This window comes from Microcaecilia unicolor, chromosome 3 (genome assembly GCF_901765095.1).
Source record: "Microcaecilia unicolor chromosome 3, aMicUni1.1, whole genome shotgun sequence".
Taxonomy (NCBI): domain Eukaryota; kingdom Metazoa; phylum Chordata; class Amphibia; order Gymnophiona; family Siphonopidae; genus Microcaecilia; species Microcaecilia unicolor.
In genome coordinates, this window is record NC_044033.1 from 25,421,341 (window position 1) to 25,493,429 (window position 72,089).

A 72,089-nucleotide genomic window follows, 5' to 3' on the forward strand; every position below is an offset into this window, starting at 1 on the left:
AACCACCAGCCCCGCCTCCCACCACTGGCTAAGCTTCTGGGGATCCCTTCCTTCTGAGGAGGATTCCTTTATGTTTATCCCACGCATGTTTGAATTCCGTTACCGTTTTCTTCTCACCGCCTCACGCGGGAGGGCATTCCAAGCATCCACCACTCTCTCCGTGTAACTTATTTATTTGTTACATTTGTACCCCACATTTTCCCACCTATTTGCAGGCTCCATGTGGCTTACATAGTACCGGAGAGGCTGTTGCCAATTCGGTTGGTAACAGATACAAAGTTATACTGTGATCAGATGAGGTAGGTTTGGATCAGGTATCAAGGGGTGGAAAGAGGTGAAGATTATAAATTGTCCAGTATCAATCTGGCTTCTCAAAATGTCGTTGCTGGTCTTCAAAGTCCAGGAACAGCAATCAGGAAGAACCTCTACGTCAAATGATCCAATCAAACAAGAGCAGAGACTGACCGAACGTTGAATCCAATGTGGGAGATAGAGCTTAATAGACACTTTGAGGCCCTTTTACTAAGGCACAATTCGTGTCAAAATAGAACTACCACCCGTGAGGATGGTACCCTTGTACCAGCGGCGTAGCCACAGGTGGGCCTACCGAACAGTAGCACACGTTTAGTGGTAGCTGGTGGGATCCCAAGCTCGGCCAGCTGAAGACTTTCTCCTGATGGTAATGAAAACGGAGTGGAGGAGTGGCCTAGTGGTTAGGGTGGTGGACTTTGGTCCTGAGGAACTGAGTTCGACTCCCACTTCAGGCACAGGCAGCTCCTTGTGACTCTGGGCAAGTCACTTAACCCTCCATTGCCCCATGTAAAGCCACATTGAGCCTGCCATGAGTGGGAAAGCGCAGAGTACAAATGTAAAAAAACAAAACAAACAAAAAAAAACGCTATTCTCCACGATACTGGCACCTGCGCATGCTGCTGCAGACTGCCAAGGTGGAAAGAAGCATTTTTCCACCAGCTCAGATATTTTTTTGGGTGGTGGTGGTGGGGGGGGGGGGGGGGGGGAGAACACTTGGTGCCCACCCACTTCTTGCCTAGGCCCACCCAAAATCTGTTGTCAGGCTACGCCCCTGCCTTGTACTACTACACTTGAGGATCAATATCAAAAACGTTTTGATATAATTTATTTATTTATTTGTTACATTTGTACCCCACATTTTCCCACCTATTTGCAGGCTCAATGTGGCTTACATAGTACCGTAAAGGCGTTCGCCAGTCGATTGATAACAAATACAAGGTTGTATTGTGGTCTAATGAGGTAGGTGTGTGTCAGGCACCGTGAAGGTCGTATGGAATGACGATTGTATATTGTCCTGTACGATCATTGGTTGAGCTGTGTTGCTGGAGGTGGGGATTTACGTTGGATCGGTGAGGTAAGACGTTTTGAAGAGGTTGGTTTTTAGTGATTTTCTGAAGTTTATGTGGTTATTAATTGTTTTTACAGCTTTCGGGAGTCCATTCCATAATTGTGTGCTTACGTAGGCGAAGGTGGATTCAAAATGGCCGCCGAGAATTGAAGTCTCGGCGGCCATTTTGAATCTCGCCGAGACCGTCAGGCTGCATACAGGAGGATGGAGAGCAGCTCGCTGGGCAGGAAAGAGGGGGCTCTTTCCTGCCCCGACGTCACTAGACCACCAGGGAAGATCGCGTGAGTAGGGAGAAGTGGTGACAGGGCCGGGGGGGGGGGGGGAGGTAACCCTGACGGCGATCCTGAACTCGGAGGGCGGGCGGCCTGCCAGCCAGCCAAATCTACCTTCGGACTATAAGACGCACCCCCCATTTTCCTCCCAAATTTTGGTAGAAAAAAGTGCGTCTTATAGTCCGAAAAATACGGTAAATTGTCATATTTATCTATATGTAATGCATTTGGTTTTGTTTTTAAATTTTCTTGAAAACTCAATAAAAATGATTAAAAAAAAAAAAGAACTACCACCCATCTACCATATGCCCCAGGCGGTAATTCTAATTTTTATACGCATCCAATATGCACAGCAGAAATTATTTTTTAGCTTCTACCGTGTGGCGCTAAGTGGGCGGTAATCGGCAGTGTACATGTGCTGACGATTACTGCCCGGTTAACACGTGAAACCTTTCCGCTAAGTCAATGGGTGGTGGTAAGGTCTCAGGCTCAAAATGGACACACGCCAATTTTGCCGCATGTATACCCTGGAGGAAAGGAGAAACAGGGGTGATATGATACAGACGTTCAAATATTTGAAAGGTATTAATCCGCAAACGAACCTTTTCCGGAGAGGAGAAGGCGGTAGAACGAGAGGACATGAAATGAGATTGAAGGGGGGCAGACTCAAGAAAAATGTCAGGAAGTATTTTTTCACACAGATTGTGGTGGATACTTGGAATGCCCTCCCGCGGGAGGTGGCGGAGATGAAAACGGTAACGGAATTCAAGCATGCGTGGGATAAACATAAAGGAACCTCTAAATGTAAACAGTGGTGGTGGTAGAAGTAGCTTATATAAAAATATACACACACAATCCAGCTTATAATCGAAAGACAAAGAGGGGCATAATCGAACAGAAACGCCTATCTCCATGGGCGTTTATCTCCGAGAACGGGTCCATGAAGGGGCGGACCCAAGCGTATTTTCGAAAAAATTAGACGTCCATGTTTTATTCGCCAAGTTGTGAGCTGGGCGTTTTTGCTTTTCAGCGATAATGGACAATGAAATCGCCCAGCTCAAAAACGAATAAATCCAAGGCATTTGTTCGTGGGAGGGGCCAGGAGTCGTAGTGCACTGGTCCCCCTAACATGCCAGGACACCAACCAGGCACCCTAGGGGGCACTTTTACAAAAACAGAACAAAAGGTAAAAGAGCTCCCAGGTGCATAGCACCCTTCCCTTGTGTGTAGAGCCCCCCAAATCCCCCTCAAAACCCACTGCCCACAAGTCTACACCATTACTATAGCCCTAAGGAGTGAAGGGGGGCACCTACATGTGGGTACAGTGGGTTCGGGGGGGGTTGGACGACTAAGCATTAAGCAGCACAATTGTAACAGGTAGGGGGGGGGATGGGCCTGGGTCCACCTGCCTGAAGTCCACTGCACCCCCTAACAACTGCTCCAGGGACCTGCATACTGCTGCCAGGGAGGTGGGTATGACATTTGAGGGTCAAAATAAAAAGTTGTGAAACATCATTTTTTGTGGTGGGAGGGGGTTTATGACCACTGGGGGAGTCAGGGGAGGTCATCCCCGATTCCCTCCAGTGGTCATCTGGTCATTTAGGGCACTTTTTGGGGCCTTATTCGTGAAAAAACAGGGTCCAGGAAAAGTGCCCTAAATTCTAGCTAAAAAACGCATACTTTTGTCCCATTATCTGTGAAATGCGCCCATCTCTGTTCGGCAGATAACCACGCCCCAGTTCCGCCTTCGCCACACCTCTGACACGCCCCCATCAACTTTGCCCGCATCCGCGACGGAGTGCAGTTGAAAACGTCCAAAATCGGCTTTCGATTATACCGCTTTATTCGTTTTTGTGAGATAAACGCCCATCTCCCGATTTAGGTCGGAACTTGGGCGTTTTTCTCGTTCGATTATAAGCAGGAAAAACGCCTATATTGCGACCTAAATCGGAAGATAGGCGTTTATCTACCCAAAACGAATAACGCGGTATAATCGAAAGCCGAACTTGGACGTTTTCAACTGCACTCCATCGCGGAAGCGTACAAAGTTGACGGGGGCGTGTCGGAGGCGTGGTGAAGGCGGGACTGGGGCGTAGTTATCACCCGAACAGAGATGGGCGCCTTTCGCCGATAAAGGAAAAAAAGTATGCGTTTGTAGCTAGAATTTAGGGCACTTTTCCTGGACCCTGTTTTTTCACGAATAAGGCCCCAAAAAAGTGCCCTAAATGACCAGATTACCACAGGAGGGAATCGGGGATGACCTCCCCTGACTCCCCCAGTGGTCACTAACCCCCTCCCACCACAAAAAAAATGATGTTTCACAACGTTTTATTTTCACCCTCAAATGTCATACCCACCTCCCTGACAGCAGTATGCAGGTCCCTGGAGCAGTTGTTAGGGGGTGCAGTGGACTTCAGGCAGGTGGACCCAGGCCCATCCCCCCCCCCTACCTGTTACAATTGTGCTGCTTAATGCTTAGTCGTCCAACCCCCCCAAACCCACTGTACCCACATGTAGGTGCCCCCCTTCACCCCTTAGGGCTATAGTAATGGTGTAGACTTGTGGGCAGTGGGTTTTGAGGGGGATTTGGGGGGCTCAACACACAAGGGAAGGGTGCTATGCACCTGGGAGCTCTTTTACCTTTTTTTTTTGTTTTTGTAGAAGTGCCCCCTAGGGTGCCCGGTTGGTGTCTTGGCATGTGAGAGGGACCAGTGCACTACGAATCCTGGCCCCTCCCACGAACAAATGCCTTGGATTTATTCGTTTTTGAGCTGGGCGCTTTCATTTTCCATTATCGCTGAAAAACAAAAACGCCCAGCTCACAAATTGTCGAATAAAACATGGACGTCTATTTTTTGCGAAAATACGGTTCGGTCCGCCCCTTCACGGACCCGTTCTCGGAGATAAACGCCCATGGAGATAGACGTTTTCGTTCGATTATGCCCCTCAATGACTCCCACTACTATATAAAGAAGGAGAAAAAACAGGTGGGTGTATGTTCTTCTGGCCACTCTGATAGTATTGAAAAATATGGGTGGGGGGGGGGGGGGGGGGAAGCCTCAAGTTGCTTAAGGATCACAGCATGACCTCACAAGCATCGAATGATCCTGGTGGCCAATCACTTGGACATAAGGGGATCAATACCTCATCATGGGCAAAAAAACCACCCCAGACTTCTCAATTATTCATTTAAACACAATGGAGCACGTATGATGCATGGAGATTTCGACTGTGCATGTTGGAATTTACGTGTGCCACTTTGCAGAATACGCCTAGCAAAGCGTGTTGCTAATTGGTCATTATCGGCCAATTAACCGCACTAAGTGGTGTTTAAAGCCATTAAGGCGCATGCGTAGAGTAGACATGCACACTAATATACGCGCTCGCCTCCGCGTACCATATAACGAATCCGGCGGTAAGTTTTTAAAACAGATCAGCTTCCCATTCTGCCTTTTATGAATTACACTTGAATTACTCTCTTGCACTGGTCACACTAATGAGAGTAATACAGGACCCCTCAGCTCCAAACACACTCCCCGATCTTTAAATTCCATGATTGCTGTTGCTGTAAAAGTCCAACTTATACCTGGACAGTCATCTTTTCATTAAATAAGTGAAATAAGACGTATCTTCTCAAGAAACCCAGAGCCCCTTTTACTAAGACACGTAGGATACCGCCCGACTACCACATGGCTCTTGCGGTAATTTCATTTTTGATGTGCGTCTGCTACGCGCGTCTGAAAGACATTTGTAATGGATGCGCGCCAAGTGGCATCTGATGCGCATAGCTCATTACCACCCAAATTCTTTACCGTTAGGTCTATGGCTGGCGGTAAGGTCTGAGACCCAAAATGGACGCACGGCAATTTTGATTTTGCCGCACGTTCATTTTCGGGGGGGGAAAAAGAGGCCTTTTTTAAAGGTGCGCTGAAAATGATTCTGCGTGTGCCCAAAACCCAAGCCCACACTACCTAAAATATAGATAATTTCTTATCAATCTAATTTCTAATGCTAAGGAATTCCAAAATGATACAGCCTTATAAGAAATAAAAGTAGAAAAATATCTCTTAAATCTAATATTATGGACCGACTGAAAGTGCAGTAAACACTGAAACAATATCAGACTTACAACTGGTGGAGATATTAACCATTTTTACAAGATAATAAAGGCCTCACCATGTAATATCCAAAATATAAGAATCCTGAGTTTAAACTGCTTCCTCAGTTCCACCAGCCGTCAACGCATTTCTAACAAATATGATGTAACTGAGTCAAATTCTGGAGAGGAGGAGTGGCCTAGTGGTAAGGGTGGTGGACTTTGGTCCTGGGGAACTGAGGAACTGAGTTTGATTCCCACTTCAGGCACAGGCAGCTCCTTGTGACTCTGGGCAAGTCACTTAACCCTCCATTGCCCCATGTAAGCTGTATTGAGCCTGCCATGAGTGGGAAAGCGCGGGGTACAAATGTAACAAAAATAAAATAGATACTATTGGAGATTCTACATGGAATGTTGCTATTCCACTAGCAACATTCCATGTAGAAGGCTGCGCAGGCTTCTATTTCTGTGAGTCTGACGTCCTGCACGTACGTGCAGGACGTCAGACTCACAGAAGCAGAAGCCTGCGCGGCCACATTGGTGATCTGCAAGGGCCGACCTCTACATGGAATGTTGCTAGTGGAATCTCAAATAGTAGCAACAGTGGAGGAGTGGCCTAGTGGTTAGGGTGGTGGACTTTGGTCCTGAGGAACTGAGTTTGATTCCCACTTCAAGCACAGGCAGCTCCTTGTGACTCTGGGCAAGTCACTTAACCCTTCATTGCTCCCATGTAAGTTGCATTGAGCCTGCCATGAGTGGGAAAGCGTGGGGTACAAATGTAAAAAAAAAAAAAAAAAAAATCAATTCAGAGAATAAATCAGCCTGGCCGCTGTATTTTGTATTATCTGAAAACTATGCAATGATGCTTTGCTACAGACTGAAAAACCATACTACAATAATCACTCCTAGAAAGAATTTACATTTATGCGAAACAGATGTTCTAAGCAGGATGCAGTGGTTCAGTCTTTAAAACTATTAATTTAAAGGTAGAGGTGGTCAAGTTTTTCTTAATATACCGCAATGCTTTTAACAATGAATATTTATGACCTTGATTTGCATGCACTGCTGCCGTTATAAGCCGATCTCTTTCATGCATATTCGTTGTGGAAATCCTGACTGGCAAGGGGTACCCCAGGACTGGACTCGGGAAGCACTGGTGTAAATTTTCACTCTCCCCTTTGAGAAAAAGGGCTTACCTGAGTGGTTCCCAAACCTGGTCCTGGCCAGTCGGGTTTTCAGGGTATCCACAATGTTCAATTCTGGTTGCCGCATCTCAAGAAAGATATAGTAGAATTGGAAAAGGTGCAGCAAAGGGCAACTAAAATGATAGCGGGGATGGGACGACTTCCCTATGAAGATAGATTAAGGAGATTGGGCTTTTCAGCTTGGAGACGAGACGGCTGAGGAGAGACATGATAGAGGTATATAAAATAATGAGCGGAGTGGAACAGGTGGATGTGAAGTGACTGTTCACACTTTCCAAAAATACTAGGACTAGGGGGCATGTGATGAAACTACAGTGTAGTAAATTTAAAACAAATTGGAGAAAATATTTCTTCACCCAACGCGTAATTAAACTCTGGAATTTGTTGCCGGAGAACGTGGTGAAGGCCGTTAGCTTGACAGAGTTTTAAAAGGGGTTAGACGGTTTCCTAAAGGACAAGTCCATAAACCACTACTAAATGGACTTGGGAAAAATCAACAATTCCAGGAATAACATGTATAGAATGTTTGTACGGTTGGGAAGCTCGCCAGGTGCCCTTGGCCTGGATTGGCCGCTGTCGTGGACAGGATGCTGGGCTCGATGGACCCTTGGTCTTTCCCCAGTGTGGCATTACTTATGAACTTATGTAATTAATATTCATAGAGAGATTGGCATGTAGTGGAGGCATGTAAGTCTATCTCATGAATATTCATTGTGGGTACCCTGAAAACCTGATTGGCTGGGGTGCCTCCGGGACCAGGCTTGGGAACCACTGGCTTACCTGTTTTTAAGTAGGATTGAACTGCACGATATTATTCAAGGAAAGTGAGATATCTCCCTTCCTCCAGTGCAAACTGTAATATGGCAGCAGGAACTAGAGTGCTTGTCGACAGCTGCAAAGGTAACAGAGAAATATCACTGCTAGATGACACAATTAAAGAAATGACACTTCATAAACAGAATAATCTGTCTATACTTAACACACACGTGTTAGTAGATTCCTCCCTGTCACTCTTACTCATGTGATGTTCTCAGGTCATTGGCTATGTGTAAACAGGATGTATAGCTGCAGAGAAGCATATTCAGGTTTCTAATGCCTCAGACCTCACCTTTGAGGGCAGTATACATCCTGCTTAGAACATCTGTTTCACATAAATATAAAATTGCTTAGAACAGCTGACATGAAGATACTAACAATAGGCCTTATATGTGTTTCCATTCTCAAAGTTTTATGCAATGCAGTTAAACAGCAATTTTGTATATATCAGCAGATAATGACTATTTGGCTTACCAGGCTTCCTGGTTCTTTTGCTTATACTATTTTAACTGGTCATCACATTTCTTTGCATCTTCCGCTGCCGACAGAGGTACAAGTTTGACCGCCTGCTGGAGTTTATGCCTTACCCTTTATGCCCTAAGCAAGGGAGTATAGGCACGTCAACCTACCATCCATATAAAGAAAACCCATAAGATCAATTATGGGCGGATAATATCGCTGCAGTGGTGCCTATATATATTTTGTTATGGTGAAGGGATAAAAGAAAAATGGGTGGGGGTGGGGGAGATACATACTCGATAAGAAGATAATGTAACTATTTTGCAATGGGAGTCTTAAAAAGACTTAGGAATTAAAATTAAAATGAATGACATTTTGATGTAATTAAATTAATTAATTAACAAATTAATTAGCAAAAAGGGGTGAACAAAATAAGAAGGGATTACTGGGAAGAGATGTTGAGGTTTAGCAAGGCATGCTCCCCAGTATCTCTCCACACTCGTCCTTCCCTACACCCCTTCCCGTGCACTCCGCTCCATGGATAAATCCTTCTTATCTGTTCCCTTCTCCACTACTGCCAACTCCAGACTTCGCACCTTCTGTCTCGCTGCACCCTACGCCTGGAATAAACTTCCTGAGCCCCTGCGTCTTGCCCCATCCTTGGCCACCTTTAAATCTAGACTGAAAGCCCACCTCTTTAACATTGCTTTTGACTCGTAACCACTTGTAACCACTCGCCTCCACCTACCCTCCTCTCTTCCTTCCCGTTCGCATTAATTGATTTGATTTGCTTACTTTATTTATTTTTGTCTATTAGATTGTAAGCTCTTTGAGCAGGGACTGTCTTTCTTCTATGTTTGTGCAGCGCTGCGTTCGCCTTGTAGCGCTATAGAAATGCTAAATAGTAGTAGTAGTAGTAGTAGCATCCAAATTAGAGCAGAAAGAAAGGTGACTTCAAAGGGTATGTACATTTTTTTTTGTTTTTTTTTAAGGTTGGGGCAGAGCAAAAGAGCACAAGAAAGTCAGGAAAATTGGTGGGCTCCGGGCTGAGGAGAATTGATGGGCGGCAAGGAGGAAAGCTAGTTAAGGGAACTGAAGCAAGAAATTTCATCCCACCCAATCCCTCCCAAAATTTACAAGAGTGGGATTGGGATTTGGGGTCATTTTGTAGTTGGGATAGCGATGTTTAGGGATGTTAAAAGGAAGTCAGAGCTGCGGTAATTTAAATGAGAATGTTTCAAGCAGCCTTCATTTAAGGACAATCAATTTACTGGCTATGTGGATTTGACAGTGTAATCTGCTTATGTACGAAACCAACAGAAGCAGAAGTGAGGCCTTGACGTCACCGTAGGTCTCACTTTACAAGGTGGTTCATGGAGTATTAATACATTTGATGGAATAAATATGTGAAGCCAGGTCGGCACCGACTAGCTTTATAAAAGGTAATAAGAAATGTGAAGGTTGCATTGAAATATTGATAACATTTTTATTTGTACTGGTTATGAATTTTTGATTGGTTAATAAAGCTGCGGCCAAAATTATTTCTCCAATTTATAAGGTTGTCATAGTATTCTTTGTTCATGTGTGAGTCAGGAACGGATGCAACGCAAGTGCCAATATTAAATAATCCAAATACATCCCAAAGTCCTATTAGGGTTCCAACACACTACAGAGTGGATTTCAGCCTCTACATATTACAGCCATTATCAAGGTCTTAAGTGATGCCTTTTTATTATGGTATGGGGTTTGCGTTACAAGACGTATGAGGAGAGAAATATTTTTTTCACGGAGAGATTGGTGGATGATTGGAATGCCCTCCCGCGGGAGGTGGTGGAGATGAAAACGGTAACGGAATTCAAAAATACATGGGATAAACCTAAAGGAATCCTGTTCAGAAGGAATGGATCCTCCGAAGCTTAGCGGAGATTGGGTGGCATAGCCGGTAGTGGGGGGAGGGGCTAGTGCTGGGCAGACTTCTACGGTCTGTGCCATGAAAACAGCAGTTTCTAATTAAGGTCAGGTATACACAAAAAGTAGCACATATGAGTTTATCTTGTTGGGCAGACTGGATGGACCGTGCAGAGCTTTCTCTGCCGTCATCTACTATGTTACTATCGTTACTATGTTTATCATCTTTGACCTATTTTCTTGCTTTTGGCAAATTGAGCACCATCTGCATCATGCCCTCCCTTGGGGGCTCTTTTACAAAGACGTTGAAAAATGGCCTGCGGAAGTGTAGACGCGTGTTTTGGGTGCACGCAGAATCATTTTTCAGTGCACCTGTAAAAAATGCCCTGTTTTACATTTTTGCCGAAAATGGACGTGCGGCAAAATGAAAATTGCTGCGCGTTCATTTTGGGTCTGAGACATAAGTACATAAGTATTGCCATACTGGGAAAGACCAAAGGTCCATCAAGCCCAGCATCCTGTTTCCAACAGTGGCCAATCCAGGTCACAAATACCTGGCAAGATCCCCAAAAAAGTACAAAACATTTTATACTGCTTATCCCAGAAATAGTGGATTTTCCCCAAGTCCATTTAATAATGGTCTATGGACTTTTCCTTTAGGAAGCCGTCCAAACCTAGCGGTAGGGTCTATTGAAATCAGTTTCACTAGTTGAAAATACATGATACGAACTAATGAGCATTTAGAGCAATAATAAAGAGAAACTACAAGGGAAGGGACTTGATATACCACCTTTCTCAGGTTTTTTTCAACTACATTCAAAGCGGTTTACATATATTCAGGTTCTTATTTTGTACCAGGGGAAATGGAGGGTTAAGTGACTTGCCCAGAGTCACAAGGAGCTGCAGTGGGAATCCAACTCGGTTCCCCAGGATAAAAGTCCACTGCACTAACCACTAGGCTACTCCTCCACTAGCAACATTCCATGTATAAGCCTACCCTTGCAGATCACCAATGTGGCCGCGCAGGCTTCTGTTTCTGTGAGTCTGACGTCCTGCATATATGTGCAGGACGTCAGACTCACAGAAACAGAAGCCTGTGCGGCCGCGTTGCTGATCTGCAAGGGCAGGTTTTTACATGGAATGTTGCTAGTAGAATAGCAACATTAACATTCCATGTAGAATCTCAAATAGTAGCAACAGAATCTCACTAGTAGCAACATTCCATGTAGAATCTGAAATAGGGAAAGGGAAATGGGACTTGATATACCGCCTTTCTGAGGTTTTTGCAACTACATTCAAAGCGGTTTACATATATTCAGGTACTTATTTTGTACCAGGGGCAATGGAGGGTTAAGTGACTTGCCCAGAGTCGCAAGGAGCTGCAGTGGGAATTGAACTCAGGTCTCCAGGATCAAAGCCCACTGCACTAACCGCTAGGCTATTCCTCCACCTTAAAAAAGATTGAGGTATGCTTCTGGTATGATAGTCTAAAAAATCCAAAACCATCATTAAAAAAAAAAAAAAGGCTTCTGTTGCCATTGAATATTGATCCAATATGTTTTTAGCAATGTAACCGTTATGGATATCTTCAATCCTATTCACAGCAAAATATACCATTGCAGTGGCGTACCAAGGGGGGGGGGGGGGGGGGGGCGGTCCGCCCCAGGTGCACGCCGCTGGGGAGGGGTGCCGCGCGCCTGTGGGCTCTTCGTTTTCATGCTCCCTCTGCCCCGCAACAGGTTACTTCCTGTTCCGGGGCAGAGGGAGCATGAAAACGAAGAGCTGGCAGCACCCCCCCCCCCAGCGGCGTGCACCCGGGGGAGGGGGTGTTCGCCGTTGGATCGGGGTTTTTTCACCGGGGGGGCGTCGCGCTGTTCCGGGGGGGGGGGGCGCTGCACCCGGGGGGTGGGGCGCATCTGCGATCCGCCCCGGGTGTCAGCCCCCGTAGGAACACCACTGTACCATTGTATTCGAGTACGAAATCTTCTCACTGGCTTTAGTCTGATTTTTATTCTCTAATAGTTGTTCAAACCCTGTAAAAAAAGGAGGACCATTGTAATGTTCTTTGTAAGATGTTCCCTAGACTACACTCTACCACCCTTCGAATCATCTCCCCCAGTAAATTATTTTGCTTACTCTATCACTCCCCGCCATTGTGCAGAGACAAAGGCTACCCATTAAACCCTCAAACTTGCCTGATTCTCATTGCAGGGAGGAAAAGTTAACAAATGGGCAGTGGCATTCCTAGGGGGGGGCGGTGGGTGCGGTCCGCCCCGGGTGCATGCCGCTGGGGGGGGGGTGCCATGTGCCTGTCCGCTATGTTCGTTCTGTGTTCCCTCTGCCCCGGAACAGGTTACTTCCTGTCCCGGGGCAGAGGGGACATGGAAACAAACGAAGTGGACAGGCACGCGGCACCCCCTCCAACGGCAGGCACCCGGGGGGGTGTCCTTTCGCCGGGGGGAGGGTTGCGCTGCACCCGGGGGGTGGGGCGCATCGGCGATCCGCCCCGGGTGTCAGCCCCCCTAGGAACGCCACTGCAAATGAGTAAAGAAGGGACAGTGGCTTTAGGGTTGGATTCCATTGAGTGCCTGCTGCTGGTCCCTTCTCTCTCCCCCCCCCCCCCCTCCTTCTGTTATTTAAATTTGCAGGGCTGTGAGATCTAGCAAGATTGTTTTCATTGTCAAATGTTTGTCAAGGGGGCTGCTGTACTTCAGTAACCTGAGTAGAGATTGGTTTGAAAGCATCAAGAACTTGTATCTGCCTCTCAGACTACATCTGTTAAACATTTTGCCTTCGAAGTCTCTGGTGTTTACCAAAAAAATATGTCAAAACATTTGAACTAAGAGGAAGGCTTTCACAGATTTGGGTTATATACCAGACTATAAGTGTGCTGGGGGGGGGGGGGGGGGGGGGGAAGGGTTGACCTTTAAATAGGCAAACTCGAGGCCAGATGTACAAAACATTTTCCCCAGAGACACAAAATAGAAAACCTGACCTTTTGATTTTTGACTTTCTGTAATCAGAAATTCTACAGATGGTGTCCCACAGTTTTATAAATGTAGAATGTTAGATTTAAGTTATAAGTACATAAGTGTTGCTCTACTGGGACAGACCGAAGGTCCATCAAGCCAGTATACTGTTTTCAACAGTGGTCTGTCCAAGTACCTGGCAAGATCCCAAATTAGTGCAATACATTTTATTCTGCTTATCCTAGAAATTAGCAGTGGATTTTCTCCAAGTCCATCTTAATAATGGTTTATGGACTTTTCTATGTTTGCAAGGAGTGGTAAAACAACTCACTTCGATATTTGATCTCTTACAAGGTATTAGTATTTATTTGACATCACGATCTAGGTTCCAAACGTAGGGGTCCTTTTACTAAGCTGCAAAAAAAAAAAATGGCCTTTAGCATGTCTTTACATGGGTCTTTTTTTTTTTTCTAGAAAGTAAGGAGATATCACAAAAACAAGCATCAAAATATCTGACTGAAAAACCCGCTGAGAATAGTCAGGATGTATAATCTCCGCACGGACCACTGAACCCTGAGGCAGGTCTTCGAAACGGCGGCCATCGTTGGTCGTGGTCGGAGTGTAAGAAGGACCCGCACATCTAAACACCTGATAAAGCTAAGTAATATCTGGTGTGGAATCAAATGCACTAAGCGATTTAGTAAAAATTGAGTAGAGAGGTGTGGTAGCCGTGTTAGTCCACTTTTAAAGGTGATCAATAGAAATAAAACAAAAGAAAATATGAAAAAGAAAATAAGATGATACCTTTTTTATTGGACATAACTTAGTACATTTCTTCATTAGCTTTCGAAGGTTGCCCTTCTTCGTCAGATCGGAAATAAGCAAATCTTGGTAGACGACAATATATATAAGTTAGACATCAAAGCATTTCAGTGACAACCTAACAGGGTGGGGATGGAGGTGGATGGATGAGACAGGGCGATATGCATCACGTAGCTATGGAACGCGCTTCCAAAGACCATAAAGATAACGCAAGAGGTAACCATCTTTCGAAAACTACTGAAAACTGACTTATTCAAGAAGGCATACAACAAACAACCGTCCTAATTACCAAACAATAAGAATGAACATTAAGATTGGCCCAACCCAATCATGCGACCGAGCAAACTCAATGACCTTAATGAACAAATAATACCACTTCTAATCTAATATCATCTACTATGCAACCACAAAAGGCCGACTAACCTCACCGCCATACACTAATACTCTCACCCTAATGTCCTCACCTGAGCAATTACATAATGCCGACACCTACACAAGATCACAATGTATTCCTATACCATGTATGTACGCACTTGATTATAAAACCATGTACTAATATGTACGCAAGATCACAATGCATTCTTTCACCATGTTTGTACGCACTTGATTGCAAAACCATGTGCATATTTGTAGTCCGGAATGGCAATCGCCATTAAGGCAAATGTAAGCCACATTGAGCCTGCAAATAGGTGGGAAAATGTGGGATACAAATGCTACAAATAAAAAATGGAGACAGGAGAGTGACAAACAAAGCAGTACAATTTACAATTTTATGGCTTATAATGGGCTAGAAAGCCCAGATCTCTGTTAAGTAAAAATTGAAAAAGACATATTCACAGAGGTTTTCTGGCCGATGATGAAGAAGCCCAGCCCCCGAAGCTTTTAGTTACGCTGGGGGCTTCTCGAGGCCTTTCCTCTGTAAAACATCCTGACTATTTTCAGCGGGGTTTTTTTTCAGTCAGATATTTTGATGCTTGTTTTCGTGATATCTCCTTACTTTCTAGATAAATATTCAATTGATTAGGGAGATTACCTCTTCGTTATATTTATAGTTTTTTACACGGGTCTTTCCCATGTACTAAGGGGCCCTTTTACTAAGTCATGGTAAAAAGTGGCCTGCAGTAGTGTGTGTGCATGAAATTGGCCACGTGCTGGGCCATTTTTTACCCTGGCTAGGAAAAAGGCCTTTTTTTTAATGGAGCATTAAATGGCCGTGCAGTTTTCCTGCCTGTGACCTCACGGTGTCCTTAGGAGACCTTAAAGGGCCAGTTTGAGGATTTAGGGACATTTTTACTAAGGGAAAGGGAAATGGGACTTGATATACCGCCTTTCTGTGGTTTTTGCAACTACATTCAAAGCGGTTTACATAGTATCTATGGTGAAGCCCCGGGTTATATGATTGATTTACTTGATCTTCTGGCGAGGAACAGAATCAGATCATCTCATAATTATATGAATTTTCATTATCCCAGTTGCATTGGTCTTAAATACAAAACCACCTACGCGTCTAATTTCTCCTACTTAGGAACGCAGATGTGGAATGCATTACCGAACTGTGTGAAAATGCTGCATGGCCATCAAGACTTTAGGCGCTCTTTAAAGACCTTTCTGTTTTGTAAGGCCTACCCTACTGATGCTACTCAATAGACTACATTATATTGACTCAAAGGTCCATTTTATTCCTTATTATTTTGTACCTTATTTTACCCCTCCCTTACCTGTCCCTTTTTCTTATTGTCTTGTAAGCCACATTGAGCCTGCTTGTGTGTGGGAAAATGTGGGACACAAATGCTGCAAATAAATAAATAAATAATTATTCAGGTACTTATTTTGTACACACGTACAACACGTGTCAAATTAGAACTACCGCTTAGCTACCGCGTGCCCCGGGCGGTAATTCTAATTCTTACGCATGTCCAATATGCATGTCAGAAAATATTTTTTAAATTTTCTGCCCCGCAGGTGGTAATCAGCAGTGTACGCGCAATGATGATTACCGCCCTATTAACACGTGAGACCTTACCGCTAAGTCAATGGGTGGCAGTAAGGTCTCAGACCCAAAATGGACGTGCGCCAATTTTTATTTAGCTGCACGTCCATTTTCGGCCAAAAAGAGGTTGTTTTTTTTGCAGGAGCACCGGAAAATGGACCTGCGCAAGTCCAAAACACACGTCTACAGTAGCACAGGCCACTTTTCAGTGCACCTTAGTAAAAGGACCCCTATATTTCATTTAAGGGTTTAATTCCCTTTCTACTAGGTCCGTACCGAGTATTCATATTTGATTCAGTTCTGCCCCGAATAGTACGCTGAATGTATTATTTGTATTTATAAGTACATAAGTAATGCCATACTGGGAAAAGATCAAAGGTCCATCGAGCCCAGCATCCTGTCCCTGACAGCGGCCAATCCAGGTCAAGGGCACCTGGCAAGCTACCCAAACGTACAAACATTTTATACATGTTATTCCCGAAATTGTGGATTTTTCCCAAGTCCATTTAGTAGCGGTCTATGGACTTGTCCTTTAGGAAACCGTCCAACCCCTTTTTAAACTCTGCCAAGCTAACCGCCTTCACTACGTTCTCCGGCAACGAGTCGAATAGTGATTTAAATTTGAATACAAATAATCTGGGGCTCTATTGCACTAAATCCTTCTGAAATAAACACTTTGGGGTCAATATTAAGATCACAGGAGTTAGAACGGTTAACTCCTAAGGTGAGCGCTAAGCTCGGATATTCAATGCCGGGCCTTTTCCGGTCAGCGGCATTGAATATCCGGTTTATTTTTGACCAGTTTAAAGATAACCAGCTAAGCTGATATTCAGAGCTAGCCGTTTATCCTTAAACTGGCCAAAGATATCCCACATTTCCATGCGGCCACATATGGCCGCTAAACTGACTTAAAAAAAACGGCAGATAGCCGGTTATATGGGGCAATATAACCGGCCATCTGCTGGTCGCTTACCAGCAATATTCAGCAAGAGATAGCCTGCTGATTATCACAGGATAGGTGACGACGTACCATTTAACCAGCCAGGTACCGTTCCTGGCTGGTTAAATGGTTTTGAGTAGCGGGGGAGGGGGGTTAATCTCTGATTTCACGTTGCTTCTTTTATTATTTGTTATGTTCAGGCTCAATGCTCATTATTCATATTCGGTATATGTATTTGGCCGAATAATATTTTTCATGATTCATATTTAGCCGGATAGTAAAATATGACATTCGGCATAACTCTACTTCCTATCACACCGAATCTTGTTTCTCATACTGTTGACTTTCAGGGGCATTTCCGATATGACGTCTAAGTCCAAAATCTGAATAGGAAAGAAGGTCATTTTCAAAAAAAAAAAGAAAAACATCTATCTTAAAAAAGAAATACTGTTTTGAACAAGGTTTTGCGATTTGGAAGTTTTCCAAATCGCAAAACCTTGTTCAAAACTGTATTTTGAACCATCAGTACTAATGCAGTAGCGCAAGTTTTGGTTTTTGGTCCATTTTCCAAAAAAACCCCAAAAGGTCCAAGTGCAAAACGCACAAAATCAAGCCATTGGGATGTAGGAGGAGCCAGAAATTTTAGTAGACTGGTCCCTCAGAAATTCCAGGAAAGTAATAGGGCACCCTAGGGGGCACTGCAGTGGACTTAAATGCTCCCAAGTACACATCTCACCATTGTTTCCTTATCTTGTCTGCTGAGCCCCCCCCCCCAAAACCCACTACCCCCAAATTTACACCACTACCATAGCCCTTATAGTAATATGTAGTAGCATAGTAGATGACGGCAGAAAAAGACCTGCACGGTCCATCCCGCGGGAGGTGGTGGAAATGAAAACGGTAACAGAATTCAAACACACGTGGGATAAACATAAAGGAATCCTGTTCAGAAGGAATGGATCCTAAGGAGCTTAGCCGAGATTGGGTGGCAGAGCTGGTGGCGGGAGGCGGGGATAGTGCTAGGCAGACTTATACGGTCTGTGCCAGAGCCGGTGGTGGGAGGCGGGGCTGGTGGTTGGGAGGCGGGGATAGTGCTGGGCAGACTTACACGGTCTGTGCCCTGAAAAGGACAGGTACAAATCAAGGTAAGGTATACACAAAAAGTAGCAGATATGAGTTTATCTTGTAGGGCAGACTGGATGGACCGTGCAGGTCTTTTTCTGCCGTCATTTACTATGTTACTATCCAGTCTGCCCAACAAGATAAACTCATATGTGCTACTTTTTATTTGTACCTGTCCTTTTCAGGGCACAGACCGTGTAAGTCTGCCCAGCACTATCCCCGCCTCCCAACCACCAGCCCCGCCTCCCACCATCGGCTCTGGCACAGTGAAGGGGGTACCTCTATGTGGGTACAGTGGGTTTTAGGGTTTTATTTTTATTAGTTTTAAATAAACATCCATCCAAATTCATTACAAAATATAATGTAACTTCCATTCCACAAGAAGAACTATACGATAACACACATAGAACTACTAAAAATTAACTAATTCGAATTAAGTATACAGCAGGTATACAAAACTGGAACTTGTATAAAAATAAATAACAACTTGGAGGGCAAGACTAAGGACAGAGGGTAAAATTAAGAAAGGGAAGAAAGGGGGAAAAGGGATCATAATAGTGTGCTCAGATGGCTAACTAGTGGGGTTTGATTCCAAATATTGCTGCAATGTTAACCAAACTTAGTGACTAGACATTTGGTACAGTGGGTTTTAAGTGTAACAGGTAGGGGGAGATATGAGCTTGGGTCCATCTGTCTGCAGTGCACTGCACCCACCACTAGACTACTCCAGGGACCAGCATGCCGTTCTAAGACTGCCAAGTAATGTTTTACATCATATTTTTGGAGGTGGGAAGAGAGTAGTGACCATTGAGGGAGTAAGGAGAGATCATCCCTGATTCCCTCCAGTGGTCACCTGGTCATTTAGGGCACTTTTTTTATGCCTTATTGGTTATAAAAACAGGTCTAGCTCAAAATGTCTTAGCTTTAGTCCTGGATGGTTATATTTTGTTCCGTTATGGCTGAAAAACGGCCAAGTGTCAGGAATGCCCAGATCCCGCTCTTAACACGCCCCTGAGATGCCCCCTTGTGATTCGAACGCACTTCTGATTGACTTCATAGAAAAATGTCTAACAATTGGTTTTGAAAATACCAATTTGGACGTTTTTGTGAGAAAAATGACCAAATGCAGATCTATGCCCCTTTTTGGACGTTTTCCTCTTTTGAAAATCAGCTCCTTTGTCACTTACATTACACAATGCCAAACACATATGAACTTTACAAGTACGTTAACTATCATTTCCATCCTGTTTTTTTGTTACATTTGTACCTCACGCTTTCCCACTCATGGCAGGCTCAATGCAGCTTACATGGGGCAATGGAGGGTTAAGTGACTTGCCCAGAGTCACAAGGAGCTGCCTGTGCCTGAAGTGGAAATTGAACTCAGTTCCTCAGTTCCCCAGGACCAAAGTCCACCACCCTAACCACTAGGCCACTCCTCCACTGTTGCTACTATTTGACATTCTACATGGAATGTTGCTATTCCACTAGCAACATTCCATGTAGAAGTCGGCCCTTGCAGATCACCAATGTGGCTGCGCAGGCTTCTACATGGAATGTTGCTAGTGGAATAGCAACATTCCATGTAGAATCTCCAATAGTCGCAACATTCCATGTAGAATCTCCAATAGTATCTATTTTTTTTGTTACATTTGTACCCTGCGCTTTCCCACTCATGGCAGGCTCAATGCGGCTTACATGGGGCAATGGAGGGTTAAGTGACTTGCCCAGAGTCACAAGGAGCTGCCTGTGCCTGAAGTGGGAATCGAACTCAGTTCCTCAGGACCAAAGTCCACCACCCTAACCACTAGGCCATTCCTCCACTGTTGCTATTATTTGAGATTCTACATGGAATGTTACTATTCCAAGATTCCATGTAAAAGTCGGCCCTTGCAGATCACCCATGTGGCCGGGCAGGCTTCTGCTTCTGTGAGTCTGACGTCCTGCACGTACGTGCAGGACGTCAGACTCACAGAAACAGAAGCCTGCGCAGCCTTCTACATGGAATGTTGCTAGTGGAATAGCAACATTCCATGTAGAATCTCCAATAGTAGCAACATTCCATGTAGAATCTCCAATAGTATCTATTTTATTTTTGTTACATTTGTACCCTGTGCTTTCCCACTCATGGCAGGCTCAATGCGGCTTACATGGGGCAATGGAGGGTTAAGTGACTTGCCCAGAGTCACAAGGAGCTGCCTGTGCCTGAAGTGGGAATCGAACTCAGTTCCTCAGTTCCCCGAGACCAAAGTCCACCACTCTAACCACTAGGCCACTCCTCCTGTGATTTGCTGCCAGATTTGAACCACAGAATGCCTGCTGTACTTTTCCCAGGCAAAACCAATGAACAATTAGTTCCTGAGGTATGGAAGAATGAACTGGACAGTGCTTCTCCTTCTGAAGTCCAGTAATGCCAGGGGCAGAGAAATGCTGCAGGGGGGCCATCCTGCTTCATTGAACAGGAAAACCCTGTCTTTCACACATGCTCACACACTCATGGTCTTGCTCTCACTATAGCAACAAATTTTTCTATCAAAGATGTTTCAAGGCTTATTGGCCACTTTGCATTATTTTCACTAACACCTCCTCTCTTGCTTGTTTTTTTTTTGTAACTTTTAAGCTGTTATCTTCTTATGGTTTCTGGTTTTGGCATCGTAGGCTCTCGCTTCCCTCCTGGATACGTATTCGATTTCCAAAGTGTAGGGTTTAAAAGGGCAGTGATTGAAGGGAACAAGTGTTCTGCAGTGATGTAGAACTAACTTATCTTCTCTGCCCAACCTGGAATCTCTGGGTCACAGAGACAATGATCCAGATTCAGGAACCTTTAGAGGCTTGACAATTTGTAGATGCGTTGCCAACATGATGCATGGGGGGAGGGGTGATTTTAAAAGCTACTTCCAGGGAAAAGACAGTGCATTACGCATGGAAATAGATGATTATCTTTATTAAAACTTTCATATACCGCCAGCATTAATATCACTAATTGTTGAGGGCAATTTACATATATAGGGGAGAAGTTATCAATATGAGCTACCGTTAAGCTGTTATTTTACTGTTAACCCTTGTAATTAGTAAGTAGGTCTCATTAGTGGTAAACTAGCACATTGTAACCATAGCCCACATTGATAAGAAGATCAGCCCGTAAGTTCCTCAACCTGAACTTCCCCAGCTGTAAAGGAACCAAATACAAACAGGCATACGCTACTACCTTTGCGTACAAAAGCACACAGCTATGGAACGCACTACCCAAGACCCTGAAAACCACGGACAACTTAACCAACTTTCGCAAATCTTTGAAGACATTTCTCTTCAACAAAGCCTACAAAACTAATCCTCGATGAATTAAACTACAAATCTTTGAAGACATTTCTCTTCAACATAGCATACAAAAACAATCCTTGAGGAATCATACTACTCCGTACATCACCCAAACGCTCTAAAACACTTCGACACGACCTTACCCACTACCTTCTAACTAACTCCTCTTTTACTTCCAACTTTATTACCGACTGTATCTAATACTATGTAATGATCATACCAAATTAACACCCTGTAAGCCACATTGAGCCTGCAAAAAGGTGGGATAATGTGGGGTACAAATGCAATAAATAAATAAATAAATAATGTCCCCTTCATGCACAGTTTCTAGGGGAAAAAATTATCAATGTGGGCTATCCTTAAAATGGGTTATTTAACCTCATCATCCTAATTTAGCACAGAGTCTGATTGCGTAAAATGTGACTCTGGGCTAAAATAACATGACTTGTGGTAAATGGTAGCTCACATTGATAATTTCCCCCTAAATCTCTTAAAGCAAATAACCAGAGATATTACACACCCCTATAATGATATATTTCGGATCAATTAACAACTACTTTAAAGAAATTCATACATTTCAGCAGACTTTGGAATTACATAAGTTTTTTTAGTTTTTTTTAAATATAAGCCCAGGCTACATTTTATTTTCACACTTTCACCTAAGTAATTTAATTAATATTTACAAGCTGCAGACAGGACCGCCGAGAGGGGGGGACAGGGGGGACAAAATTCCCCAGGCCCGGGCCTCTGGGGGGGGCCCAGCGCCACCGCCGCAGTCCGCCCTGCCCACCCTCCGTCGCTCCCTGGCATTGAATTTATAGCGCCTCACCTTCGAAAGCGCAGCAAGCAGCGGCAGACCACTCCTTCCTTCCGTGTCCCGCCCTCGCCTGACATAACCCGCAAGGACTGGACACGGAAGGAAGGAGTGGTCTGCTGCTGCTTGCTGCCCTTTCGAAGGTGAGGCACTTAAGGTCTGTGCAGAGGGCCCGGGGGTGGAGAGAGGGCTCGGTGGCGGGTGGAGGGGGGCCTGGCGACCTTGGGTGGGGTGGGGGGCCCCGGGGGTGGCCTTGTCCCGGGCCTGGCCCAGTCTCTCGGCAGCCCTGGCTGCAGACAGGTGGGAAAGCAGAAAGGAGGACAAAAATCATACCTGATTTTTTTTTTTACCGTTCACACAGAGGGCCTTATTTAAAGCACAGTTTTCACAAAAATCTTTATTGAATGGAGCCTGGGGTTGACATATAAGTTGTTATGGGGAGAATAAGATGGGATGTGGCATAGTATGCACGACCCTCAGTCTCAGGAACTGAATATAGTTGCTTGGTTCAAGAGCTGTTCCCATGGCATGCAGTGGGTCCCATGATCTCATTCCATGCGTTGTCTCTGGTGAGGAGATCATCTCTCGTTTATGTTTTTGGCCCTTGACCAGGTGTTTATAGTAGTTGTTGAGAGGGAGAAGCTAGCTCCATTGACTGACACTTGCTGTGTTGTGCCAAAGAGCCTTCAGAAACTAAGCTAGAAATTTCCGTCACATCACATTGCAAGAAATATGATAGTCAATGACCTTATGGCCCAGGCATATCACTTCACTTGCTGCTCTTCCAAGTCTGATTTGTGTCTGAACTTGCACGCACCGGATGGTATACGTCCCAGAGTACTAATAGAACTGAAAAATGAGCCCGCAGAGCTATTGTTAGTAATATGTCATTTATCTTTAAAATCAAGCCTGGTACCTGAAGATCGGAGGGTGGCCAATGTAATGCCGATTTTTTTAAAGGGTTCCAGAGGTGATCCAGGAAATTATAGACCGGTGAGCCTGTTGTCAGTGCCGATCAAAATGGTAGAAACTATTATAAGCAACACATTTACAAAGCGTGTACATAAGCATGGATTAATGAGACAAAATCAACATGGATTTAGTCAAGAGAAATCTTGCCTCACCAATCTACTACATTTCTTTCAAAGGGTGAATAAACATCCGGATAAAGGTGAGCTGGTCAATATTGTATATCTAGATTTTCAAAAGGCATTTGACAAAGTATCTCACGAAAGATTCCTGAGGAAATTATAATGGGAAAGGAGGTAATGTCCTACTGTGGATTAAAAACTGGTTAAAAGATAGAAAACAGAGAGTAGGGTTAAATGGTCGATATTCTCAATGGCGAAGGTTAGATAGTGGGATTCACCAGGGGTTTGTGGCAGGACCCCTGCTTTTGAAAATATATGGCCGTAGCGAGAAAGTTGCTAGGCTGTATAGAGAGAGGTGTGATCAGCAGAAGAAAGGAAGTGTTGATGCCCCTGTACAAGTCGTTGTTGAGGCCCCACCTGGAGTATTGTGTTCAGTTTTGGAGGCCGTACCTTGCGAAGGATGTTAAAAAAATGGAAGCGGTGCAAAGAAAAGCTACAAGAATGGTATGGGATTTGCGTTCCAAGACGTATGACCAAACACTTGCTGACCTGAACATGTATACCCTGGAGGAAAGGAGGAACAGGGGTGGTATGATACAGACGTTCAAATACTTGAAAGGTATTAATCCGCAAAAAAAATCTTTTCCGGAGATGGGAAGGCGGTAGAACGAGAGGACATGAAATGAGATTGAAGGGGGGCAGACTCAAAAAAGATGTCAGGAAGTATTTTTTCACGGAGAGGGTGGTGGATGCTTGGAATGCCCTCCCGCGGGAGGTGGTGGAGATGAAAACGGTAACGGAATTCAAACATGCGTGGGATATGCATAAAGGAATCCTGTGCAGCAGGAATGGATCCTCAGAAGCTTAGCTGAAATTAGGTGGCGGAGCAGGTGGGGGGAAGAGGGGTTGGTGGTTGGGAGGCTAGGATAGGGGAGGGCAGACTTATACGGTCTGTACCAGAGCCGGTGATGGGAGACGGGACTGGTGGTTGGGAGGCGGGAAATACTGCTGGGCAGACTTATACGGTCTGTGCCCTGAAAAAGACAGGTACAAATTCAAGATATGAGTTTATCTTGGGCAGACTAGATGGACCATGCAGGTCTTTTTCTGCCGTCATCTACTATGTTACTATGTTAGGTATGTTATAAATGATCTAGAGATGGGAATAACTAGTGAGGTAATTAAATTTGTTGATGACACAAACTTATTCAAGTTGTTAAAATCGTAGGAGGATTGTGAAAAATTACAAGAGGACCTTATGAGACTGGGAGACTGCACGTCTAAATGGCAGATGACATGTGGGAAAGAGGAGCCCAAACTATAGCTACGTGATGCAAGGTTCCACATTAGGAGTCAACACCCAGGAAAGGGATCTAGATGTCATCGTTGATAATACAATGAAACCCTATGCTCAGTGTGCAGTGATGGCTAAGAAAGCAAATAGAATTTTAGGAATTATTAGGAAAGGAATGGAAATAAAAAAATAAGAATGTTAGAATGCCTTTCTATTGCTCCATGGTGTGAGTGCACCTCGAATGCCACATCTCTAAAAAGTTATAGCAGAATTAGAAAAGGTATAGAGAAGGGCGACAAAAATGATAAAGGGGATGGGATGACTTCCCTATGAGGAAAGGCTAAAGTGGCTAGGGCTTTTCAGCTTGGAGAAGATACAACTGAGGGGAGATAGAGGTCTATAAAATAATGAGTGGAGTGGAAGGGGTAGACGTGAATCCGTTTTTTTATGCTTTCCAAAAATACTAGGACTAGGGGGCACGCAATGTAGCTACCAAGTAGTAAATTTAATACAAATCAGAGAAAATATTTCTTCACTCAGCATGTAATTGAACTCTGGAATTCATTGCTAGACAATGTGGTAAAAGCAGTTAGCTTAGTAGAGTTTAAAAAAGGTTTGGATAATTTCCTAAAATATAAGCCTATCAGTCATTATTATGATGGACTTAAGAACATCCATTGCTTAAGTACATAAGTACATAAGTAATGCCATACTGGGAAAAGACCAAGGGTCCATCGAGCCCAGCATCCTGTCCATGACAGCGGCCAATCCAGGCCAAGGGCACCTGGCAAGCTTCCCAAACGTACAAACATTCTATACATGTTATTCCTGGGATTTTGGATTTTTCCAAGTCCGTTTAGTAGCGGTTTATGGACTTGTCCTTTAGGAAACCGTCCGACCCCTTTTCAAACTCTGCTAAGCTAACCGCCTTCACCACATTTTCCGTCAATTAATTCCAGAGTTTAATTACACGTTGGGTGAAGAAAACTTTTCTCCGATTAGTTTTAAATTTACTGCACTGTAGTTTAATCGCATGCCCCCTAGTCCTAGTATTTTTGGCAAGCGTGAACAGACGCTTCACATCCACCTGTTCCACTCCACTCATTATTTTATATACCTCTATCATGTCTCCCCTCAGCCGTCTCTTCTCCAAGCTGTATAGCCCTAGCCTCCTTAGTCTTTCTTCATAGGGAAGTCGTCCCATCCCCGCTATCATTTTAGTCGCCCTTCGCTGCACCTTTTCCAATTCTACTATATCTTTCTTGAGATGCGGCGACCAGAATTGAACACAATACTCAAGGTGCGGTCGCACCATGGAGCGATACAACGGCATTATAACATCCTCACACCTGTTTTCCATACCTTTCCTGATAATACCCAACATTCTATTCACTTTCTTAGCCGCAGCAGCACACTGAGCAGAAGGTTTCAGTGTGTTATCGACGACGACACCCAGATCCCTTTCTTGGTTCGTAACTCCTAACGTGGAACCTTGCATGACGTAGCTATAATTCGGGCTCTTTTTTCCCACATGCATCACCTTGCACTTGCTCACATTAAACATCATCTGCCATTTAGCCGCCCAGTCTCCCAGTCTCATAAGGTCCTCTTGTAATTTTTCACAATCCTGTCGCGATTTAACGACTTTGAATAACTTTGTGTCATCAGCAAATTTAATTACCTCGCTAGTTACTCCCATCTCTAAATCATTTATAAATATATTAAAAAGCAGCGGTCCTAGCACGGACCCCTGAGGAACCCCACTAACTACCCTTCTCCATTGTGAATACTGACCATTTAACCCCACTCTCTGTTTCCTATCCTTCAACCAGTTTTTAATCCACAATAGGACATTTCCTCCTATCCATGCTTATTTCTAGGATAAGCAGCATAAAATCTGTTTTACTGTTCTGTGATCTTGGATTGGTCACTGTTGGAAACAGAATACTAGGCTTGATAGACCTTCGGTCTGTCCCAGTATGGCAACGTTTATGTTCTTATGCATCACTATTCATTAACAGGAAAGGAAAAAGAAAATCATGTCATTGGCACTATCCACAAACAAACTAAACTACTTTAAGCTTTGAAAAGATAAAGCCTGATCCACCACAGCATATATTTGTATCACATTCTAAAGGGGTAGACTATTGAGAAACCAGTGTTATACTACAGCATGTATATAGGAGGGAATTCAATAAACTACACCAAAAGGTAGACAGAAACAAACAAGGGACAGTCTACTGCAGAAGCAGAACGGACAACCAAACAGCAGCAGCAGCGATCCAAGGAAGGATAAACACAGCAAGAAGAGTTTATCCAAATGTCAACTTTAACGGAAACAGGATCCAACCTGGCCATGTTTCGGAAAAACCTTCCACAGGGGGTTATATAGGTTTTCATAATACTACTACTACTAGTACTTATCATTTCTATAGCGCTACTAGACGTAGGCAGCGCTGTACACTTGAACATGAAGAGACAGTCCCTGCTCGACAGAGCTTACAATCTAATTAGGACAGACAAACAGGACAAATAAGGGAGAAGGACAAAGAGTAGCAAGATTCTGTGCAGAATCCCAATGATTAGCAAGATTCCGGAATCTCAAAGAGCAGCAACATTCTGTGCGGAATCCCAATGATTAGCAAGATTCCAGAATCCCAAAGACTACTACTACTTATCATTTCTAAAGTGCTACTAGATGTACGCAGCGCTGTACACTTGAACATGAAGAGACAGTCCCTGCTCGACAGAGCTTACAATCTAATTAGGACAGACAAACAGGACAAATAAGGGAGAAGGACAAAGAGTAGCAAGATTCTGTGCAGAATCCCAATGATTAGCAAGATTCCGGAATCTCAAAGAGCAGCAACATTCTGTGCGGAATCCCAATGATTAGCAAGATTCCAGAATCCCAAAGACTACTACTACTTATCATTTCTAAAGTGCTACTAGATGTACGCAGCGCTGTACACTTGAACATGAAGAGACAGTCCCTGCTCGACAGAGCTTACAATCTAATTAGGACAGACAAACAGGACAAATAAGGGAGAAGGACAAAGAGTAGCAAGATTCTGTGCAGAATCCCAATGATTAGCAAGATTCCGGAATCTCAAAGAGCAGCAACATTCTGTGCGGAATCCCAATGATTAGCAAGATTCCAGAATCCCAAAGACTACTACTACTTATCATTTCTAAAGTGCTACTAGATGTACGCAGCGCTGTACACTTGAACATGAAGAGACAGTCCCTGCTCGACAGAGCTTACAATCTAATTAGGACAGACAAACAGGACAAATAAGGGAGAAGGACAAAGAGTAGCAAGATTCTGTGCAGAATCCCAATGATTAGCAAGATTCCGGAATCTCAAAGAGCAGCAACATTCTGTGTGGAATCCCAATGATTAGCAAGATTCCAGAATCCCAAAGACTACTACTACTTATCATTTCTAAAGTGCTACTAGATGTACGCAGCGCTGTACACTTGAACATGAAGAGACAGTCCCTGCTCGACAGAGCTTACAATCTAATTAGGACAGACAAACAGGACAAATAAGGGATAAGGGAATATTAAAGTGAGGGTGATAAAATAAGGATTCTGAACAAATGAACAAGGGTTAGGAGTTAAAAGCAGCATCAAAAAGGTGGGCTTTTAGCTTAGATTTGAAGACAGCCAGAGATGGAGCTTGACGTACCAGCTCAGGAAGTCTATTCCAGATAAAAGGAACGGAGTCTGGAGTTAGCAGTGTAGGAGAAGGGTGCGGATAAGAGAGATTTACACAGTGAACGGAGTTCCCAGAGAGGAACGTAGGGAGAGATGAGAGTGGAGAAGTACTGAGGAGCTGCAGATTCAATGCATGTACTGCAATACCTGCATAGAAAAAGCTCTGGTCCAATTTCAAAAATCAGTAACCATGCTTTGCCGAACACTAGCTTAAAGAAAATGTCCGCCTAACTCTGGGGCATGAGCACGTATGCCTGCTGAAACCTGGCAAAAATGCACGCAACTAATGGCGGCTGGGTGCGTAAATCACACTATCTATAATATCGCACCTGTATTCTAGGAACACTCCTGGCCAGCCCACGGCCCTGTAAATTAGAGCCCAGGTTTGTTATTCTTGACTGAGTCTTAGGCTTTAACCTGTAAATCATGCTTCCTTCTAAATACTGTACCATAAGTTCATGCAATTAACATCATAATTAAAGGATTATCAAAGTTTCATTAATGCTAGTTTGGAAGTGGACTTGGCACTGAGATACACTATGGGGTCCTTTTAATAAGGTGCGCTGAAAAATCATCATCTCCCAAACACTCAAAAGATTTGCCAAATCTCACTGCAAACTAGATATATGCCCAAACAACCTGATGACATCTGCTCCGCAACAATTCATAAACGACATAACAAAACACCTGAATTACATGCTACAAAATGGACTCTTCTCGAAGGAAAAAGGAAACATTTTACTCACCCCCATACCCAAAGATGCAAAGAAAAGTGCTAGTGAACTAACTAACTACAGACCAATAGCATCTATTCCCTTAATAACCAAATTAATGGAAGGGTTGGTGACCAAACAACTTACAAACTATCTAGATAAATTTTCAGTACTTCACGATTCCCAGTCAGGATTTCGGTTAAACCACAGTACCGAAACAGTATTAGTAACTTTCATGACTAAATTCAAACAAACGATTGCATCTGGTAAAAACATACTACTTTTACAATTCGACATGTCAAGCGCTTTCGACATGGTTGACCACGGAATTTTATTACACATCCTTGAATACTTCGGAATCGGAGGCAACATCCTCAATTGGTTCAAGGGATTCCTAACCACAAGATCATACCAAGTAACATCTAACTCGACTATTTCAGCCGCATGGGTACCTGAATGCGGAGTACCACAAGGATCCCCCCTCTCGCCGACCCTATTCAACTTAATGATGATACCCTTGGCAAAATTACTATCAAATCAAAACCTTAATCCATACATTTATGCAGATGACATAACAATCTACATCCCATTCAAAGAAGACCTAAAAGAAATTTCCAATGACATCAACCAAAGTCTCAATATCATGCATTCCTGGGTGGACGCATTTCGGCTAAAACTCAATGCAGAAAAAACCCAGTGCCTAATACTCACCTCCCAACACAACAAGAAAGAATTCACCTCCATTAACACACCAACCCTAAACCTTCCTGTCTCAAAAACCCTAAAAATTCTTGGAGTTACCATTGATCGACACCTTACACTAGAGAACCATGCGAAAAACACAACCAAGAAGATGTTCCACTCAATGTGGAAATTAAAAAGAATAAGACCTTTCTTCCCAAGGAGTGTTTTCCGCAACCTGGTACAATCAATGGTTCTTAGTCATCTAGACTATTGCAACGCACTATATGCCGGCTGCAAAGAACAAATAATCAAGAAACTCCAAACAGCCCAGAACACTGCAGCTAGACTCATATTTGGCAAACCAAAATTTGAAAGTGCCAAGCCTTTATGAGAAAAACTACACTGGCTCCCACTTAAGGAACACATCGCGTTCAAGATATGCTCACTAGTTCACAAAATTATTCATGAAGACGCACCAGCTTACATGTCAGACCTGATAGACCTACCACCTAGGAATGCCAAAAGATCACCCCGCACATTCCTTGATCTGCACTTCCCCAGCTGCAAAGGAATGAAATACAAACTAATGCATGCGTCAAACTTCACCTACTTGAGCACACAGTTATGGAACGCTCTGCCGCACAGCTTAAAATCGATCTATGAAAGAACGAACTTCCGCATATTACTGAAGACCCATCTCTTTAATAAAGCGTACCACAAAGATCAACCAATGTGAATATGCACAACTTGCCCGCCTATATTCAGAACTGTCTCTTAATATCTGCTTGTATACTATAACTTTGTTTAATTATCATCATGCTGTCCAAGATCCTGCAATACTAAATGTTTATTTACTAACATTCTTCCACTACTCATGATGTATTGTAAGCCACTTTGAGCCTGCAAAGAGGTGGGATACAAATGCAACAAATAAAATAAATAAAAATAAATAAAATGGCCTGCGGTAGTGTAGGCGCGTGTTTTGGCCACGTGGAGGATCATTTTTCAGCGCACCTGTAAAAAAAGCCTTTTTTGGAGGGGGGAGAGCTGAAAATGGACGTGAGGCAAAATTAAAATTGGCGCGCGTCCATTTTGGGTCTCAGAGCTTACCATCAGCCATTGACTTAGCGGCAAGGTCTCATGCGTTAACCGGGTGGTAATGGTCAACGTGCATTCAAATGCCGATTATTGCCCGTGTGCCAGAAAATAAAAATATTTTCTGATGCGCATATCGGAGGCGCGTCGAAAATGAAATTACTGCACGGGCCACGCAGTAGCCGGGCGGTAACTCGGAACTGACACGCGTTGGGTGTGTGTAGGCACATACGAAGCTTAATAAAACAGCTCCTATGCTCCCCATCAAGAGGGCTGGTCATAATTGGTAAAGTAAATGTAATCCCCTGTTAGGTGAAGAGTAAATCCATGTGGAGAGTCACTGGGGAGACTGGGAGGTCCCTGGGTGGGAGGAAGCCCAGCCCAAGAAGAGTAGCTTTGGATTAGCGTGCAGAGAAAAAGTGCACTGAAAGGAAGAGTACCAGGGAAGGTGGAGTTAGCTGTTAATAAAAGAGTTAGTTACCCTTCTGGGGGGAGGGGTTGTATTCTGTTGGTTTTTGTAACTGTTAGAAACATAGAAACGTGACAGCAGATAAAGGCCATATGACCCATCCAGTCTGCCCATCCTCTGTTCCTAAGCGATCCCACATGCTTATCCCGTGCCTTTTTAAATTCTGGAACAGTCCTCGACTCCACCACCTCCACCGGGAGGCCATTCCACGCCTCCACCACCCTTTCTGTGAAATAATACTTCCTTAGGTTACTCCTAAGCCTATTCCCTCTTAACTTTGTCATATGCCCCCTCATTCCAGAGCTTCATTTGAAAAAGGCTCTCTTCCTGTACATAAATGCCCTGTTGGCCTTTGGTTGCCTGCAAGCCCCTGCCAAGTGACCCGAAGAAGGAGAAGGGGGATCCCATTTAAAAGAAGTGGATCCATTGGCTAAGGACAAGGAGACTTACTGCTCGGAAAAACAGTAACTGTGAAGGAGAGCTCTGGGTGGGCAGTGGAGAGACCCAGCCCAGGAGCGTGGGATTGGAGCGATCCCGTAGTCAGGGTGAGCCAATGCAAAGCTCACCCTGGGTGGAGGTCAGGCCACGAGGGTTGGGACCTGAGTTGTAGAAAGGAGCCAAGCCTTTGGAACACTATATTTGGGGTTAGGCACGGCCTGGAGCTGTATAAAGTGTTAATAATCCTGTTTCAAAGTACTTCGTAAACTATACCTTAAGGGAAGAGAATACAGGAGTTCCCTCAGGGAATATCGGAAGAGCAACTTATTTATAGATTGCACAAAGCGATGGAGAGTTTACGCAGTTGGGATGTTCCTGTGGTTTCAAGTTGAAGAATAAACTATTTGAGTTTTAAGCTGCTGACTATGTAGAGGTCATTTTGGACATTTAGAGAATATAACTACAACTCATCAACACCCCTCCCTCACTCTGACCGTTTTCTCTCTATAACTGCTTGAGTAGATCGACTGCTAACCTTGTTATTATTATATCTCTGCACCAAATGTATTTCTGTTCCCTGAAATGGTGAAGCCATTACAGGTCTTTGTAAGCCACATTGAGCCTGCAAATAGGTGGGAAAATGTGGGATACAAGTGCAATAAATAAATAAATAAATAATATAAGTGTCTTTTAAACCTGACTAACTTAATAGCCAACCTTATCTCCCATAGCTACATTTGGACTTGTGTTGACGTTCCTGGCGGAGAAGAGGGTCATCCCACCCGCTAACACTTCTTTTTCCCAGGTGGAGGCAGCGCGCACCAAGTGAGTGAGGGTCCAACAGAGTCTGCCCTTCACGGGGGCTCCAGTCTACTCAGAACCTGTACCCAGAAGCACCCAGGCAAAGGGGCATTACATAAGTTTTTTAATAAACATAGAATGGAACAAGCATTATAACGCAATTATTTCACTTAGTTGCTGGCACAGCCAAAATTATTATGATTCTCTTTTTTATCTTGATTAATATCTGATCCCCAAACACAGGTGAAGAATGATTTTAGGTACCTAATTGTCTTTAAAAGCTACTAGCATCAATGGCAGGCACAAGCGTTTACATCAGTCTTACAGCTGGCGTAAATGTTCAGCCCAATATTTGTCAACTAAGTGAATAAATTATAGTATTTGTACATGCAGGACGTCAGACTCAGAAACAGAACGAAGGAAGAAGAGGACCTCGGCTGACGGGGGTTGGGGTCCCCCGCAAGCAAAGGTAGGCGACGGCAGGTTGGCGGCGGGAGGGGGGTCGAGAGGGTCATTGGCAGGGAGGTCCAGGGCCAAATCTACGGGGGCCCAGGCCCCTGTGCCCCACGTAGCTTCGCCACTGGTTTGCACCATCACGTCACGGTTCATATTTTTCCACTAGTCGCTATTTGATGAGGTCATTTAGATAGATATGTGGTCACATCCCTGCATAAATATCCTAATTACCCTAAAGTGGCCATGTAGCAGTAGAGTCCGAACGTTGAAAGAGCAACAGTCTAGAGGCGGGGCGACTCCACCCCGACCGCCCGTCGAGTTCCACTCCCCCTCCCTCGGAATTGTAACGTCATCAAAATTACATCATTGGGGTTATGGCGGCAGGCAGCGGCAGTGAAAAGTGTGTGAGCTGCGAGCTGCTCGGCATTTCAGGAGCCTTCCCTTCCCTCTCTCAGCTGTGGTCCTGCCCTCCCGGAAACAGGAAATGAGGGCGGGACCAGAGCAGAGAGAGAGAAAGGAAGGCTCCTGAAGCGCATAGTTTGCATGCGTTTCACCGCTGCTGCCTGCTGCTGTAACCCGACGAGGTAAGATGGCGTTTACAATACGGAGGGAGGGGGGACTGGAGCTCGGAGGGAGGGGGGCCTTGGAGCTGGAAGAGAGGGATGGAGCTGGGAGAGAGGGGGGAGGGAGGGGGGCCTTGCAGCTGGGAGAGAGGGGGGAGGGAGGGGGGCCTTGGAGGGAGGGGGGATGGTCCTGGAGCTTGGAGGGGATGGCCCTGAAGCTCGGAGGGGATGGCCCTGGAGCTTGGAGGGAGGGGTAGCCGGCCCTGGAGCTCAGAAGGAGCTCGGTGGGTGGAGCTAGGGTGGGGCGGGGCTAAGATGGGGCCCCATCAAATTGGTCTGCACTAATACATGCCCGTTTTACGGGCTTAATGGCTAGCTGAAGTATAAAGGGTAAGACGATTTGATGTACTGCATTTTTGTGACACAATCAAAGCAATTTACAATTCTTATATGCAGGTGCTTTCTCTGTCTTTTCTAATGTTCTAAATCCCTCATCCTTGCACCATCATCTCATCTGCGCTTTGAGACTGCAGAGCTCTGCCTGCCTCTTCGGTTCTGTGTGTGGAACGGAAAGTATTTCTGAAAAAGCTACCCTGGAGGGTCTGGATTTCAGCTTTCTACCTAAGACCCGACATTTGGCTCCCAGAACCTCCCTCCCATATTTTCCTACGTCATTAGTACCCACATGTACCGAGACGGCAAGCATCTGTAACTGGAAGGGTAGGGCTTCCTTCACTGCTTGGTCCCATGCAGTTACACAGCACCAACAGTAGCTATGTCACTGCACCAGTCTCTACCGGAGACGCAATGATATTATGAGCATTGCTAACGTATAATAATTAGACTTGCAAAAACGAAAGGAAGAAGCGGGTGGGCTTTTGGCTAAAATCCAAGAGCAGGGTCTATGCTATGATTAACGATAATCCTTTTTTTTGGCATTCTGGCTGAGGTTCAAAACCTGTACACTATTTGAAGGAGGGGAGAGGGGGTTAACGCTTGTTAATTGACTCCACTTGGGAGAATATTTAAGTTCCGACCATTGGCACCGTTGCTTAAAAAAACATTTAACCGTCATAATAATTTCTGCTTTCCATAGCTCTGCAATCTCACTGCCTGCTCTATCCATCCCCCCTCCCCTTTGATAGCATGTATTCACACCCATGCAGTGCACAATCAAAAGCAATTTATTCGGGGGGGGGGGGAGGGGGTAGGATAAGAGGAATGGGAAAAGATTGACCCTCTGTATAGGCCTCCACGGTCATCGTTTCCTTTCAGAGGAAACTTAGTGGAAGGAAGGTAAGGCATAAATAAACTTCCAGTGAGTACAATAGAGAGAACTTTAAATTTGGATATGTTTTCAGAGCATGGGTGAGGCTTGTGCTGTCTTCCTGCTCCTGGAGTTCAGTTCTTATCACAATCCTGTTTCCCCCGTCGGTTAAATGTTTGCACAGTTCTGGTTCATTTATATCTTTTTTTTTCCTTAGGTGCAGATGTGTCCCATTTTCCTGTTTCTGTGGAACACAGCCACGTTTGGGAACGCGGTTACATAAATGGCCAGCTGTGTTTTTAGAAATGCTGATGCACACGATTATAATGTGGGAATGTTCTAGTTAGCAAAATGCAGACTAATAATACTTTGATACTTCCTACCATTATCTCCGATAGTGCTAATCAGTAAAAGACTGAATTAATCAAAGGACTACTGTGACAATAAAATTCCTGTAAACATTCTGCTCCGTTTTGATGTGATCATCGTGCAGAAAAGGAACAAAAAGAAACAAATACCTGGAACCTGGCTCTTTTTACTGCTTAAAATTAGGTATTGGGGAGCCTCTCTGACCGGAATCAAATCAAGGTTTAGGTTTATTGATATTCAATTGACTCAAATATTAAATCAATGCTTTCATTAAAAAAACGAGTAGCTTAAAATTATTCATATTTATATGAACGTCTACAGATCGTTTAAAGTTTTCATAGATACTAAAGGGGTCCTTTTACTAAGGTTTGTTGTAAAAACGGCCTGCGGGTAGTGTAGGCGCGAGTTTTGGGTGCGCGCAGGTCCATTTTTCCACGCGCCTGTAAAAAAAGGCCCTTTTAAAACATTTTTGCCGAAAATGGACGTGCGGCAAAATCAAAATTGTCGCGCGTCCATCTTGGGTCTGAGACCTTACCACCAGCCACTGACCTGGCGGTAGCCTTATCCGGTAACTGGGCGGTAATGACCTACGTGCGTCAAATGCCACTAGGCACGTGCCCAATATGCGCATCCAAAAATAAAGATTATTTTTTGGACGTTAGTATCGGACGTGTGCTAAAAATGAAATTACCACAAGAGCCGGGCAGTAACTTCATTTTGGTGCACATTGGGTGCACTTAGACACTTATGCGGCTTAGTAAAGGGGCCCCTCAGGGGTCTATTCTCTAAGGGCCCATTTTACTAAGCTGCGTTGGCACTTACTGCGCCAAACTGGAGTTACCACCCGGTTACCGCATAGCCCTTACGGTAATTTCAATTTTGGCGTGTGTACACTACGAGGGGCATAATCGAACGGGGCGCCCAAGTTTTCATGAGGGCGTCCTCGCAGGACGGCCCCAAAAATCGGCGGGGCAACCCGTATTATCAAAACAAGTTGGTCGTCCATCTTTCGTTTCGATAATACAGTCGGGAATGCCCAAATCATGAAATTTAGGTAGACCTTAGAGATGGTCGTCCTTAGGTCTTTTTTGAGATGGTCGTCCCCGGTTTTCGGTGATAATGGAAACCGAGGACGCCCATCTCAAAAACGACCAAATTCGAGCCATTTGGTCATGGCAGGAGCCAAAATTCGTAGTGCACTGGTCCCCCTGACATGCCAAGACACCAACCAGGAATCCGAGGGGGGCACTGCAGTGGACTTCAGAAAAAGGTCCCAGGTGCATAGCTCCCTTACCTTGGGTGCTGAGCCCCCTAAACTCCACTCCCCAGAACTGTACACCACAACCATAGCCCTTAGGGATGAAGGGGGGCACCTACATGTGGGTACAGTGGGTTTCTGGTGGGTTTTGGAGGGCTCACATTTACCACCACAAGTGTAACAGGTAGGGGGGGATGGGCCTGGGTCTGCCTGCCTAAAATACACTGCACCCACTACAACTGCTCCAGGTACCTGCATACTGCTGCGATGGACCTGAGTATGGCATTTGAGGCTGGCATAGAGGCTGACAAAAAAGTATTTTGAAAGATTTATTTGAGGGTGGGAGGGGGTTAGTGACCACTGGGGGAGTAAGAGGAGGTCATCCCCGATTCTGTGTGGTGGTCATCTGGTCAGTTTGGGCACCTTTTTGATGCATAGTCGTGAAAAAAAATGGACACCCTTCGTTGTTCCATTATCGGCCGAGGATGCCCATCTCCTAAGCACGCCCCAGTCCCGCCTTCGCTACACTGCCGACACGCCCTGTGAACTTTGGTCGTCCTCGTGACGGACTGCAGTTGAGGGCGCCCAAAATCGGTTTTCGATTATGCTAATTTGGCCAACCTTTGCGAGAAGGACGCCCATCTCCCGATTTGTGTCAGAAGATGGGTGCCCTTCTCTTTTGAAAATTCACCTATACGTGCGTCTGAAAAATATTTTGTTATTTCCTATATGCTCCAAGTGGCATCTGACGCACGAAGGCCATTGCCGCCCAAATTCTTTACCGTTAGGTCTATGGCTGGCGGCAGTGGCGTTCCGAGGGGTGCTGATACCCGGGGCGGATCGCCGATGCGCCCCGCCCCCCCCCCCCCGGGTGCAGCGCCCCCCCATGCAGCGCGACCCTCCCCCCCGGCGAAGGGACACCCCCCCACCCCGGCGAAAGAACCCCCCCGGGTGCACGCCGCTGGGGGGGTGCCACGTGCCGGTCAGCGTCGTTGGTTTCCATGCTCCCTCTGGCCCGGAACAGGACCGCCCCCACCCTCCCCCCCCTTGGTACGCCACTGGCTGGCGGTATGGTCTCAGACCCAAAATGGAAACGTGGCAATTTTGATTTTGCTGCACATCCATTTTCAGGAAAAAAAAAAGAGGCCTTTTTTACAGGTGCGCTGAAAAATGATTCTGCGCGCGCCCAAAACCCGCACCTACACTACCACAAGCCATTTTTCAGCGCACCTTATTAAAATATGTAGCAAGAAGGATGTACAGTTAACATCAGTAAAACCCAAGCTGCCACTTCTATGTCAGCGTGATTTCAGTTACATGCAGCAATAATGCGCAATAAGGGGTGGGTGTATACAAGCATTACCTATATCCAGTAGGGATGGCAGGAGTTAACAATGAGAGAAGTAATGTCAACACTTCCTCTGTTGTTTCCTGCTGTTGGCAAATGAAATGAGCAGGGAAAAAAAAAACATACAACCTGAGTTTTGGGTTTGACAAGAGGCTGCCCTACCACTGCAGAATGTTGAGAAGCTCTTTAGATCTGCACCAAAAGTGATGCCAACCCCCCCTCCCCCCCCCCCCCACAAAAAAAAGAAGACAACAGACCACACACAAGGTCCCAAGAAAAAAATACTTTATTGAAACGAACACCTGATGTGGTCCATGTTTCGCCCATTCATGGGCTGCCTCAGGGGACATTGCTAAAACAATATGGAAACAGTAATAAATAAACATATGAATGAAATTATAAAAGCTATCAATACACAAAAACATAACCAATATGAGGAATCCAGTAATCAAATTATGTGCACTTACAATGGAATACCAAATACATTGCAACATTTTTGTGTATATAAATAAAGCACATACATGCATGTATCAGAAAACTCATAACGGCAGATCTGTGCTGTATAATGTGCAACATTCCTGTGGCCATTCTAAAATGTATCACTGTGCACATCTGATAAGCTGTGTTCAAACAGCATGTTAAAAAATTAATTGTAAAGGGTGTATATTATCTGTAACAAGCAACAAAGCCCGTTTCGTGAAAAATTAAACAGGCCCTAGGAAGGCTCTCGTCTAAGCAATTTCTCCTCTCTCCTCTGACCACCCCTCCATGTCCAGCGATTCTCCTATGCCCTGCCCTCCTATCCATGTCCAGCGATTCTCTACTGCTCTGCCCTTCCCTCCCATCCATGTCCCGTGATTCTGCCCTCCCCTCCATGTCCAATGATTCTCCCCCTCCCATCCCCTCCCATCCATGTCCAGCGATTCTCCTCTGCCCTGCCCTCCCCTCCATCCGTGTCCTGCGATTCTGCCCTGCCCTCCATGTCCAGCGATTCTCCCCTCCCATCCCATCCCCTCCCATCCATGTCCAGCGATTCTCCTCTGCCCTGCCTACCCTCCCATCCATGTCCAGCGATTCTCCTCTGCCCTGCCCTCCCATCCGTGTTCCGTGATTCTCCCCTCCTCTCCCGGCTCCCATCCCATCCATGTCCAGCGATTCTCCCCTCCCCTCCATGGCCTGTGACTCTCCCCTCCCCTCCCATCCATGTTCAGCGATTCTCCCCTCCTCTCCCCTGCTCTCTTCTCCTTCTTGCCGCCCTGCCTTTAAGCCGTTCATGTTACCTCAGGTGGCAGCGGCGACAGGCTTGGCTCGCGTCACCTCCAGCCTTCCCTTTCCTTCCCTCTCAGTGTCCCGCCCTCCTCTGACGTCATTTCATCTTTCCGCGAGGGCGGGACACTGAGAGGGACGGGAACGCTGGAGGCAAGCTGACGTCAGCTCATTTGCATGCTGTTACGAACCCAGCCATCCAGGGAGGCAGAGTGACCAATTATTATATGGAGATCTATATATCCACGGACCACTAACCAGTGCATAATAAGAACCTGAAGGACCCTTTTACTAAGCTGCACAAGTATCTACGCGCACCCAACGTGTGTCAATTTGACGTTACTGCCCAATACCGCAACGCCTGGGCAGTAATTTCATTTTTTTATGCGTCTGCTACATGCGCTGGAAAATAATTTTTATTTTCCCGCGTATGGTGGAAACCGGGCAATAGTTGTCATTCTATGAGCGTAAACAATTACCACACGGTTACTGCGTGAGACTTTACTGCCAAGTCTATGGCTGGCGGTAAGGTCTCAGACCCAAAATGGATGCGCCAGTTTTTATTTTGCTGCACGTCCATTTTCGGCAAAATGTTTTTTTTAAAAAAAGGCCGTTTTTACAGGTGCGCAGAAAATGGACTTGTGCGCAGCCAAAACACGCGCCTACACTAGCGCAGCCCATTTTTCAGTGCACCTTAGTAAAAGGATACCTGAATTAGTTCAAATTACATACATATCCCCCACCCCACCCCCGTTTAGTACGCTGTGCTAGCAGCTGCCGCATGCCAATGCTGACACAGCCCGTTCAAAATAAATGGGCTGTGTCGGTAATAGCGCACGGCAGCCACTCGCGTCACTTAGTAAACAGGGGGGCTACTTAGGAGGTTAATACAAATTCATACCTCTCAGCTGTCCTAAAAATGTTCAGCACTACTATAAGAAACCAGTTAAAAGTCTAAGTTTTCCCTTTGAAAGAAAGAATTAAGGGGTCCTTTTACAAAGGCGTGCTGAAAAATGGCTAGCGGTAGTGTAGGCGTGGGGGGGTTTGGAAACACACACAGATCCATTTTTCAGCACGCCTGGAAAAAAAATGCCTCTTTTTTTTTTTGCAGAAATGGACATGCAGCAAAATCAAAATTGCTGTGTGTCCATTTTGGGTCTGAGTCCTTACTTATTTATTAAGATTTGGCTCACACCTTTTTCAGAGTAGCTCAAGGTGAGTTCCATTCAGGTACTCTGGATATTTCTCTGTCCCAGGAGGGCTCACAATCTAAGTTTGTGGCTGAGGCAATGGAGGGTTAAGTGACTTGCCCAAGATCACAAGGAGCAGCATTGGGATTTGAACTGGCCACCTCTGGATTGCAAGACCTGTGCTCTAACCACTAGGCCACTCCTCCACACACCCTCCACCTTACCTCCAGCAATAGACCTAGTGGTGAAGAATTTTGGCAGTAATCACCTACAAGCGCGTCAGATGCCAGTTGGCACATGTCCGCTACGGTCGCCAGAAAATAAAAAATATTTTTCAGATGCATGTAGCGGTCACGCGCCAAAACTGAAATTCCCACAAGGGTCACATGGTAACTGGGTGGTAACTCCAATTTGGCGCACGTTTGGGCGCGCATAGGCACCTATGTGGCTTAGCAAAAGGGGCCCTAAATAAGATTTGAGGAGGCAAAATATTTCAAATCTTAGGCATAACTAAAAACGGCAGCTGAAAGGCAAAATCCTCCATTTGAAAAGCATCTAGTTAGGATAAAATACACACCTTTCGGCCGTCATAAACATGCTCAATAGTGCTAAAGGGAACCAATGAACACTTAATTCTAATACAAGACACAGGAATGTTGATACTGTTTGGGTTTCTGCCAGGCACTTGTGATCTGGATTGGTCACTGTTAGAAACAGGATACTGGCCTTGATTGAAGGTCCATCAGTCTGTCTTGGGTAGGGTTACCATATTTTGTCCCCCCAAAAGGAGGACACATGCCCCGCTCCATTTTACGCCCTGCCCCATTTCACACCCCTGCCCCTTTCACACCCCGCCCCACCCCCTTTCACGCCCTCGTTCCGCCCCCCTGTCACATTTCCCCTCCCCCTGTCACACACCCCGTCACTCCCCCTCCCCGTCACCCCCCTCCCCTTACCTTATTATTGCCCTGGTGAGGTCACTTCAACTCTCGGTGGCCATTTTGAATCGGCGCCAAGATCAGGAACAGGAAGGATGCATGCAGGGCAGCCAGGGCTGTGCCTAGGGTCTCTGGCGCCCCCCTGCAGACTATCAGTTGGGCCCCCCCCCCCCCCCCCCCCCGGTGAAAATGATCGCTCACCACTTGCCACACTGACAGGAATTGTCAGCAATATTCTTAGAAACAAATTGCTATACATTGCAAAATAAGATAGCAGATGTAAATTCTCAAAGTGGACATATTCCAAACGCTAAAATGAAAATAAAATGATTTTTTTCTACCTTTGTTGTCTGGTGACTTTCTTTTTCCGATCATGCTGGCCCAGTATCTGAGTCTGCTGCTATCTGTCCTCTTAACTCCATTTCCAGGGCTAATTTATTTCTTTACTTTCCTCCTTTCTTCTTCATTTCTTGCTCTATATCCATTTCCAGCAATTTCTCCTCTCTCCCTGGGTCCTGCCCTCCCATCCATGTCCATTCTTGTCCCTCTCTGCCCTTCCCTCCTCCATCCATAGCCAGCAATCCTCCTCTCTCCCCTCCCCTCCATTTCCAGCAAATTGTCCTCTCCCTGGGCCCCCATGTCCATCCTTGTCCCTCTCTGCCCTTCCCTGCTGCATCCATAGCTAGCAATCCTCCTCTCTCCCCTCCACTTCCAGCAATTTGTCCTCTCCCTGGGCCCTGCTGCTGCCCTCCCATCCATGCCTGCCATAGGCGGTCGGTGGCCCAACTGTTTGGGGAGGCTAAAGGGGGCGGGGTTAGGGGTGGGCCAGGGGCGGAGCTTACTTCCATAAGTGTTTGACAACACACAGAAAAAAAATAAGTAAAAATAAAAGTCACAGTTAATACCTTTTATTAAATTTAGATATTAGATATGTATCATATGTCAAAGAATAAAGTGGTTGCTCAAAGCATATACTAACCACAATTGCTCAACTGCAAAACACTATGCACAACTTTGTGCAAAAACACACTCAGAACCTTACTGTACCATAAATATTACACTGGGAAGACCCTAATACACCAATATACCACCATACGGAACATGCAGACCGTCAACAATATGAAACAAGGGATCATAATATCATGATACGTGTAGAGCCAAAAAACACCCTTTTAGGGTGGCTAGTGTTCACAATGAGCTCCTTTTATTAACGACCATATGTAGATCCTTCAAGAGGTAGTGTGTCATGATTTACGCTGTACACCCTTTCTGGTGTTTTGGTGCCAACTTAGTAAGGCCAACACACAATCTCTCCACTGCAAAACACTATATACAAACTTGTGCAAAACACACTCATAGCCTTACCAAACCATAACAGCACTAATTCCAAGGACAGAACGAGCTACAACCTTTATGTGTGGAAAGGCAGCACTATAATTACACCGGGCTCTAAAACACCAGTACACAACCTAGTGAAACCAAAATAAAACAAAAAGGGCTGCAAATACTTCACGCTAGCAGAATACTGCATCTTGATCACACATGAAAAACACATGGCTTAACAGATATGAAGGCAAAATACAAGAAGTCAGACTCAGCATGCAGCAATACTAGAAACATTGAAACTTACATGCAAAATATCACAGATGTACATTTCCAAAAGCTGACATATTCCAATTAATACATTTTGAATAAAATATGTTTTCTACCTTTGCTGTCAGAGCATTTAGTTTTTCTATTAGCTTTGGTCCCAGTGTCTTCTTTCCATTTGATATTTTTTTCTCTCATCATGTCCACCATCTTTCTGTGTCCTTACAGTGGTGGAAATAAGTATTTGATCCCTTGCTGATTTTGTAAGTTTGCCCACTGACAAAGACATGAGCAGCCCATAATTGAAGGGTAGGTTATTGGTAACAGTGAGAGATAGCACATCACAAATTAAATCCGGAAAATCACATTGTGGAAAGTATATGAATTTATTTGCATTCTGCAGAGGGAAATAAGTATTTGATCCCCCACCAACCAGTAAGAGATCTGGCCCCTACAGACCAGGTAGATGCTCCAAATCAACTCGTTACCTGCATGACAGACAGCTGTCGGCAATGGTCACCTGTATGAAAGACACCTGTCCACAGACTCAGTGAATCAGTCAGACTCTAACCTCTACAAAATGGCCAAGAGCAAGGAGCTGTCTAAGGATGTCAGGGACAAGATCATACACCTGCACAAGGCTGGAATGGGCTACAAAACCATCAGTAAGACGCTGGGCGAGAAGGAGACAACTGTTGGTGCCATAGTAAGAAAATGGAAGAAGTACAAAATGACTGTCAATCGACAAAGATCTGGGGCTCCACGCAAAATCTCACCTCGTGGGGTATCCTTGATCATGAGGAAGGTTAGAAATCAGCCTACAACTACAAGGGGGGAACTTGTCAATGATCTCAAGGCAGCTGGGACCACTGTCACCACGAAAACCATTGGTAACACATTACGACATAACGGATTGCAATCCTGCAGTGCCCGCAAGGTCCCCCTGCTCCGGAAGGCACATGTGACGGCCCGTCTGAAGTTTGCCAGTGAACACCTGGATGATGCCGAGAGTGATTGGGAGAAGGTGCTGTGGTCAGATGAGACAAAAATTGAGCTCTTTGGCATGAACTCAACTCGCCGTGTTTGGAGGAAGAGAAATGCTGCCTATGACCCAAAGAACACCGTCCCCACTGTCAAGCATGGAGGTGGAAATGTTATGTTTTGGGGGTGTTTCTCTGCTAAGGGCACAGGACTACTTCACCGCATCAATGGGAGAATGGATGGGGCCATGTACCGTACAATTCTGAGTGACAACCTCCTTCCCTCCCCCAGGGCCTTAAAAATGGGTCGTGGCTGGGTCTTCCAGCACGACAATGACCCAAAACATACAGCCAAGGCAACAAAGGAGTGGCTCAGGAAGAAGCACATTAGGGTCATGGAGTGGCCTAGCCAGTCACCAGACCTTAATCCCATTGAAAACTTATGGAGGGAGCTGAAGCTGCGAGTTGCCAAGCGACAGCCCAGAACTCTTAATGATTTAGAGATGATCTGCAAAGAGGAGTGGACCAAAATTCCTCCTGACATGTGTGCAAACCTCATCATCAACTACAGAAGACGTCTGACCGCTGTGCTTGCCAACAAGGGTTTTGCCACCAAGTATTAGGTCTTGTTTGCCAGAGGGATTAAATACTTATTTCCCTCTGCAAAATGCAAATAAATTCATATACTTTCCACAATGTGATTTTCCGGATTTAATTTGTGATGTGCTATCTCTCACTGTTACCAATAACCTATCCTTCAATTATGGGCTGCTCATGTCTTTGTCAGTGGGCAAACTTACAAAATCAGCAAGGGATCAAATACTTATTTCCACCACTGTATGCGTCCTGTCTACCACCCTATCCTTTCTCCAGTTTCAACATCTGCCCTCAAAGTGTTCCAATCCAGCCTTTAAATTCAGCAATTTCCCCTCCATCCATATAAAGCATTTCTCCTCACTCCCCTCCATCCATGTGCATCTACAACCTTTGTCTTCTCTTCCCTCCATCCATGTCCAGCATTTCTCCTCTCTTCCCTGCCCTCCACTCCATCCATGTCCAGCATTTCTCCTCTCTTCCCTCCCCTCCATCCATGTGCATCTCCTTCCTGACGTCCCTCCCCTCCATCCATCCATGTCCAACAACTCTCCATTCTCCCCTTCCCTCTCCTCCATCCATCCACCCATATCCTGCAAATTTCCTCTCTCCCCTGTCCCCATTCATCCATCCATGTCCAGAATTCTCCTCTCTCCCTTGCCCTCCCCTCCATCCATCCATCCATGTCCAGGAACTCTCCGTTCTCCCCTGCCCTCTCCTCCATCCATCTCCAGAAAATTTCCTCTCTCCCCTGTCCCCATTCATCCATCCATAGTAACATAGTAGATGACAGCAGAAAAAGACCTGCATGGTCCATCTAGTCTGCCCAAGATATGAGTTTATCTTGAATTTGTACCTGTCTTTTTCAGGGCACAGACCGTATAAGTCTGCCCAGCAGTATTTCCCGCCTCCCAACCACCAGTCCCGTCTCCCATCACCGGCTCTGGTACAGACCGTATAAGTCTGCCCTCCCCTATCCTAGCCTCCCAACCACCAACCCCTCTTCCCCCCACCTGCTCCGCAACCCAATTTCAGCTAAGCTTCTGAGGATCCATTCCTGCTGCACAGGATTCCTTTATGCATATCCCACGCATGTTTGAATTCCGTTACCGTTTTCATCTCCACCACCTCCCACGGGAGGGCATTCCAAGCGTCCACCACCCTCTCCGTGAAAAAATACTTCCTGACATCTTTTTTTTTTTAAATTATTTTATTTATAAGTTTTAACAAATTATTACAAGAACACTTGGTTCCTGACATCTTTTTTGAGTCTGCCCCCCTTCAATCTCATTTCATGTCCTCTTGTTCTACCGCCTTCCCATCTCAAGATCCCATCTTCCCATCTCCCATCATCCATGTCCAGAATTCTCCTCTCTCCCTTGCCCTCCCCTCCATCCATCCATGTCCAGGAACTCTCCGTTCTCCCCTGCCCTCTCCTCCATCTATCTCCAGATAATTTCCTCTCTCCCCTGTCCCCTCGATCTATGCCCAGCAATTCTCCTCTCTTCCCTGCCCTCCCCTCCATCCATCCATGTCAGCAATTCTCTCCCCTGCTCTCCCCTCTCCCCTCCTGTCCAGTGATTTCTTCTCTCTCCCTGCCCTGCATCCATACATGGCCAACAATTCTCCTCTCCCCTGCCCTCCCCCCTACATGTGGCAGGCTGCAGCGTTTTTGCGAGGCAGCTCTGGCTCTCCCTCCTTCCTTCCTTCCTTGGTTCCCGCTCTGGCTCCCCGATCGGCAGCCCCCCCCCCCCCCCCGCGTGTTTTAACCTTTACTCTCCGACGTGGGAGCGATGTCAATCAATGAAGAACGTAGAACAGACTCGATTCCAGCTTCTCTCTTCACACAGTGTCCCGCCCTCGCGGGAACAGGAAGTGCATCATCGCTGACGCTGAAGGCGGGCCACTGTGAAGAGAGAGAAGCTGGAAGCGAGTCTGTTCTACGTTCTTCATTGATTGACATCGCTCCCACGTCGGAGAGTAAAGGTTAAAACACGCGGGGGGGGGGGGCTGCCGCCGATCGGGGAGCCAGAGCGGGAACCAAGTAAGGAAGGAGGGAGAGCCCGAGCTGCCTCACAAAAGCGCTACGCTTGTGAGGGCAGCAGGGAAGTCCACGATTGGGCTGGGGCGCCGGGGCGAGGGTAAGCACCGCGGCGGCGCCCTCCAGAGGTGGGCGCCCCCCTGCGGCGCTTACCTCGCTTACCGCATCGGCACGGCCCTGAGGGCAGCGCTCCGGGCAGGAAAGAGGGGGCTCTTTGCTACCCCGAAGACGGAAGAGGTCACTAGACCACCAGGGCAGTAGTAAGTAAGGGGAGGGGAGGCTAGCAATCTGCCCGTTTGTCCGGATTTCTGAACAAACGGGCAGGCTGGCGGGCGGGCCGTCCTATAGATTGACAAAACCCGCCCGGTTGCACGGACATGTCCTCAAAAAGAGGACATGTCCGGAAAAATCCAGACATATGGTAACCCTATTTTGGGATCTTGCCAGATACTTGTGACCTGGCTTAGCCACTTTTGGAAACAGGATACTGAGCTTGATGGACCTTCGGTCTGACCCAGTATGTCAATTCTTATGTTCTTATTTAATACCAACTGAAACTCTAAACTCCCCCCCCCCCCCGTGAAAAAAAACCTAACAAATAAAATGCTTAATTAATCCAAAATTAAATAAACAATTACTTCTGAGGTTCAGCACAACAGAAAACAGCGACTAAAAGGCAAAATGCTCCATTTAAAAAGGAAATACTATAAATGGTGACAATTTCCTTTAAACAAAAAACTCACCAACTCTTCCAACGTCATCAACATGAAGTTTTCCAGCTAAAGCCACAGAAAGAAAAGAAGCATGCTGAGAAGAGTTCTTTACATCACTTCCTGGTCTGCCCTCAAACCAATCAGAGGGCTAAAAAATTAGTAAAACCAGGAAGTATATCTTAAGAGCAGATAAATTCCATCTAAAACTTGGTTCAAAATGTACAAATATGCCCACTACGCCTACAAACAAGTAATATTAAAAGTGCACCAAAAAACATATCAAAGGTTACGATACAAACACCCTAGTAATAAATAACATTATCTTAAAAGGGGAACGTTACAAACCAATATAACAGGCAGTAAAAGCCACACTAAACATGGCTACATCAGGGGCGTAGCTACGGGTGGGCTTGGCTGGGCCCAGGCCCACCCAATTTCAGCCCAGGCCCGCCCAGCGCCAGCGCCAGCCCCAGCACCCATTGCTGGCCACTGCTGCTTTTCCTGTTGAGCAGCAGGGCCGGCGCTACAAAAAGAAGAAGCGCTAACGGAGCTAAAGACGAGAAATGTTAAAAAAAAAAAAAGTGCGGCACCTGCAGGCACTGTCTCGGCAGCCTTGAGGCAGCCGTCTGCGGGAGGAGCCTGCGAGCCAGCAGCCAATGTCTCAAGGCTGCCGAGACTGTGCCTGCCGGTGCCGCGCTTTTTTTTTTTTTAAACATTTCTCGTCCTACGGTCCTTAGCGCCGTTAGCGCTTCTTCTTTTTGTAGCGCCGGCCCTGCTGCTCAACAGGAAAAGCAGCAGTGGCCGGCAATGGGAGCTGGCACTGGCATGCAGGGCGGGCCTCGTCGAAGAAAAGAGGGAAAACATGGAAGGATGGGGAGAAAGAGGGAAACATGGAAGGATGGGGAGAATGAGGGAAAACATGGAAGGATGGGGAGAAAGAGGGAAACATGGAAGGATGGGGAGAATGAGGGAAAACATGGAAGGATGGGGAGAAAGAGGGAAAACAGATGGAAGGATGGCAGAGAATGAGGGAAAACATGGAAGGATGTGGAGAAAGAGGGAAACATGGAAGGATGGGGAGAATGAGGGAAAACATGGAAGGATGGGGAGAAAGAGGGAAACATGGAAGGATGGGGAGAATGAGGGAAAACATGGAAGGATGGGGAGAAAGAGGGAAACATGGAAGGATGGGGAGAATGAGGGAAAACATGGAAGGATGGGGAGAAAGAGGGAAAACAGATGGAAGGATGGCAGAGAATGAGGGAAAACATGGAAGGATGTGGAGAAAGAGGGAAACATGGAAGGATGGGGAGAATGAGGGAAAACATGGAAGGATGGGGAGAAAGAGGGAAACATGGAAGGATGGGGAGAATGAGGGAAAACATGGAAGGATGGGGAGAAAGAGGGAAAACAGATGGAAGGATGGCAGAGAATGAGGGAAAACATGGAAGGATGGGGAGAAAGAGGGAAACATGGAAGGATGGGGAGAATGAGGGAAAACATGGAAGGATGGGGAGAAAGAGGGAAACATGGAAGGATGGGGAGAATGAGGGAAAACATGGAAGGATGGGGAGAAAGAGGGAAAACAGATGGAAGGATGGCAGAGAATGAGGGAAAACATGGAAGGATGGGGAGAAAGAGGGAAAACATGGAAGGATGGGGAGAAAGAGGGAAACATGGAAGGATGGGGAGAATGAGGGAAAACATGGAAGGATGGGGAGAAAGAGGGAAAACAGATGGAAGGATGGCAGAGAATGAGGGAAAACATGGAAGGATGGGGAGAAAGAGGGAAAACATGGAAGGATGGGGAGAAAAGAGGGAAAACAGATGGAAGGATGGCAGAGAATGAGGGAAAACATGGAAGGATGGGGAGAAAGAGGGAAAACATGGAAGGATGGGGAGAAAAGATAGAAAACAGATGGAACGATGGGGAGAGAAAGAGGGAAAACGGATGGATGGGGAGAGAGTCTCTGGATGGAAGGATGGGGAGAGAAAGGGGAGAGACTGGAAGGATGTGGAGAGAGAAGGGACACTGAACAGAAAAGGGTAGAGTGATACAGAGACACTGGTTAGAAAGAGGGAGAGAGACATTAGATGGAAGGATCAGGAGAGAGGATAGATGGATGGAAGGATGGGGAGAGAAAGAGGGAAGACGCTGGATGGAAGGGTAGGGAGAAAGAGGTGACACTGGACGGAAGGATGCAGAAAGAAAGAGGGTAGACTACTGGAAGGATGGGGAGAGAGAGGGGAGACTGGAAGGATGGGGAGAGAGAAAGAAGAGAGCTGCTGGATGGAAAAGGAGAGTAGTGAAAGACTGGAGAATAAGAGGAAGGGGCATGGGGAGAACAAGGGTGAGAAAAAGATGAAAAGCCATAAGTAGATGAAGGAAATTAAAGAATGGATAGTAAGAATGAATTAAATCAGGACAGAGAGAGAGAGGCAGAAAAATATTGAAGAAAGCAAAGAAAAAGGAGAGAAAAATGAGAAATGGCCAGGAAACCGTGGCAGAAGAGTTAAGCGAAAACGAAGGAAAGCAGAATCTAGAGACTGGGAGCGACACAATGAGAAAAAGTAAATGGCCATACAAGAAAGGTAAAGAAAATAATTTTATTTTTAATTTAGGATAAAGTAATATGGTACCTGTGTTAATGAAGTTTCAGAGACCAATACTTCCTTCCTTAGGTCAGGCGAGGATACCGTAACAGCATTATACTGACCTGAGGCAGGAGGTTTTGGCCTCTGAAAGCTCATTGAAAAGGGTGTTAGGCTATTAAATAAATTTTCTGAAATCTGATGCACTGAAAAGCAGCACTTTACCCTGTGTGACAAATGCATCTGATTAGCGTGACTAAATTTTGCTGGGGGAGGGGGGTAGAGAGAAAATTTTGTGCCCACCCACTTTGGGTTCAGGCCCATCCAAATTGGCAGTCTGGCTACGCCACTGGGCTACATATCTGAAAATCAATTAAATAATTTAAGAGCATTCAAATATGATCATATATACTCATCCAATAAATCAAAGTGAAACATAAAAACATGGCCAGATAAATTGTATGGAATCGAGGGAACAATCAAACATAGGCTAGGAGATCACGTTCTTTGATTAATCGGTTCAACAGTCCTACGGACATTTTCTGTTTTTATTTATTTATTTGTTGCATTTGTATCCCACATTTCCCCACCTCTTTGCGGGCTCAATGTGGCTTACAATACATCATGAATAATGAGGATACATGAGAAAGTATGCATGAATTCAGTTTTAATGAATATCTTATCTAGGGTTACCATATTTGGTCCCCTCAAAAAGAGGACACATGCCCCCCCACCACACTCCGACCCCCATCACACCCCCACCCCACCTCCTTTCACACCCCACCCCCTGTCACATATCGTCCAACCCCTTTCACCACTCCCTGTCACACCCCACTAAGGGCGTCCTCCCCTCCCCTTACCTTACTCTACTATCCTGGTGGTCTAGTGACCTCTTCAGGGCAGGAAAGAGCCTCCTCTTTCCTGTCCGGAGCACTGCTCTGCATCCCGTTCCCCTTGCAATGCTGAGTGCCGACGGTCCCGGCGCGGATTCAAAATGGCCACCAAGAGTTGACACGGCCTTGGACATATGATAACCCTAATCTTATCTATGCCTCCTCCTTTGCAAGGTATTCTAGGTTTATATAGCACAGAAAATCTGTAATCTTTGAACCTGTGATTCATTTTAATTGAATACTGGACTAGATACTTCTCAATTTTCTTCCTACTAATGGCACTATGATGTTCAATAACTCTTCTATTCAGTACACATCTTGTTTTTCCACTATACATAAAATTGCAAGGACAAATGTCTCAATTGGAAAAATGTCTCAACACATATTCCTTCGCAGTTACAGGCAGGGCCACCCGGGGAGAGGGGGGAATTCCCCAGGCCCGTTCTCCAAGGAGGTCCCAGTGCCAGGACCACCGACAATCACCACAGATATAGGAACAAAACTTTTTACCACTCCACAAGAACGGTAAAATGCTTTGCACCTGCAGTAAAAAAATCTCTTCCTCCCCGCAAGTCTCACCTACAGGATCCTCCAGCCAACAGCGATTCACAATGAGAAGCCACCTCCGTGGTCTTCCTTCTGCCATATCCCGCCCTCTCTACTGCAACTTCCTGTTTAGCCTCAAAATAGGAAGTTGCAGTAGAGAGAGGATGCCAGAAGGAAGACCACTGAGTCGGCCTCGCACTGTAAATCGCTGCAAGCTGCAGGAAGCTGTAGGTGAGACTAGCGGGTCGGAGAGGAGGAAGGGATAGGAGAAAAGTGACAGTGGCCTTGGAGAGAGCAGTGGTGGGGGAGGGGGAGTAACTGCAGCGACCATGGGGGTGCAGGGGACCTCTGAACATTTTTTGCCCCGGGCCCAGATTTGTCTCTCAGCAGCCCTAGTTACAGGATGTTTAATAAATCTGGTGAGAAAATTGACAGAGCACATAGAACAATTCCCACAGGGATAAAAATCTCCCTGTGAGTTCATGGATTTCACAGTTGGGTTACTCATGAAAGCTGAAGACACTAAAATGTCTTTCAAATTTCTGCTTCTTTTGTAAGTGATCATTAGCTGTTTATTAGCCTATAGTGGTGATCAAATCCCAATTCTTCCACAGGATTCCCACAATATCATTAGTCAAATGATTACATTCCAGTGCACAGACAGTCTAATCCTACTGCTGCCACTCCAGCTTCCTCCTTTCAGAGTCCAGTTTCAAAGAAGCCTTTTCCAACTTTATGCTTTACCAGTACAGCCCAGGCCCCAGGCTGTACTGGTACCACTCACTCTCCACATTTCTGTAATGGCAAAGAAGGGGGAGTGATGTGTATCGTTCTTTTTTTCACGGAGGAGAGGGTGGTAGATACCTGGAATGCCCTCCTGCGGGAGGTGGTGGAGATGAAAACGGTAATGGAATTCAAAAGTGCGTGGGATAAACACAAAGGAATCCTGTATAGAAGCTGTGGAACCAAATAGGCTTAGCGGTGATTAGTTGGCAACACCAGTAATTGGGAAGTGAATAAGCCTTTGCGAAATGGGTCCCCATTGGGACGTTTGCCTATAGAAATTAATTATCCAGACATTGCATGGATGACGCCTATGGTAACAATCGGATTCTCAATAATCCCATGAGAAGACAGTGAAGCCATTTTGCTGTGCAGCTTAAAAGCTAAGTACTAACTCTATTGGTCATTATCGGTCTGTTGGTAGAAGTTTTCGATTTGAATTAAAGAGTTAAAAAAAAAATTTTCTTACCACACCCACTATTGTCAGGAGGTTTTTTTTAGACCTATGATGACTTTTTTGACCGATCACATTGATATGTGGCTTTGAGCCTCAATATTGTTGATAAGGTCTTGATGAGGTCTTTTCCTCCTTATTTTTAAAAATTCAGACACCTGTAGTTCCGGTAACTCACCATAATAGATATTTACAGGTCACTAAAATAGCCTAGCATTGAATATCTGGGCTGCTGACCACGGGAGGCATCCCAGCTACTTCCCGCAGCCTGAATATCGGCCCCCCATGTCTTCTTATAGATTTTCGGATTGAGTGGAACCTCGTGAGGAACCTACTCCTGGTCTGAAAGTTACAGCAGGGCGCCCTGCATCCTCATGCCAGGAAGCAGGAATGGAGGGAGGCAGAGGTGCTTCTGTTCCTTCCAGAGACCTCCCAGATGTGTGAAAGCCTGCAACATCAACCATGGCTAGTACAGTAGATCATTCCCAGAAGTGTTTCCCTGTAATAGAAGAAGATAAGAACAGCCATATTGGGTCAGGCCCATAGTCCATCTATCCCATTATCCAGTTTCCAACAGTGGCCAATCCAGGTGACAAGCACCTGGCAGAAAACCAAATACTCATCAACCAAAACGTAGAGGGAATCATGCAAAAGTCAAAAACATACCAATGCTCCTAAAAAAATAAATCATGTACAAAAAAAGAAACCGGGGGCATCAGATGCGAATCAGTGGCCAGGCTATTCTTAGTCAGCGCTGAATCTGCAGTTAAAGATGAGTAGGCACCAATCATCAGCTTCATTATTTATTTATTTATTACATCTGTATCCCACATTTTCCCACCTATTTGCAGGCTCAATGTGGCTTACATAGTACCGTAAAGGCGTTCGCCAATTCCGGTATGAACAAATACAGTAATGTTGTGGTAGAATAAGGTTCGTGTGTACGGACACATTAGGGAATCGTAGAGAGGAAGAGTTATTTTATGTCCATTACGAGCTTTGGTTTCGTTGTGTTGCAGGGTGCAGGCATTTAAGTTGGGTCGGTAGGGTATGCCTTTTTGAACAGGTTCGTTTTTAATGATTTCCGGACGTTTAGGTGATCATAAGTTGTTTTCACGGCTTTTGGTAATGCGTTCCATAGTTGTGTGCTTATGTAGGAAAAAGCAAGGTGCAGTGCCCCACCGGGGGCACGGAGCCGCCACTAACATGGTGCCGTGCCCCGGTGGGCATGCGCACTAATACCAGCGGGGTGCGAGCGGGGCGCAGTGGGCATGTTCCCGCCCCTCAGATGCACCCCGCTGGGAAGGCAGAAAGGGTTTAAAACCCCTGGGCAGAGCCCGGACGTCCTCTTCTGGCGTCCGGGCATCAGAATGCACCCAGCCCCTCCCTCCCGGTTAACGTGGATACGTAGATGTATATATTTTGTCCCGGCTTTGGCGGGGTACCCAAGCCCGATGGTGTAAGCTAGGCAGCTGGGATAGCTGCGCTTACGGTTGAGCGCCCTTGCTGTACGGCAGGGAGCTCTGTATACGATTGGTCAGTCTTGCTAATGACGGCGGACTGGGTTGGCTACTAAGCCTGAAGGTTGATTGGCTTGGGTTTGTATTTAAAATAAAGCTGCGGCCAAGTTGTGCCACGTTAAGAAAATACCATGTGTCTTGTTATTATTCAATATCACGAATTCCCGTAGGCCCGAGGGGTCTCGGCTGCCTTTGTTAAGCTGGATGTATTGGTTGATTATGCTACATTTGTTTAAATTGGTTTATGGCACTTGATGTCCTATACATTTATATTTTCTTTTTCTTTCTATAATATTAAGTTATGAGATTTTTTTTTATGTTTGATTTTTCAATAAAGTGGTGATGTCATATATACGGAGGTTTTGGTTCCGGTGAGCAAATGATCGATGTTAAGCAGTAGGCTCAAGGGTTTGAAATAGCTAAGTGCTATAGGACACGTGATAGCCTGGCCACAGATTCATATCTGATACCTCCAATTCCTTTTAGCCTTCTTGTTTTTTCTCCGGCTTACATCACGGTATCTTTTGTTCTTTTTTTGTATATGAGAAAAGCAAATAGTAGCAAGCCTGTGTCTTCAGTGAGTACCTGTAAATGTATTTTTCTATGTTTGTGGCATCTTCTGCATTCCTGTTTTGGTTGTGTGTACCATTTGGTCCAACTTACTACTACTACTATTTAACATTTCTAAAGCGCTACTAGGGTTGTGCAGCGTTGTACAATCAAACATATAAATGGCAAGTGACCGACTCACCTGCAAATGCGCAATACAGACTTCCCTCTCTGTCCCGCCCTTGCGTCAAGACGTGATGACATCAGAGGGCGGAACAGAGAGGGAAAGGGAGTCGGACTGTCGGATGCTGCCGCCTGGAAACGCACCAACCTCCCCCTCCCCCCCCTCCCCGCTCCCGCCCCCCTCCGTATCGGGCCCCCTGCACTGACCTGACAGTGCCTCTCACCTCCGTGTGGAAGCGCTGCAAGCAGCAGCAGAGCGATCTGCTGGGTGCAGCGCTTTCACACGGAGGTGAGAGGCGCTGTCAGATCAGTGCATGGGGGCCCGGCATGGAGGGGGAGGGAGCGGCGGCGAGGAGGGTTGCTGAAAATCTCGCCCGTTTTAACGGGCTTAACGGCTAGTTAACAAAGAAGGGCAGTCCCTGCTCAAAGGAGCTTACAATCTAAAGGACAAAAAGTGCAGTCAATCGAGATTGAGGCAGTCTAGATTTCCTGGATAGAGGTCCAATGGTTAGGTGCCGAAAGCGACACTGAAGAGGTGGGCTTTGAGCAAGGATTTGAAGATGGGTAGGGAGGGGGCTTGGCGTACGGGCTCAGGGAGTTTATTCCAAGCATAGGGTGAGGCGAGGCAGAAAAGGCGGAGTCTGGAGTTGGCGGTGGTGGAGAAGGGTACTGAGAGGAGGGATTTGTCCTGTGAGCGGAGGTTTCGGGTAGGGGCGTAAGGGGAGATGAGGGTAGAGAGGTATTGAGGGGCTGCAGATTGAGTGCATTTCTTGCTTTGTATTTTGGACTTGCTGCTCTGCTGTATGCAATAGAAAAATATGCTTGTTCCCTATTCCCTGAATAATATCTGTCGTGTTCCTTGGCTTTGTTTTAATTACACTGAAGGGCTTCTATCTTTTATGCATCCTGCCTTTGTATTGTTTTGTTTTTGTTCAGGCTTCTTAATGTGCTATTTTCTTGTACCTTCCCATTTCTTATCTTTTACCCTGATTACCCAGAGCATGCATTAGCCTCTCTAAAAGACCTGTGCCTACATTTCAGGCATGCCACAACTACAATCCTTTGTATATTCTCTAAAGGTAAAGTGTTTTCCTATTGAAAGCACAGATGTATGCATTTTCCTTTCTTCTTTGTACCTGCTGCTCTCTGTATGGTCTGTTAGACATCCTCACTGAGCATCCTTTTTTTTCTCTTTTAGCCACACAGATGCAGATAGTAGGAAGAAGGGGACCTCCGGAGGTTGGGACAGGCCCTATAAACCTCACCACTGCCAAAGAAAGCAGAACACTACATCCTCCTGTCCCCTATAAAAAGAGGGGAGAAGTTACACTTCAAAAATAATAATAGCTTACTAACCCAGTGTTTAATTAAACTCTGGAATTTGTTGCCAGAGAATGTAGTAAAAGCATTTAGCTTAGCAGGGTTTAAAAAAGGTTTGGCTAGTTTCCTAAAAGAAAAGTTAATAAGACATTATTAAGATGAACTTGGGAAAATCTACTGCTTATTTCTAGCATAAGATCTTGCCAGGTACTTGTGACCTGGATAGGCCAATGTTAGATACAGGATACTGGGCTTGATGGACCTTTCTGTCTGTCCCAGTATGGCAACGTGTATGTTCTTATAATAATTTAATACATTAAGGCAGTGGTTCCCAAACCTGGTCCTGGATACACCCCAACCAGTCAGGTTTTCAGGATATCCACTCTGAATATTCCCTATATATATTGACTTAGATATGTGGCTTTTTGTTTCCTGTTGACAGGTGGCCAGGGTTAACGGTGGGAAAATGCACCATAACATTTGCTTAGAGAAGCAAATTTTAAGAAGCAAGCCTTTGATCTGTTTTTTGCAGAATGTTTGGAAACCTGGACTGAGGATAAGCATTTGCTCTCTTTTACAGTATATGCATTTCAAGTATCAAGTACTGCTTTAGATATTAACACCTATCATAAAGCTAAGTGCTTTACAAATGCAAACAATAATACCATTAGATAAAGGTGGGGGAAGCTATATATCCGTAGTCAGAAGAAAAGAGAGACAGTGGTAAGTCTGTATGCCATAAAGCAGAATGTCATTTAGAAACCAGAAACATCAAGCCTACATCAGAACCCATATATCTTCAAATTAAAAAAAGCCTTTCCGCTGTGTTTTAAATCATGGAAAGGAGCTCTCCATACACAGGGTAAGGGGTAGGGAATTCCAGAGCATTGGACCAACAACTGAAAACAAAGACTTACGTGGAGGGGCATAATGGAACAGAAACGCCTATCTCCATGGGCGTTAATCTCCGAAAACGGGTCCGTGAAGGGGCGGACCGAACCGTATTATCGATAAAAAATAGACGCCCATGTTTTATTCGCCAATGTGTGAGCTGGGCGTTTTTGCTTTTCAGCGATAATGGAAAAGGAAAGTGCCCAGCTCAAAAACGAATAAATCCAAGGCATTTGTTCGTGGGAGGGGCCAGGATTCGTAGTGCACTGGTCCCCCTCACATGCCAGGACACCAACCGGGCACCCTAGGGGGCACTTTTACAAAAACAAAAAAACAGGTAAAAGAGCTCCCAGGTGCATAGCACCCTTCCATTGTGTGTTGAGCCCCCCAAATCCCCCTCAAAACCCACTGCCCACAAGTCTACACCATTACTATAGCCCTAAGGGGTGAAGAGGGGCACCTACATGTGGGTACAGTGGGTTTTGGGGGGTTGGACGACTAATAAGCATTAAGCAGCACAATTGTAACAGGTAGGGGGGATGGGCCTGGGTCCACCTGCCTGACGTCCACTGCACCCCCTAACAACTGCTCCAGGGACCTGCATACTGCTGCCTGGGAGGAGGGTATGACATTTGAGGGTGAAAATAAAAAGTTGTGAAACATCATTTTTTTGTGGTGGGAGGGGGTTAGTGACCACTGGGGGAGTCAGGGGAGGTCATCCCCGATTCCCTCTGGGGGTAATCTGGTCATTTAGGGCACTTTTTGGGGCCTTATTCGTGAAAAAACAGGGTCCAGGAAAAGTGCCCTAAATTCTAGCTACAAACGCATCCATTATCGGCGAAGGGCGCCCATCTCTGTTCGGGTGATAACCACGCCCCAGTTCCGCCTTTGACACGCCTTCGACACGCCCCCGTCCACTTTGTCCGCATCCGCGACGGAGTGCAGTTGAAAGCGTCCCAAATTCGGCTTTTGATTATACCGCGTTATTCGTTTTTGTGAGATAAACGCCCATCTCCCGATTTAGGTCGGAACTTGGGCGTTTTTCTCGTTCGATTATAAGCTGGATAGTAACATAGTAGATGACGGCAGAAAAAGACTTGCACGGTCCATCCAGTCTGCCCAACAAGACAACTCATGTGTGCTACTTTTTGTGTATGCCCTACTTTGATTTGTACCTATGCTCTTCAGGGCACAGACCGTATAAGTCTGCCCAGCACTATCCCTGCCTCCCACCACCGGCTCTGGCACAGACCGTATAAGTCTGCCCAGCACTATCCCTGCCTCCCACCACCGGCTCTGGCACAGACCGTATAAGTCTGCCCCGCACTGTCCCCGCCTCCCAACCTCCAGCCCCGCCTCCCACTACCGGCTCTGCTATCCAATCTCGGTTAAGCTCCTGAGCCAGTAGTCCTGATACACTCATAGCGGATCTCACGAAAAGTAGGAACTATTAATTGAGCTTGGTAGGCAGAATGTAATTTTCTACCTGGTATATATACGAAAGCAAGTATTCTGATAGGAATAGAGGAAAGCCAGATGAATGAACCTGATATAGAAGTGAAAGAATCTTGAAAGGAGTTCTGTAAGTCGTGGAGAACCAGTGTTCTTGCTGGAGCATGGGAGTAGCATAAGTATTGCCACACTGGGACAGACCAAAGGCCCATCAAGCCCAGCATCCTGTTTCCAACAGTGGCCAAGCCATGTCGCAAATACCTGGTAAGATCCCAAAAAAGCTCAATACATTTTATGCTGCTTATCCCAGAAATAAGTAGTGGATTTTCCACAAGTCAATTTAATAATTGTCTATGGACTTTTCCTTTAGGAAGCTGCCCAGACTTTTTAAAAAACCCGCTAAGCTAACCGCCTTTACCATATTCTCTGGCAACAAATTCCAGAGTTTAATTACACGTTGAGTGAAGAAACATTTTCTCTGATTTGTATTAAATTTACTACTTTGTAGCTTCATCGCATGCCTCCTAGTCCTGGTATTTTTGCAAAGAGTAAACAAACAATTCACGTCTACCCGTTGCATGATCCCTCCGTGTAGCTCTATGAATAATAAGCTTAACTGCTGTGTTCTGCAACTGCTGAAGATGAAAATAAGTAAAAAGGACTTATAGACCTGCATGGGCTTATAATTATTTTAGGAACTGATTATGCTATTAGGGCAGAGTGACCTTTGAGTTTCTGTTATGATGGTCCATAATATTTAAGAAGCATCTGAGAAAACTGTTTGATTTTTTTTTTTTGTGATGAGAGCAAAATCAGGAGCATAGATTAGTACTAGCAATTACCTTTAACAGACAGAGGCACAGTATCCATATCGTGTCATCCACAAAGATACCAATAGAGTGGATACTCCAGAGGGAGAAGAAACTATGAGAAGAGATATTTGAAAGGTATTAATTCGCAAACAAACTTTTTCCGTAGATGGGAAGGCGGTAGAACTACAGGACATGAAATGAGGTTGAAGGGGGGCAGACTCAAGAAAAATGCCAGGAAGTATTTTTTCATGGAGAGAGTGGTGGATACTTGGAAAGCCCTCCCGCGGGAGGTGATGGACATGAAAACAGTAACGGAATTCAAAAATGCGTGGGATAAACATAAAGGAATCCTGTTCAGAAGAAATGGATCCTCAGAAGCTTAGCGGAGATTGGGTGGCAGCACCGGTGGTGGGAGGCGGGGCTAGTGGTTGGGAGGCGGGGCTAGTGCTGGACAGACTTCTACGGTCTGTGCCCTGAAAATGGCAGATACAAATCAAGGTCAGGAATACACATAAAGTAGCAATTATGAGTTTATGTTGTTGGGCAGACTGGTTGGACCGTGCAGGTCTTTCTCTGCCATCATTTACTACGTTACTATGTAGATGTCCAAAAATTAGACTGGTTAAAGGTCTGACAGTTAAAATGTGCCAAAATATATCCGGTTTCAAGTGTCTTGTAAATACAACTATATTAAGAAACTTATGAAACTTATCAATTATTAGAAAACTCTTAAAAAAAAACTTTTTGTGTAATGCTCAGACCAAGAGCATTATATGAAGATTTTGAACGGAGTTGAAGGAGACATGATTTGAAATCACTTTGGGATTGCATGAACACGTTTTTATTATGGCTGGATCCATTTCCAGAGGAGCACTGAAGAGACATAAGACACGGCAAGCGCCTGTCCTGCAGATAAGTGAAAGTTCTGATGGTTCATGTTTGATGTTTTTGTACATCTAGTAGCAGGGGCGTAGCCAGACTTCGGCAGGGGGGGGGGGGGGTCCAGAGCCCGTGGTAAGGGGGCACATTTTAGCCCCCTCTCCCTCGGCGGCGCCGAACTCCCCCGCTACCACCAACTTTGACCCCCCCCCTGCCGACGACCCTCTCGACCCCCTCCTCCCGCCACCAACCCTCCCCCGCCACCACCGTCGCCTACCTTTGCTGCCGGGGGACCCCAACCCCCGCCAGACACGGTCCTCTTCTTCTGGTGCAAGGCTTCCTTCTGTTTCTGTGAGTCTGACGTCCTGCACATTGTACATGCAGGACGTCAGACTCACAGAAACAGAAGGAAGCCCTGCGCCAGAATAACAGGACCTCGGCTGGCGGGGATTGGGGACCCCGCCAGCAAAAGTAGGCGGTGGTGGCGGGGGAGGGTTGGCGGCGGGAGGAGGGGATCAGATGTTATACTCTGGTCCATTAGAATAGCATGCACGTCCCTAGAGTAGTCTAGTACTGATGCAGTGCACTGCAGGCAAGTGGACCCAGGCTCCTACCTCCCCTTACCTGTTATACTTGTGGAGGAAACTGTGAGCTCTCCAAAACTTACCAGAAACCCACTGTACCCACATACAGGTGCACCCTTCACCCGTAAGGGCTATGGTAGTGGTGTACAGTTGGAGAGAGCGGGTTTTGGGGGGCTCAGCAGACAAGCTAAGGGCGTAATGATGAGATGTGTACCTGGGAGCATTTTATGAAGTTCACTGCAGTGCCCCCTAGGGTATCCTGTTGCTGTCCTGGGATGTCAGGGCGTCCAGTCTACTAAAAATGCTGGCTCCTCCTACATCCCAATGGCTTGATTTTGCGTGTTTTTCATTAGGACGAGTTTTTTTTTTTTCAAAAATGTACCAAAAAACAAAACGTCCGAACCACAAAACGTTGTTCAGAACAGTATTTTCGAAAACAAAAGATAGATGTTTTTCTTTTTTCAAAATGACCTTCTTTCCTGTTCGGATTTTGGATGTTTTTTGCAAAACGTCCAAAGTCAGACTTAGACGTCATGTCGAAAATGCCCCTCCACGTAACTTTGTGAGTCTAAGTGCTTTAAAAATATGCCTCCATCTGGCAGTATCATTGCAAGTCATGTTGCTAGAGCCTCGTCCTTTTCATTAGGAGCTTCAGTGTGGGAGTGTAGAAGTAGTCCAATGGTTAGAGCAGTAGCCTATGCAGGGCTTTTTTTGAGGGGGTACTGAGTACCGGCACTTTTTCCGTTGTCTGCTAAAATTGACCCATGGCCCCCAAGTTTTAATGAAAGAGCTCAGGCTCTACGCACCAATTCTGCCTTGTCATAGATTCTGTGACTGGTTGCAGGGGGCCTGGCTATTGTGGGGAGTGGGTCCCTCAGTGATCATCTCACCCCTGAAGGGTGGCCTGGCATTTGAGTACCGGCACCTTTTTCACTACAAATGATGCACTGAGCCTATGAAACCAGGGAAGTCTGGTTTGAATCCTCCTGTGGCTCCATGGGATTGTAGGCAAGTCACTCAACCCTCCATTGCCTCAGAGTACAAACTAGGTAGCATCTTTCAGCCACAGTGTTGCTTTATGTTTAAGTCTGTTTATTGACAGGAAATTCAAACAGAGTAAACATTTCGTTACAACCTGTAGATAATACAATGGCCACTTTGGTGTTACCCAATGTCAGTGTTTGTCCCACCGTTTTTCCCCTCCCTCCCACAACCAACCCCCAACTCCCCCCCCCCCCCCCAGTTACCTCACAAATAGTTAACCTGGTACTGCATTTTTACTATACAACATATGTCAGAAAAGCTGGCAAAGATATGAAAAGTTAGAGTTACATTATGCTTAGTTGTTTGTCCAGAACGTTCCACTATGAGTAATGTTTAACTGCTACATTATTATTAACAGAATACAATACCTGAGTGGCAACACTAAAAGTTCAACATATAACTTCTCCCCTTAACTGGTAAAGTTAACCACAGAGGTTCCCATGGGTCTCGGAATTTCTTTCCCATCTCACTCTCCAGAGATTTCACCCCACATCGATCCATCCTCATCTGCTGAATCATCCGAGACCTCCAAAACTCTATTTGAGGCCCCTGTTCTGATAGCCACCATTTCAAAATGGTGACCAACCCATAATAGACAGCCATCTGTATATACCCTTTAAAACCTGGAGGAGGTGTGCCAGTATAGCTTCTGAATTCCCGGAGATGGGAAGGCGGTAGAACGAGAGGGCATGAAATGAGATTGAAGGGGGGGCAGACTCAAGAAGAATGTCAGGAAGTATTTTTTCACGGAGAGGGTGGTGGATGCTTGGAATGCCCTCCCGCGGGAGGTGGTGGAGATGAAAACGGTAACGGAATTCAAACATGCGTGGGATAAACATAAAGGAATCCTGTGCAGAAGGAAGGGATCCTCAGGAACTTAGCCTAGAATGGGTGGCAGAGCTGGTGGTTGGGAGGCGGGGCTAGTGTGGGCAGACATATACGGTCTGTGCCGGGGCTGGTGGTTGGGTGGCGGGGATAGTGCTGGGCAGACTTATACGGTCTGTGCCAGAGCCGGTGGTGGGTGGCAGGGATAGTGCTGGGCAGACTTATACGGTCTGTGCCAGAGCTGGTGGTTGGGAGGCGGGGTTGGTGGTTGGGAGGCGGGGATAGGGCTGGCCAGACTTATACGGTCTGTGCACTGAAGAGGACAGTACAAATAAAAAAAGTAGCACATATGAATGTATCTTCTTGGGCAGACTGGATGGACCGTGCAGGTCTTTTTCTGCCGTCATCTACTATGTTACTATGTTACTATGAATGCTGCCTACACTGTATTAGACATATATCTTCAATGCCAGCCCTATCTGGGCTCCTGAACTGAAACTGGAATTAGCAGGCATACAAAATATAAGCCTGGAAAGTTCAGCTATACAGACCACATGGGCTCATCATGTCCACAATACACATACATTTTTGGACAGACATAATCAGATTTTCGAACAGTACAGCTTTCACGTCAGCTTATAAAAATCTAGAGTTGATTTTAAGTGAACACAGATGTTCAGGCACTTATGCCGTCATGTGTCTTGAAAATAATGCACAACTTAGAAATAAAACCAATTGCTATTTTTTGCCTAATAAAATCTGTATTATACAGCAGAGATGTCCAAGACATCCGTTCTCAGCAATAGTTTTTCATTCTAAGCTGTACAACATTGTCATGTGACATTTTTCCATAAACCTGAGGTAGGTTGCACTCAAATCTATTTATTTATTGCATTTGTACCCCACATTATCCCACCTTTTTGCAGGCTCAATGTGGCTTACAGGGTGTTAATATGGTATAGTCATTACATAATCTTAGACACAGTCGGTAATAAACTGGAGGTAGAAAAGGAATTAGTTAAAAGGTGTTAGGTAAAGTCGTGTTAGAGGTGTTTTAAAGCGTTTGGGTGGTATACGGAGTAATTTGTCTCATCAAGGATTATTTTTGTAGGCCTTGTTGAAGAGATATGTCTTCATAGATTTGCGAAAGCTGGATAAGTTGTCCGTGGTTTTCAGGGTCATGGGTAGTGCGTTCCATAACTGTGTGCTTTTGTACGCAAAGGTAGTAGCGTATGCCTGTTTGTATTTAATTCCTTTACAGCTGGGGAAGTTCAAATGGAGGAACTTGCGGGCTGATCTTCTGGCATTTCTGGGTGGTAAGTCTATTAGGTTCAGCATGTAGAGTGGGGCCTCTGCGTGAATGATTTTGTATACGGTCGTGCAGATCTATTCACTAGGAACACCCTGAAAACCCAACCCGTATTTTGCAGACCAGAATTCAATACCTCACAGTTTTAATAAATCCTCAGACACTGTAGTCTGACATGATTTACGATCTGAACTAAACTTAGCCAGCATGAGTTAATGCAGAACAAGACTCACTGCTGACCTTAATATATTTCGCTGCGTATTCTCTTGATGGTAGACATGCTGGAACTGGTATGGAGTTATCTATAAACAAAGTTTGTAAAGCTGCTTCGAGACTGACTCTCTAGAGCATTTCTCCATTCTCTGCCTGTGGGAGTAAAGCTTAGTGAATCTGGTTCATAATGTTTAACATCTTATTTTCTTTAAGGCAATGAATATATAGTATTTATTAGGGTAGTAACTTTGAGAAAAGTACTTACTTAAATACAAAAAAAAATGTGCTCTTAAGATGGATAGTAAAAAATAAGATTACAATGTACAGGAATGAGGAAAGGCTAAAGCGGCTAGGGCTCTTCTGCTTGGAGAAAAGGCGGCTGAGGGGAGATATGATAGAGGTCTATAAAATAATGAGTGGAGTTGAACGGGTAGATGTGAAGCGTCTGTTCACGCTTTCCAAAAATATTAGGACTAGGGGGCATGCGATGAAGCTACAATGTAGTAAATTTAAAACAAATTGGAGAAAATGTTTCTTCACTCAACGTGTAATTAAACTCTGGAATTCGTTGCCAGAGAATGTGGTAAAGGTGGTTAGCTTAGCAGATTTTATAAAAGGTTTGGATGACTTCCTAAAGGAAATGTCCATAGACTGTTATTAAATGGACTTGGGGAAAATCCACTATTTCTGGGATAAGCAGTATAAAATGTTTTGTACTTTTTGGGGATCTTGCCAGGTATTTGTAATCTGGATTGGCCACTGTTGGAAACAAGATGCTGGGCTTGATGGACCTTTGGGCTTTCCCAGTATGGCAATACTTATGTACTTATAATGATATATTTCAGTATATAAAAGACCTCTACAAAGCAGGGAGAATCATTACACTTTTGAAGTCCATGGAGAAAGAGTACAAAAAATATGAGAGCAAGTGCAAAGTGATGCATGTGGGAAAGAGGAACCCGAATTATAGCTATGTCATGCAAGGTTCCACGTTAGGAGTCACAGACTAAGAAAGGGATCTAGGTGTCGTCGTTGATGATACATTGAAACCTTCTGCTCAGTGTGCTGCTGCGTCTAAGAAAGCAAATAGAATGTTAGGTATTATTAGGAAAGGAATGGAAAACAAAAATGAGGACATTATAATGCCATTGTATCGCTCCATGGTGCGACCGCACCTCAAATATTGTGTTCAATTCTGGTCGCCGTATCTCAAAAAAGATGTACTGGAATTAGAAAAGGTGCAGAGAAGGGCGGCAAAAATGATAAAGGGGATGGGACGACTTCCCTATGAGGAAAGGCTAAAATGGCTAGGGCTCTTCAGCTTGGAGAAAAGGTGGCTGAGGAGAGATATGATAGAGGTCTATAAAATAATGAGTGGAGTTGAACGGGTAGATGTGAAGTGTCTGTTTACTCTTTCCAAAAATACTAGGACCATGGGGCATGCGATGAAGCTACAATGTAGTACATTTAAAACGAATCAGAGAAAATGCTTCTTCACTCAACGTGTAATTAAACTCTGGAATTTGTTGCCAGAGAATGTGGTAAAGGCGGTTAGCTTAGCGGGTTTTAAAAAAGGTTTGTACGACTTCCTAAAGAAAAAGTCCATAGATGGAGTGGCCTAGTGGTTAGGGTGGTGGACTTTGGTTCTGGGGAACTGAGGAATTGAGTTCAATTCCCACTTCAGGTGCGGGCAGCACCTTGTGACTCTGGGCAAGTCACTTAACCCTCCATTGCCCCATGTAAGCCACATTGAGCCTGCCATGAGTGGGAAAGTGTGGGGTACAAATGTGACAAAAAAAATAGACCATTATTAAATGGACTTGGGGAAAATCCACTATTTCTGGGATAAGTAGTATAGAATGTTTTGTACTTTTTTGGGATCTTGCCAGGTATTTGTGACCTGGATTGGCCACTGTTGGAAACAGGATGCTGGGCTTGATGGACCTTTGGTCTTTCCCAGTATGGCAATACTTATGTACTTATGTAATTTTGAGTCCACCACAGCAAGCATAGACAAAGAAGGGAAATGGTTACTCATCTCATAGCTGTCTTCAAAGTTGTGATGGGAGAAAATTTATTTACAGGAAGTCATGAAAAGTTGGCACTTCTCACCCACAGGAAACTGCATAAGCATTAGGGAGCTGCATGGCAATGGGGATTGCAGGAATCCCGTGGTACCCAGGTATGGAAAAATTGCCTCAGGATTCCCATGGGGATGGAAGAAGTTACCATGGGATTCCCACAGGAGTGTAGTCAAAATCTCTGGTGATTCCAGATGAGGCTTGGAATGCACTGTGATAGGCAACTGGAGCACCAGAATGAGGCTTGGATGGTACAGAGAGAGGCAAGGAGGTTTAATAAAAGAGAAGATGGCATGAGCCTATCTGGTTCATTTTGTGGGCTGAAGTTTGCCACCAAACATTTGCAGATGCTATTGAAAAACAATAGCAAACTTGTGAGGTTTATATTGTTTTATTAAACCTCTTTGATTTTGCATTCTTTCTGTTAGGAGGGGGGTTGGGGGGGGTAGGGTTACCATATGGTTTCAGAAAAAAGATGACAGATTGAGCCAATCTGGATTTTCTGGAGACATATGGTAACCCTAGGGGGGGGGGGAGAGTTGGGGAGTTTTTAAGGGGTTTGTTTTGGGTACACCAATATGATGGCTGCTGGGGAACTTTTTGATGTCATGGCATCTCCTGTCTTATTAAACCTCATTGGAGAGAGGCAGTTGAGAGTGCCAGAATGAGGCTTGGAATGCCCAGAGAGGCAGCTGGAACACCAAACTGAGGACTGGAACACCCATTGGTTGAATAGTGAATACCTTCCCAAAAACCCATGGGAGGCTATTAGGGTTCAGAGGAAGCCCAAGTAAATAATAGCATTGACTTCTGTGGGTACAGTTGGGGAAAGAGGAGATTAATTGTGGGGATGGGTAGGTATGGAATGGATCTTAGAAGTTGTGGGTGGGTATGGGCTGGATTCCATTGGGATGGGTGAAATTTCTATCCCTGTGCAGCTTTCTAATAATTCTGACATCACCGTCTAGAAAAGCACTGGAATCACGATCCTAAGAGAACTGTGGAGGATGAAGGAGTTGTGATCACCTGGGACATTGAAGCTTGACACAAGGAAACTTGAAGCATTGTGAGATTCAAAGGTGATGGGGAGGAATATATACGTAGAAGCTGATGAAGATAACTAAGGTGGAACTACTTAACAAATATTTCTGTTCTGTGCTCACAGCTGAAGGTCTGGGAGTGGGACCGTGAAGGACAAACACAAATAGGAATGGAAGGGTGGTAGCACTAAAGATGCGTACAGTATTACAGAATACCGGGGATCCACGCCTAGCTTACAAGCCCTACCAGGTTTCAGTTGGTGTAAATCCTCGCACCCAAAGTTGGGTGGAGATCTCATTGAGAATCCTGTTACCCTCTTACAACGTACCACTCTGTCTGGATATTTCTCAGTCTTAGATCTCTCTAATGCTTTTTTCTTGGTCTCACTTGATCCTGCCAGTTGCCCCCTAATGGCATTTTGCCATGAGGGTCAATCTTATCAATTTATTTATTTGTTACATTTGTATCCCACATTTTCCCACCTATTTGTAGGCTCAATGTGGCTTACATAGTACCGGAGAGGCCTTTGCAGGCTCCGGTGTGAACAACAGGGTGATGTTGTGGTAAGATCAAGTTCATGCATTAGGGAATCGGAGAACGGAAGAGTTGTGTTATGTCCATTATGTGCTTTAGTTTGGTTGTGTTGCAGAGATTAGGCATTTAAGTTGGATCGGTAGGGTATGCCTTTTTGAAACAGGTTGGTTTTTAGTGATTTCCGGAAGTTTAGGTGGTCGTACGTCATTTTCAAGGCTTTTGGTAATGCGTTCCACAGGGGTTTTTTTTTGTTACATTTGTACCCCGCGCTTTCCCACTCATGGCTGGCTCAATGTGGCTTACATGGGGCAATGGAGGGTTAAGTGACTTGCCCAGAGTCACAAGGAGCTGCCTCTGCCTGAAGCGGAAATCGAACTCAGTTCCTTAGTTCCCCAGGACCAAAGTCCACCACCCTAACCACTAGGCCACTCCTTCTCCAAGTTGTGTGCTTATGTAGCAAACTAGATGCGTAAGTGGTTTTGTATTTAAGTCCTTTGCAGCTTGGGTAGTGCAGATTTAGATAAGATCGTGTTGATTCGGATGTATTTCTAGTTGGTAAGTCGATCAAGTCAACTCGCCTCCCCTGAAAAGCACTATGTACTGTTCTATAGAGGCCTCCGATCCCGGAACCCTCATTATAGAATACTGTTCAGTGTCAATTTTTATCGGTGCCAGATATTAAGTGTCATTCACTGAATCCAGCCCAAAATGTGCCTGCACAGTTATAGAATGAGAGGGATAGTGGCAGCTGCTATACAGCTGAGTGTCTTACCTATGACTATACAGTGGCATCAGAGAGGTAGTGCTATAATGAGATGCACAAAGTTAGCCAGAATATACACACATAAATGCCAGTATTCTAGTCATCTACACATACATGTGAAGACATGAGTGTGTACAATAATGTGGTTATATGCTATTCTGCAAGTATGAATAATTATGTAGGCTGATATGGATTACTTTAAGGGATTCAGCTCAAACAATCTGTAATAACCAATGCATAATCCTCAATATCACTTTATTTATTTATTTAGATTTTGCTCACACCTTTTTCAGTAGTAGCTCAAGGTGAGTTACATTCAGGTACTCTGGATATTTCTCTGTCCCAGGAGGGCTGACAATCTAAGTTTGTACCTGAGGCAATGGAGGGTTAAGGGACTTGCCCAAGATCACAAGGAGCAGCTGTGGGATTTGAACTCCCCAGCCACCTCTGGATTGCAAGACTGGTGCTCTAACCACTAGGCCACTCCTCCACTCCAGTTGTTTATCAGATCACCAGATAGCATGCCAATAACAGACCACGATATAAGTCAATACACAGTCCAACTTTAGTTTAATCCAATGGCTGCTGGTTACTTTCTTTGAATGAGAGTGGATTTGAGAGTATCCAGAGGGAGATAATCCCACGGCCTACTGGGATTTTAGCCTGGCCCTGGCCTGTGCCCTGCTCAGCATATCCTGGTCCCCAGGGCCGCTGAGAGACTGGGCCGGGCCCGGGGCAAGGCCACCCCTGGGGCCCCGCCGCCCCCCCAGGCCGCCGCGCCACAGTCCCCACCTGCCCCCCTCTGTCCGCCACCAGGTCGGGCCCCCTGCATTGAAATCATCACAGTGCCTCACCTGTCAACTCGCTCCATGACTGAAAGCGCAGCAGCAGATTTGATTTGTCTCCCTTGGGGTCTTCCCTCCCTGTGTCCCGCCCTCGCGGAAGTTACATCAGACGAGGGCGGGACATAGGGAGGGAAGGCCCGAAGGGAGGTGAATCCGATCTGCCGCTGCTGCACTTTCAGTCATGGAGGTGACAGGTGAGGAGGCACTGTGATGATTTCAATGCGGGGGGCCCGGCCCAGTGGTGAACAGTCGACGGAGCCGAGGGTGGGTGAGATGGGGGACTACGGCGCCGCGCTCCCCTTGGAGGCCCGGGGAATTTTGCCCCCCCTGCCCCACCTATCGGCGGCCCTGCTGGTCCCAGGAACCTGACCCAAGAAGTTAAGCCGGTGCCTGTGAATAGAGTAAGTGGGACCCAGGTTACACTCACATGGAATGATGGAAGGATATGGGCAAAAGGAATCCCACCCAGTGGCGTTCCTAGGGGGGCTGACATCCGGGGCAGATCGCCTATGCGCCCTGCCCCCTGGGTGCAGCACCCCCCCCCCCCCCCGGTGCAGCGCGACCACACACCGGTGAAAGGACCCCCCCCCCCCCCGGTGAAAGAACCCCCCGGGTGCACGCCGCTGGGGGGGGGGGGGTGCCGCACGCCGGTCAGCTTCGTTCGTTTCCATGCTCCCTCTGCACCGGAACAGGTTACTTCCTGTTCCGGGGCAGAAGGAGCATGGAAACGAACGAAGCTGACCGGCGAGCGGCACCCCCCCAGCGGCGTGCACCTGGGGCGGACTGCCCCCACCGCCCCCCCCTTGGTACACCACTGATCCAACCCAGATTTATTTTGGCTATGTGTGCTACAGTAAATATATTTGGAAAGGTTCTTAGAGTCACATATCTAACAAAGACTTAACACGTAGGAGCAAGTCCAGAGTGGAATTCAATCTGAAAATGGAGACCACAGACAACTTCTGCCTCCTGCACACCCTCAATATTGTTTATAGTTCTTTCAAACCAGTGTTTCAGTTTGTCCCAATAGCACGAATAGCAGTTCAAATTCTGGCAAACCTGTTGTTTAGTTACTTGTCATCCAAAGGAAGTCCAAATATCATGGGAATGAATTGAGCTTATTAATTGGAAGCAGCCTCTGATTGTTTTAAAATTTGAAGTCAAGTTTGAATGGGTCAAATCTGATTATGACTGAGTAAATTTGAGTCAGCTAACCACAGATCTAAATTTGAATTTGAGCCATGATAGTTTCTTCTTTCCCAAACATACGGTACTAAATACGCAGACTGTATCTTCATGAGAATTAAAATCCAGTATCTCTAGAATGTTATTACCCTTGAAGTGAGTTCCACTGTCTTTTCTGTTTATCCTAAGAACTGGTTGAAGTGCTGCCTTTCTGCTCATTCTCTGTAAAAATGTCATTGGTATTCATTTCCTTACTTGGCTCGAGGTGTTGTGAAGTCCATGATGTGCTATGTTAGTTTATTTTAAAAAGCTATTGTATTCGAGGTAATAGTAACATAGAAGATGACGGCAGAGAAAGACCTTCACGGTCCATCCAGTCTGCCCAACAAGATAAACTCATATGTGCTACGATATGTGTATACCTGACCTTGAGTTGTATCTGCCATTTTCAGGGCACAGACCATAGAAGTCTGCCCAGCACTAGCCCCGCCTCCCAACCACTAGCCCTGCCTCCCACCACCTGCTCTGCCACCCAATCTCCGCTAAGCTTCTGTGGATCCATTCCTTCTGAACAGGATTCCTTTATGTTTATCCCACGCATTTTTGAATTCCGTTACCATTTTCATCTCCACCACCTCCCGCGGGAGGGCTTTCCAAGTATCCACCACTCTCTCTGTGAAAAAATACTTCCTGACAATTTTCTTCAGTCTGCCCCCCTTCAATCTCATTTCATGTCCTGTAGTTCTACCGCCTTCCCATCTACGGAAAAGGTTCATTTGCGGATTAATACCTTTCAAATATTTGAACATCTGTATCATATCACCGCTGTTTCTCCTTTTCTCCAGGGTATACATGTTCGGGTCAGCAAGTCTCTCCTCAAACATCTTGTAACGCAAATCCCATACCATTCTTGTAGCTTTTCTTTGCACCGCTTCAATTCTTTTTACATCCTTAGCAAGATACGGCCTCCAAAACTGAACACAATACTCCAGGTGGGACCTGTATAACTTATACAGGGGCATCAGCACCTCCTTTCTTCTGCTGGTCACACCTCTCTCTATACAGCCTAACAACCTTCTCGCTACGGCCACCTCCTTGTCACACTGTTTAGTCGCCTTCAAATTCACAGATACTATCACCCCAAGATCCCTCTCCCCGTCCGTACCTATCAGATTCTCCCCGCCTAACACATACGTCTCCCGAGGATTTCTATTCCCTAAGTGCATCACTTTGCATTTCTTCGCATTGAATTGTAATTGCTAAACCTTAGAGCATTCTTCTAGCTTCTGCAGATCCTTTTTCATGTTTTCCACTCCCTTCTGGGTGTCCACTCTGTTACAGATCTTAGTATCATCCGCAAATAGGCAAACTTTACCTTCTAACCCTTTGGCAATGTCACTCACAAATATATTGAACAGAATCGGCCCCAGCACCAATCCCTGAGGCACTACACTACTCACCTTTCCCTCATCCGAGCAAATTCCATTGACCACCACCCTCTGGCATCTGTCCTCAACCAGTTCCTAATCCAGTTCATCCACGTCGGGTAAAAGCAGCCATCATATGTTCATGGACACAAATCACAAAAAGGCACATTACCACTATGAAAAATATGAACTAAACAAATGCTGGAGAGAGATAGGGAAGGATATAAATATGGGACATAAATATAGTGCAAGGTCAGGAGGTTTGTAATTTTTTATTTATTTATTTATTTATTTATTCACAGAAAGAGGGTAAATACCTTAAATGTGCTCCCAGGAAGGTGAGAGAATTCAGAAAGGAGTGGGATACACACAGAGCT